Genomic DNA, 71400 nt, shown 5'->3' on the forward strand with positions numbered 1-71400 from the left:
TAATGGAGTTCGGGTCGGATATCTTTGTAACAAGCTGGGCATGATTAACATATATGCTCCAGCTTGAGGGGGAGTATTACAGAATATTATTATTATGATAGTATATTACATAGTTTTTTTTTTAGGGAGATAGTATATTACATAGTTATTAGACATAATTATAGAATATTTTGTTAACCATTATACTACTATGTATGTGTATAAATACCCATCATCGTGAATGAGAAATACAACAATTGTTGTCAATGGTGCCCACAAGAAGAGTAGTAGTGTCTATTTATGTACATTTGATGTCATATAGTCTTACGAAGACTCTTGCTTGTAATTGCCTATCTATTCATTAATAAAGTTGAAACGTTCATTCAATCTTCCTTGTCTGAAGCTTTATGATAAAACCATAGTCTTTTAGTCCATAAACAAACTGAACAACTTACGAAGAGACAAATGTAGATTTGCATGAACAAACTCTTCGTAGTTTGCTTAAAACGTTATATTCGCAATCTTAGGGTCAAAGGACTATTGACCTCAGTATGATTGTTAGAAGAATCTATGATGTCTGGTTATGAGGCATTGAGAGTTGGAGACTCTATAGTTCTTCTAGGTATCTTCCGAAGGTACTGAATTGACCAGTGCACTTCTAGAGACAATATAAGAACAAACCATTTAACCTCTTATGTCTCGAAGTCACTATGTATGAATTGCATCATGCTTACCTTAATCCTGAAATGAGACATGCCATTTCACACCTTAGTATTCTCATTTGAGAAAGTCAAATTTCGGACTCACTATGTGATTCCGAACAAGGCCTATTGGTGAAGTACTAAGTTGTGAGTCTGTCATGAGTAACTTTGTGAAGTTCTCATAGATATGGAATTCATGTACAAGATTGCTGAAATGCAATGTATGTCACCTCATGCTTTGTTCCTTGGAGTGTGAATAAATGAACTGGCCAGTGTCCAAATTGAGTCTTGACTCTTTTGGATGAAACAATGTGACTTGTTAGCTCCTCGTCAATACATTGTTTCTAACTTATTCACAAGCGACAAAGGAGTTGAGGAAATAACAGCTAGAAGGGTAAAATGGTAATTTAGTAAATCCCGACTAGCTGATGACATTCATGAAGGGTAAACATAGATAATATTCAGTGGATCCGCTCATCATAATTAGGTCGAATTCTTGAGTAGAAAATAAATTCATTTGAACCGAGAGATTTTCAGTGTCAGCTCTTTAGTGGAGTCAGTTGGCATTAAGCTAAACTTGGAAAAGGTTTGTGAACTTTTGAGTCCAAGTGTTTAGCTAAAGCTTTGTTCATTTGGGTCCATGAGGTCACTGTCACGAATCACATCGATAGGAATAGTTAAACTGGAAGCTAAGCCAAAACAAGAACGAAAATAGTTAAAAGGGTATTTTTGTCTTTTGAGACAAAGGATGAAATGAATGTCAATAAATTTTTTGACAAGGTCATTTTGTGACATGTTTCACTCGGCCATGACTTGATCATTGGGCCTTTTGAATTAATTTCATTTCATAAGAATTTTATTGAAAATTCTTATTGGGCCTTTTTCATGTTGTCATGAACAAATGGAAAAGCTTCTAGAAGCCTTTTCTAGAAGGCCTTGGGCGCCCAACATACCCAACCAAGAGAGAATATTTTGTGCATAAATGTATCAAGATACTTGCCAAAAGAAAAAGAGGAAACAAATTTGCATAAGGATGCTATATGGAATTCGGCCAAGAGAGAGACAAGGCAAGCCTTGAACAAAATAGGAAACAAATCAAGGCTTCTAGAAGCCCTAGCTTGGCCGAGTATCTCAAAGGGAAAAAAGAGGAAATTGCTCATGAATATGTGATATTCTATAGAAGAGGAAACTACCTTATTGAAGGTGAGACCTCTCCTATAAATAGGAGCCTCATTTTCCTCACAATTCATTCATCCAAGTTTAAGAGATTTGAGAGACTCTCTCTCTAGAACTTGGCCGAAGTCCTCTTCTCTCTCTCTCTAGTTTATTTTCGGTTTTCTCTTGTCTTGGCACCTAGGTCCTCACTCGACCTAGTCTTTAGCTCTGCGACTTCGAGACTCGTTCTCAAGTCGTAGTGTTTAAAAGTGCCCACTCACTAATTCCTTCTTTTCGAGTGATTTAGTGATAGAAACTATCGTGGTTGCTCGAGTTCCCGAGGAAAGAAAAGAGAGACGTGCTGCGAGGGGAGACGAACGTTGCCAACCTTCCAAAGGCTCATCAACGTTCAAGCATCAAAAGGTTAGTAACTTTTATAGCTCATATTAGTTTTTATTTACATGCATATGCTCTTGTCTAGGTTAGTAAAAACTAGTTTTACTTAAAAAGAAAATTTTTAAAATTCCGCCGCTTAACGAAGCGTTAAACTTTTTCTTAAACCCTAGATCGATTCCAACAAATGGTATCAGAGCTATGGTCAAAGGAATGCATGTGCATGTTTTTAAATTATGAGCTTGAAAATCGTTTTCGAAAGTTTACTAATTTTGTGACAAGTTAGAATTGTAATCTTAGATTTTTTTTTAATTTATTGCTCATGCCTTTAAATTAAAAACCATGTTGATTTTCTATGAGTTTGGGATGATGTTAAAACACATTAGAATCAGTTCTAAAAGTTTTTAATTTTTTATATTGAAAAACGTGTTTTAAAGGTTTGAGAATTTTCGAGTAAATTTTGTGACTAGTTTTGTTTTCTTGCTAGTTTCGTTTATTTACTTGAATCGTTTTATGCATGTTGTTATTTCTTTTATTTTCTATGTTATTACCCTGCTAATAAAACACAAATAAAAGCTTTAAACAACATCTTAAAACGTTCCGTTACACTCGTTTCTTTTTCGCACCTAAAAGGACAAAGCTTTAATTTATTTCTTTTTCTTCGAGCTGGAATGTAAACCCGCATTAAAAGCGGCATAACTCTCTGCTCAGAAATCGAAATTTAATGATTCTTGAATCAAATTAAAGCTCTGTCTGTCCTCTGTCCAATGCCACCGGTTTCGGCTCAAAAGGACATCGGAGCCGCCAGTTATGGCGATTTTACTCCGAGGTGCGCGGCTGTCTGAAACTCCAGTTTTTTTTGGAATCCGGATTTTCAAACCCCACTACCATGAGTTATAGAACTCTAATGAGAAAACTTTCTTGAGCAAAAATGTTTTTCATATGATTATAAACATGATGTGTAAAGATTAAAAGTTTTGTTTTTTTTGAAAGATTAATTGAAATTGAATTTTTACAAAACTAGTTTGAATTTTGAAAAACCGTTTTCACTTTCAAACTTGAAAATATTTTGTCATCCAAATCAAATAAATTTTCAAAATGTTTTCAAAACTATATCTATATCACATATGTTCAAAATCTATATGCTCTTGAAATTTTGAGTGGGAGGTCTCTTTGTAGACAAAACCGAAAAATAAAAAGATGTGTAATCTCAAACTTTCAAGTGTTCGAGTGAGTTGAAGTTCACACTTCCCTCACGCACTTTCCCGAAATAGAAAATAGGAAAAGATCGAGTATGTCCCTTGTGCCTTTATGCACTAATACTGCTCTGAACATGTCGATCTAGGATTCTCTTCTAGTTGTCCGCTCCGTCGCTCTCTAACTAGGAAATCTGTTTCCGAACTTAAAAGAGTCGATGAACCAACTCCAAAAACTAAGTGGGAGGGTTATACTCGTTGTTTGTAACCCGCGATCCCCAACACTAGTGAAAGATGCAATAACGTGGGACTAAGAGCCGCTCTTGCGACCCTCACTTAAATGTGAGTACTCCAAGGCGTTATTGCTTCGATCATTGCTCAATGAGCTACGTCCGAGAGTGATGCAATGATGGCAAGGCCTCCCCTTGGGGGATTGTTTTTCAAAGCTGATCTTTTGGACTAAGTGGTTGGTTGCACACTTAGGCTCAATCCCTAGTATCCTTCCTTAAGGCTCTGCGAAAGGATATGAGTGATCAAACCAATTTACAAGGTGGCTAGTCGAAATGATGTACTGACATCTTGGCTTAGCATTAATGATGTGTCATTTACTTATAAAAGGAGATTTTTTGCGGCCTTCTCTTGAGGGAGTAAATTATCGTTTGGTTTATAACACCTTTGGGTTTTACAAAAGTCTTAATAAAACTTAAATCCTAAACCAAAGACTAATCATAAACTTGTTTCAACTTTTAATAGGCAATATGTCTCTCGACCATCTCTCAATCTTTCTTTCCTCGATCAAACTCGAAAACGAAAACTACGTAGATTCGAAACGTAACCTCGACATAATACCTACCGTTAACAAGCACAAATGGGTACTCACCACCCCGTGTCCTCCTCCGACGAATGATGATTCAACTCAAGAGGACAATGACGCCTTAGCGGCCTGGCTTCGATCCGATGAGATTGTGAGGTGCTATATCTTGGCATCTATGAACAATATGCTGAAAGAGCAACATCGTGACATCGAGACTGCCGCCGAAATGCTCTACAATCTCCTTGAGTTGTTTGGAGGGTAAGGACGTCAAACAAGGCAACAAGCAGTCCGACAGTTTATGAACTGTCATATGAAGGCTAGGACTCCTGTTAGAGACTTTATGATACTGATCATTAGTTTTCTTAATAGAATGGAAATCCTAGGATCTGAGATTGATGGGAAGAATGTCATAGATATGATCTTAGAAACTCTCCCCACGTCTCTTGATACCTCCAAGATGAACTACTCCATAAACAAGCTAGAGTACACTGCTACCAAGCTTATGGTGGAACTTCACACTGCTGTAGGTCTCAATAAGAGAAAGAGGAATCAAGGAGAGGCACATGCTACTGAGCAAAAGGCCTCCGCCTCTGGAACTAAGAAGAGACCTCACAAGGCCGATAGAGAGAACTGTCCCGCCTATCTCAAAGCAAAGGAACATAGTATTGTACTAGTTACCGAAGCATGCTTAGTAGCTGATAATGTATCAACGTGGATTCTTGACTCCGCTGCTACTAACCATATTTGCTGTTCCTTGAATGGTTTCAAGAAAACCAAAAGCTTAGAGGAAGGCGAGTTCTGTTTTCAAATGGGGTGATGGGAGCCTGGTGTCTGCGAAGGCTGTGGGATCTGTGACGCTGTCTTTTTAAGACCACACTTTAAACTTGAATAATGTTTATTTTGTTCCTACCTTTGGGAAGAACTTAATATCCGTTGCTCGTCTTCTTGAGCAAGATTATTGTTTAAAGTTCATTAAGAATGGAATTCGTATTTCGTTTCCTGATAATTCTTTTGTCACTGATGCATGTATGAAGAATGCTCTTTTCTACATCTATCCCACTAAACCTTCTCTTTTAGACACTGAAATAGATAACGATCTAATTAGGGAGCCAAAGAGGATCAAACTTTCTGAATCCTCCGATCTAACAAAATCAACATACCTCTGGCACTTAAGACTTGGTCATATCAGTCTAGATAGGATTAAGAGACTTGTGAGGGATGGTCCACTCCAAGCCTCTGCAATAGGTTCACTACCTACTTGTGAATCCTGTATAGAAGGAAAAATGACTAAGCGACCTTTCTCCGATAAGGGTCGAAGAGCCACTGAGTTGCTGGAACTAATACATTCTGATGTATGTGGTCCGCTCAACCAACAGGCACGTGGAGGATACGAATACTTCGTTACCTTCACTGATGATTACTCAAGATATGGGTTTGTCTATTTGCTTAAACACAAATCCGAGACCTTTAACGTATTTAAGGTCTTTTGGGCTTTAGTGGAAAAGCAAACTGGCAAAGTGATCAAAACCCTTCGATCTGTTCGAGGTGGTGAGTATATGTCTGGAGAGTTCGATAACTTTCTTAAAGAAGAAGGTATCGCTTCTCAGCTTACCGCACCTGGCACACCTCAACAAAACGGAGTGTCAGAGAGAAGAAACCGAACTCTTATGGAGATGGTTAGATCGATGATGAGTTACTCATCACTCCCGCTTTCCTTTTGGGGATATGCCCTCGAAACAGCCACTTACATTCTGAACCAAGTTCCGTCTAAAACGGTTCCTGGTACTCCTTATGAAAGATGGACTGGCCGTAAAGTAAGTTTGGGCCACATCCGAATTTGGGGTTGCCCTGCACACGTGCTGAGGCAAAAGACTAGCAAGTTGGCTAGTAGGTCAGAATTGTGCCTGTTTGTAGGATATCCGAAGGAAACCAAAGGTTTTACTTTCTATAGTCCCGAGGACGATAAGACTTTCGTTAGCACGAATGCTCGTTTCCTTGAGGAGGACTTTATGAAGGATGCGAAACCTAGAAGCAAAATTGTGCTTGAAGAAAAGTTGGGTGAGGAAGCTTCTACCTCATCTGTAAGAACTGTTCTTACCCCAACTGAAACACAACCTAACTCATCAGAATCTCGTCAAGTAGTACTTAGACGTAGTGGGAGGGCTACTCAAAAGCCTGACAGGTACATGTCTTATGGAGACTCTCTTGTAGCCATCTCTGACATGGATGACCCTGTTTCCTATAGCCAAGCGATGGCTTGTTCTGAATCAAACCTTTGGCTTGACGCCATGAAAGTTGCAATGCACTCGATGTATGTCAACAAAGTCTGGAAACTTGTAGACCTTCCTGAAGGGATTAAACCCGTAGGGTGTAAGTGGATATACAAGAAGAAAAGGGGTCCTGATGGGAACGTCGAGACGTTCAAAGCACGACTTGTGGCGAAGGGTTATACCCAACAAGAAGGGATTGACTATGAAGAAACCTTCTCGCCAGTCGCGATGCTTAAATCCATCCGCATACTCCTATCCATAGCTGCAGCTCTCGACTATGAGATCTGGCAAATGGATGTCAAGACAGCCTTTCTGAATGGCAATCTTGACGAGCGCATTTACATGGCTCAACCAGACGGTTTCGTGGATAAAGGTCAAGAGACCAAGGTTTGTGAGTTGCTTAAATCCATTTATGGACTAAAGCAAGCATCTAGGTCATGGAATATTAGATTCGATGAAACTGTAAAGAGCTTCGGCTTTGAACAGTCAATAGATGAGCCTTGTGTTTACAAGTTAATACACGAAGGCAAAGTTGTGTTTCTGGTACTATATGTCGATGATATACTACTCATTGGTAATGACGTGGGTAAGTTATCTGAGGTTAAGGTCTGGCTAGCAAAGCAATTCGATATGAAGGATCTAGGAGAAGCCGCGTACATTCTGGGGATCCAAATCTTTCGAGATAGGAAAAACCGGACCCTGTCGCTCTCTCAAGCATCTTATATTGATAAGGTGATGGATCGCTTCTCGATGCAAGACTGCAAGAGGGGTCAAACACCCTTTAGGCATGGAGTTTCACTCTCTAAGGACCAGTCTCCCAAGACTGCACAAGAGATTGAAGACATGAGGAAAATTCCTTACGCCTCTGCCGTAGGAAGCCTCATGTATGCTATGCTTTGCACCCGACCTGATATATGTTTCGCCGTTGGCGTAGTTAGTCGTTTCCAATCCAACCCTGGACCCGAGCACTGGATTGCTGTTAAGCATGTTCTTAAGTATCTTCGAAGAACTAGGAACTTGATGCTTACATACTCAGGTACTGACCTGACTATGACGGGATATACCGACTCCGATTTTCAAGCGGATAAGGATTCCAGGAAATCCACTTCGGGATCTGTGTTCATCCTTAATGGTGGAGCTGTTGTGTGGAGAAGTATTAAGCAATCTTGCATTGCTGACTCCACAATGGAAGCAGAATATGTGGCTGCTTGTGAAGCGTCCAAAGAGGCTGTATGGCTTAGAAAGTTCCTTAAGTATTTGGAAATTGTTCCAAACGTCGACGAGCCCATGACCCTTTATTGTGATAATAGTGGGGCTGTCGCTAACTCAAAGGAACCTAGAAGCCATAAGCGCTCTAAACATATTGAGAGGAAATACCATTTGATTCGAGAGATCGCGCAGCGCGGAGACGTGGAGGTGAAGTAGATCTCTGGCAGATCCATTCACCAAGGCCCTAGCGAACAAGGTCTTCGACCAACATCGTGAGGGATTAGGCATGTAGGACTACTCACATCTTCTTTGAGTCAAGTGGGAGTTTGTTGTCAATGGTGCCCACAAGAAGAGTAGTAGTGTCTATTTATGTACATTTGATGTCATATAGTCTTACGAAGACTCTTGCTTGTAATTGCTTATTCATTAATAAAAAGTTGAAACGTTCATTCATTCTTTCTTTGTTTGAAGCTTTATGATAAAACCTTAGTCTTTTAGTCCAAAAACAAACTTAACAACTTACGAAGAGACAAATGTAGATTTGCATGAACAAACTCTTCGTAGTTTGCTTAAAACGATATATTCGCAATCTTAGGGTCAAAGGACTATTGACCTCAGTACGATTGTTAGAAGAATCTATGATGTCTGGTTATGAGGCATTGAGAGTTGGAGACTCTATAGTTCTTCAAGGTATCTTCCGAAGGTACTGAATTGACCAGTGCACTTCTAGAGACAAGATAAGAACAAACCATTTAACCTCTTATGTCTCAAAGTCACTATGTATGAATTGCATCATGCTTACCTTAATCCTGAAATGAGACATGTCATTTCACACCTTAGTATTCTCATTTGAGAAAGTCAGAGTTCGGACTCACTATGTGATTCCGAACAGGGCCTATTGGTGAAGTACTAAGTTGTGAGTATGTCATGAGTAACTTTGTGAAGTTCTCATAGATATGGAATTCATGTACAAGATTGCTGAAATGCAATGTATGTCACCTCATGCTTTGTTCCTTGGAGTGTGAATAAATGAACTGGCCAGTGTCCAAATTGAGTCTTGACTCTTTTGGATGAAACAATGTGACTTGTTAGCTCCTCGTCAATACATTGTTTCTAACTTATTCACAAGCGACAAAGGAGTTGAGGAAATAACAGCTAGAAGGGTAAAATGGTAATTTAGTAAATCCCGACTAGCTGATGACATTCATGAAGGGTAAACATAGATAATATTCAGTGGATCCGCTCATCATAATTAGGTCGAATTCTTGAGTAGAAAATAAATTCATTTGAACCGAGAGATTTTCAGTGTCAGCTCTTTAGTGGAGTCAGTTGGCATTAAGCTAAACTTGGAAAAGGTTTGTGAACTTTTGAGTCCAAGTGTTTAGCTAAAGCTTTGTTCATTTGGGTCCATGAGGTCACTGTCACGAATCACATCGATAGGAATAGTTAAACTGGAAGCTAAGCCAAAACAAGAACGAAAATAGTTAAAAGGGTATTTTTGTCTTTTGAGACAAAGGATGAAATGAATGTCAATAAATTTTTTGACAAGGTCATTTTGTGACATGTTTCACTCGGCCATGACTTGATCATTGGGCCTTTTGAATTAATTTCATTTCATAAGAATTTTATTGAAAATTCTTATTGGGCCTTTTTCATGTTGTCATGAACAAATGGAAAAGCTTCTAGAAGCCTTTTCTAGAAGGCCTTGGGCGCCCAACATACCCAACCAAGAGAGAATATTTTGTGCATAAATGTATCAAGATACTTGCCAAAAGAAAAAGAGGAAACAAATTTGCATAAGGATGCTATATGGAATTCGGCCAAGAGAGAGACAAGGCAAGCCTTGAACAAAATAGGAAACAAATCAAGGCTTCTAGAAGCCCTAGCTTGGCCGAGTATCTCAAAGGGAAAAAAGAGGAAATTGCTCATGAATATGTGATATTCTATAGAAGAGGAAACTACCTTATTGAAGGTGAGACCTCTCCTATAAATAGGAGCCTCATTTTCCTCACAATTCATTCATCCAAGTTTAAGAGATTTGAGAGACTCTCTCTCTAGAACTTGGCCGAAGTCCTCTTCTCTCTCTCTCTAGTTTATTTTCGGTTTTCTCTTGTCTTGGCACCTAGGTCCTCACTCGACCTAGTCTTTAGCTCTGCGACTTCGAGACTCGTTCTCAAGTCGTAGTGTTTAAAAGTGCCCACTCACTAATTCCTTCTTTTCGAGTGATTTAGTGATAGAAACTATCGTGGTTGCTCGAGTTCCCGAGGAAAGAAAAGAGAGACGTGCTGCGAGGGGAGACGAACGTTGCCAACCTTCCAAAGGCTCATCAACGTTCAAGCATCAAAAGGTTAGTAACTTTTATAGCTCATATTAGTTTTTATTTACATGCATATGCTCTTGTCTAGGTTAGTAAAAACTAGTTTTACTTAAAAAGAAAATTTTTAAAATTCCGCCGCTTAACGAAGCGTTAAACTTTTTCTTAAACCCTAGATCGATTCCAACAACAATTTCTTCAAAACTTGTCTGATAACAGTCATAAATGTGAAGCAAAGACGTATAACGACGTATGACTCTTCCTCGTCAATACATTGTTTCTAACTTATTCACAAGCGACAAAGGAGTTGAGGAAATAACAGCTAGAAGAGTAAAATGGTAATTTTGTAAATCCTGACTAGCTGATGATATTCATGAAGGGTAAACATTAATAATATTTAGTGGATCCACTCATCACAATTAAGTTGAATTCTTGAGTAGAAAATAAATTCATTTGAACCGAGAGATTCTCAGTGTCAACTCTTTAGTGGAGTCAGTTGACATTAAGCTAAACTTGGAAAAGGTTTATGAACTTTTGAGTACAAGTATGTTAGCTCAAGCTTTGTTCATTTGGATCCATGAGGTCACTGTCACAAATCATATCGAGTAGGATTAGTTAAACTAGAAGCTAAGTCAAAACAAGAACGAGACATGTTTTACGAAAATTGTCAAAAGGGTATTTTTGTCTTTTGGACATAGGATGAAATGGATGTCAATAAATTTTTTGACATTGTCATATGATGACAAATATCACTCGGCCATTTCAATATATTTGGGCCTTGAGGATTAATTTCATATCATGGAGTTTTATATGAAAATTCTTAATCGGCCTTTCTTATGTTGTCATGAAAAAATGAAAAAAAAATATAGAAGCACCTTCTAGAAGGTGTTTGGCCGTCCAACCCAAGGAGAAAAGAGAGACCAATTTTATGCATTGATGTATGAAGATACTTGCCAAAAGGAAAAGAAGAAACAAATTTCCTCTAGAAGGAAATTGAAGTGGGCGGCAACACAAGGCAAGGGAGAAGCAAGATAAAAGAGGAAACAAATCCAATGACTTACACTATGAGGTTGCACGTCCAAATGGAAGAGAAGGAGGGCAATATTTGCTCATGCATATGTGATATTCTATAGAAGAGGAAACTACCTTGTTGAAGGGAATTCATTTCCTATAAATAGGGACCCTTATTCTCATTGTTTATTCATTCCAAAGTTTTAGAGATTGAGAGCTTCTCTCTCTAGCTTGGCCGCCCTCTCTCTCTCTCTCTCTCTCTCTCTCTCTCTCTCTCTAGTTCTTTTCGTTTTTGTTTTGGCACCTAGGTCCACATTTGACCTAGTGTTTTAGCTCTTCGAATTTTAGACTTGTTCTTGAGTCATCGTGTTTAAAAGTGCCCACACACTAATTCCTTTCTTTCTCGAGTGATTCATGTGATAGAAACTTTCGTGGTTACTCGAGTTTCCCGAAGAACGAAGAAAGACGAGCTGCATGGGGAGATGAACGTTTCAACCTTCCTACGGCGTCTCAACATTCAAGCTTCACAAAGGTTAGTAAACGAGTAATGCTCATCAATAGTTTTAATTTAAATATAAACATGTGATTGCTCTTTGTCTAGGTTAGTAAATCGTTTTACTTGTTTAAAAGAAAACTTTTAAATTCCCCCAAATGCTAAAAGCGTTAAATCTTTTCTTAACCCTAGATGAATTCCAACAATTTTGGCCACAATATAATTGAATGGAGGATTTAAATTTTTGTCTTTTTCCTTGTACATTGACCTGTAAAAAAAATAAGTATGATAATTGTTAACCGCGTTTTTGGATTAACACTAAGAACCGTCCGTGGTTCGATCTAGGGCCGGACCCTATGACCGCACGTAGGTTGGGTTTGATGAAATTCTTCTCTTCTTGTCCTATTCATGTTATTCGGATCTTCGGGTCTTCGAGTTCCCGTGTCTTCGAATCTTCAAGTCTCCGGGTCTTTGGATCTTCTACGTTCTTCGTGTTCTTCACCGAGTCTTCGAATCCTTGCACCTTCACCTAACCATAAATGAAATGTGAATCTAGAGGGACGCGGAGGGTTTTCCCTCGGCGCGTTCTCCGATGCTCAACATTAGTCGTGTTGTAATGTGTTTTTGATAAACGATTTGTACCTGTCTCTATATTTTCTAGAGAGAGAAAGTGGTGGTGTGATTTTTGTAGAGTTTTGACAAGTTGAGATAAACTTACCTTGTGTTGTGAATGAGTGGGGTATTTATAGGGACCAAGGAGTTTGGTGGAGAGTGCTTGGTTGAGTGGTGGAGATGACCGGGTGGTCTTGGCCGAGTGAAGACGACCGAGTGATTTTGACCGAGTGAAGATGACAGGGTGATCTTGGCCGAGTGAAGATGACTGGGTGGTCTTGGCCGAGTGAAGATGACCGGGTGGTATTGACCGAGTGAAAATGACCGTGTGGTCTTGACCGAGTGAAAATGACCGGGTGGTCTTGACCGAGTGAAAATGACCGGGTGGTCTTGGCCGAGCGAAGATAACCGTGTGGTCCTGACCGAGTGAAAATGACCGGGTGGTCTTGGCCGAGTGAAAATGACCGGGTGGTCTTGGCCGAGCGAAGATAACCGGGTGGTCCTAACCGAGTGAAAATGACCGGGTGGTCTTGGCCGAGTGAAAATGACCGGGTGGTCTTGGCCGAGCGAAGATAACCGGGTGATCCTGACCGAGTGAAAATGATCGGGTGGTCTTGGCCGAGTGAAAATGACCGGGTGGTCCTGGCCGAGTGAAAATGACCGGGTGGTCCTGGCCGAGTGAAGATTTGTCAAGAAGTCTCGCTTGAAATCATTCTTTGAGAGTCTCTTTTGAAAGACATTTTAGTGTTGACTCGGAGCTTGGCGTGTGAATTTGCTTGTGGGCTTAGGCCTTGTGTATGGGCTTGATGTGTCGTTTTTTTTTTGCTATCGGGGTGTTATTTTTACCATGTGCAAATATCGGCATAACATTAACCCCCAGTTTCTTGAGTGACTTGTCATGCAAGAAATTCTCTAATTCTCTTTTTCGGCGCGTGGATTCTGGGCAGCGTTCCCAAAATTCTTTTGAGTCGTTGAAAGCCCACCCTTTTATTTGCCATATTCACATATATTTATTTGTATACATACATAGGCTAAATAAATATATATATACATACATTTATTTATTTATATATTATATATATTTATTGACTTATTTGAGCTTGTGCTACAAAAATATTTTTGTATATAGGATGTGCACGTATATGGGTATATATATATTTATGTATGGCTGTACTTAAGTAAATAGATATTTGTGCATATATATTATATATATATATATATATATATATATATATATATATATATGCATATATGTGGATGTTGCATCAGGTAAGTACGGCTTCCCTTTCCTTTTTTCTTTTTTTTTTCTTTTTCTTTTTTCTTCTCTTTTTTTATTATTATTATTTTTTTTAAGGAAAAAAAAGAAACAAACAGAGACACTTGTGTTGGCTTTTCTACACGGGAAAAGCATTACTCTGAGTTTCATTTCTTTCATTTTGAAACTAACAGTGCAAAAGCCCTAGAAACACATCATCCACCATTCTTGTCGGATTGAAGCTCATTCTGCAACAAAAAATCGTCGGATTTCAGGTGAGAATAGCTTCTTGGCTCCTCCTCTTCTCTCACACTTCTGCTTCCCTTTTTTTTTTTTTACTTTCTCCCTCTTCATTGATGGTGCTCAACGACCACATTGATGACGGGTCCGAGGTTTTAGATTTGGTACGTTTGTCTGAAATTAATTTAAACAATGGGGAAGCTTTTGACCCGGGAGAAGAGTTTGGGGTTTATTTGCTTGACGATTTGTTTTCCACGGAGGGGGTTCAAGATTCAGACGTGTTTAGGTACGATGACTTTGGCTGGGTGAGCGTCTTGGCGGAGGTAAACCAGGCGGATTTCGTTGACGGCGGTGGCGGACATCGTGCCTCCGGCATCGGAGTCGAAGATTCTCGCGGTGCACGAGTGGTGGGGTCACACGCGGAGGTCGTCCAGGTTGTGGCAAGACGGTCCCTTGGTGAGATTGTTCAGGCGAAGGAGATGGCAAGAATTTCCCCGAAGAATGTCCACAGCCCGGAGGTCGTCGGCGTTGGCTCTGCGATGCCTTCGATGCGGACGCGGGCCGGGTCAGCGAAGGCGGTGAGGGAGAGCGGGGTGTCGGCCATTCCGCAGGGATCTCCAACAGGGATCGGTGGCAGACCCAGGACCGAGTCTCCGTCCGAGGTGGCCGGCGAGGATTCGGCGACTGGATGCGCTTCGTCGACTCGTGTTGCTTGTTGTCGCACAAAAAAGAACAACGATTAGATACCTCGGGCGGTTCGATCCAAGGCCGGACCAAGTGACCGCGCCCGGGCCAAAAGTGGGAGCTCGTAGACCGAGCTGCACCCTCCAGACCCTGAGGTGTGTTTTGGGGGGTGTGACCGTGCCAAAGGTTGGCTGCCTACGTACCCTTTTAGTCGGGATCAGGTCAGAACGTAGTTCAATTTGCGTATTGAGGGCTATCTTGGGCTCGGAGGCTTGAGAATCCAAGGCTTTAGAGTAGGACCCGGCTCGTAGCTTCTAGTGAAGACTTTAGAGGGGTCGCTTGCCTCGTAGCTCGGAGTTATAGCTCAATGGCCAAGAAGCTGGAGAGCAGCGTGGACTGCTAAAGCTCGGGTCGCAGAAAAGGAGCGCGAGGCTCCCTCTCGTGGAGGGGGGTCCTTGTGTTTCTGAGCCGAGGGAGGAGAGGCGCGCGCTCTTGGAATGTCACAAGAGCACGAGAGAGAGTTCTCAAGAGAAGAGAAGTGTTGTTGGAATTAAAGTTGTGGGGCTGAATGAGCGTGTCCTTTCCCTCCCCTAAGGGGGGGGGATTAATAGTATTTGGAGGAGGCCTTGGGCCGGCCCCTCAAGGTCCACCGGGTGGACAGGAGCGGGGCGCGCGAGGCATGACGCCCGGACGGGCACAGGGCGCGCGGGGCGTGACGCCTTGCCGGGCGCGGGGTGCATGGAGCAGCGGGAGCGGCCGGCCGAGGCAACAGGGCGCTCGGCCGGGGGAGCAGAAGCAGCCGGCCGAGGCAGCAGGGCGCTCGGCCGGGGCAGCAGGCGCGCGCGCGGGCCGGGCGGCCGTGAGCACAGACGCGCGTGGGCGCGCGCTCGGGCCGGGCGGCCAGGAGCGCGGGCGCCCGAAGGCCAGAGGGCCGGGGCGCGAGGAGCGCGCGCGGGCCGGAGGGCGGGGGCGCGGGGAGCGCACGCGGGCCGGAGGGCCGGGGCGCGGGGAGCGCACGCGGGCCGGAGGGCCGGGGCGCGGGGAGCGCACGCGGGCCGGAGGGCCGGGGCGCGGGGAGCGCGCGCGGGCCGGAGGGCCGGGGCGCGGGGAGCGCGCGCGGGCCGGAGGGCCGGGGCGCGGGGAGCGGGCCGGAGGGCCGGGGCGCGAGGAGCGCACGCGGGCCGGAGGGTCGGGGCGGGAGGAGCGCAAGCGGGCCAGAGGGCCGGGGTGCGAGGAGCGCACGCGGGCCGGAGGGCCGGGGCTCGAGAAGCTCCCGCGGGCAGGAGGCGTGAGGGCGGGCGCAGCCGACTGCGCGCGGCGCAGGGTGCGCGTGGCCCGGGGCGCACAGCCAGGGGCGTGAGACGTGCATGGCCGGCGGCGCACGGGGACGCGCAGGCCGGAGTAGAGAATGTAGAGAAAATGTCCTTTAGGAAATTCTCTTGAGAGAAAGTTGTCCTTTCCCCCTCAAGTGAGGGGGGTATTTATAGATGTGGGGAAGACCAGTGGCCGACCTTCTTGGAAGCCCACAGACGGGCAAGGCCCGGCAAGGCGCGGGGCACGCATGGCCGGCAGGGCGTGGGGCGCGCGTGACCGGCAGGCCGCGGGCGCGTATGGCCGGCAGGGCGAGGGGCCCGCATGGCCGTTAGGGCGCGGGCGCGCTTGGCTGGCAAGGCGCGGGCGCGCATGGCCGGCAGGGCGTGGGGCGCGCGTGACCGTCGGGGTGCGGGCGCGCGTGGCCGGCAGGGCGCGGGCGCGCAGGGCCGGCAGGGCGCGGGCACGCGTGACCGGCAGGGCGCGGGCACGCGTGACCGGCAGGGCGCGGGCGCGCGTGGCCGGCAGGGCGCGGGGCGCGCATGGCCGTCAGGGCACTGGCGCGCATGGCCGGCAGGGCGCGGGCGCGCGTGGCCGGCAGGGCGCGCGTGGCCGGCAGGGCGCGGGGCGCGCGTGGCCGGCAGGGCGCGCGTGGCCGGCAGGGCGCGGGGCGCGCGTGGCCGGCAGGGCGCGGGGGCGCTTGGCCGGCAGGGCGTGTGGCGCGCGTGACCGGCAGGGCGCGGGCGCGCGTGACCGGCACGGCGCGGGCGCGCGTGACCGGCACGGCGCGGGCGCGCGTGACCGGCACGGCGCGGGCGCGCGTGACCGGCACGGCGCGGGCGCGCGTGACCGGCACGGCGCGGGGCGCGCGTGGCCGTCAGGGCGCGGGCGCGCATGGCCGGCAGGGCGCGGGCGCGCTTGGCCGTTAAAGGCGCGGGGCGCTCATGGCCGGCAGGGCGTGGGGCTCGCATGGCCGGCAGGGCGCGGGCGCGCATGGCCGGCAGGGCGCGGGCGCGCTTGGCCGGCAGGGCGCGGGCGCGCATGGCCGGCAGGGCGTGTGGCGCGCGTGACCGGCAGGGCGCGGGCGCGCATGGCCGTCAGGGCGCGGGCGCGCATGGCCGGCAGGGCGCGGGCGCGCTTGGCCGTTAGGGCGCGGGGCGGGCATGGCCGTTAAGGGCGCGGGGCGGGCATGGCCGGCAGGGCGCGGGGCGCGCATGGCCGGCAGGGCGCGGGCGCGCTTGGCCGGCAGGGCGCGGGCGCGCATGGGCCGAGGCGGCCAGGGCCCGTTGGGTGATCCGGCCGGCGATGCCCGTCCGGCCTCGAATTGTTTTTAGATTTCCGGTTTGCCGAAAATGAACGACAACATTAGCCCCCCAAGTTCATAGCTCGTGAGTCACGGGTCGTGAACTTTAATTTTTCCAAGGGCATTTGAGGTGTAGGCTTGCCCAAGTCGATCGCGGTTCTCACTCGGGGGCGGAACTCGAGACGCTTTGGGATCAACTTTGCGAGACGAAGATGGAACTCCAGATCGCCCGAGATCTGCGCGATGGAGCCAAGATGTCTGTGGCCAACATGGCGGGGGAGCTCACCGAAGAACGGCGAGCTTGTGAGGTGGTGAGCCGATCAGCGGAAATTTTTCGTACTGAGGTTACCGACCTTCGGAGACAGCTGGATGCTCGATCCGATGCTTTGGAGACGTCGCACCGCCAGCTTACTTCGAGCGAAGCGGCTCGTGTTCGGGCGGAGCGCGAGCGCGATTCTCTGGCGGAGGAGAATGCTCACCTCTCATCCCAGCTTGCTGAAGCTGAGCGAAGAGCGTCCGGCTTGCAGGATGACTACGACATAGGGACCGAGGAGGCCCGTCGCGCCGGAGCGGTGGAATGTCAAGATGCGACCGCGACCGAGAATGAGGCCCGGGGGGTCACCTTTGACTTCTTCGACACCCTGTTTTGTTGGAATTGATCTAGGGTTTAAGAAAAAGATTAAACGCTTCGGGAAGCGGCGGAATTTTAAAAAATTTCTTTACAAGTAAAAACAGTTTTTACTAACCTAGACAAAGAGCAAGTACATGTAATTAAAAACTAATATGAGCTAGAAGTTTACTAACCTTTCTTGAAGCTTGAACTTTGAAGAAGCTTGTGGAAAGTTTGCAACGCTCGTCTCCCCTCGCAGCACGTCTCTCTTTCTTTCCTCGGCACCTCGAGCAACCACGAAAGTTTCTATCACTAAATCACTCGAAAAGAAGGAATCAGTGAGTGGGCACTTTTAAACACTACGACTTAAGAACAAGTCTCGAAGTCGCAGAGCTAAACACTAGGTCGAGTGAGGACCTAGGTGCCAAGACAAGAAAAAATCGAAAATAAACTAGAGAGAGAGAGAGGATTTTCGGCCAAGTTCTAGAGAGAGAGTCTCTCAATCTCTTAAACTTAGGATGAATCAAATGTGAGGAATGGGGCTCCTATTTATAGGAGAGGTTTTACCTTCAATAAGGTACTTTCCTCTTCTATAGAATATCACATATTCATGAGCAAAAATCCCTTATTTCCCATTCCATGTTGGGCGCCCAAGGCTGCCTCCTAGAGGCTTGGATTTGTTTCCTTTTTTGTTCCTTGCCTTGCCCATTACTCTCTTGGCCGAAATTCCTTGTGCATCTACATGCAAATTTGTTTCCTCTTTTTCTTTTGGCAAGTATCTAAATACATTTATGCACAAAATAAACTCTCTTTCCTTGGGTATTATGGGCGCCTATTCTCATCTAGAACGAGCTTCTAGAAGCTTCTTCATTTGTTCATGACAACATGAGAAAAGCCCATTAAGAATTTTCAATAAAATTCCTATGAAACAAAATTAATTCACAAGGCCCAATAATCAAGTTATGGCCGAGTGACATTAAGTCATCAAATGAACTTGTCAAAAAATTTATTGACATTCATTTCATCATATGTCTCAAAAGACAAAAATACCCTTTTGACTATTTTCGTTCTTGTTTTGACTTAGCTTCCAGTTTAACTATTCCTATCGATGTGATTCGTGACAGTGACCTCATGGACCCAAATGAACAAAGCTTGAGCTAAAAACTTGGACTCAAAAGTTCACAAACCTTTTCCAAGTTTAGCTTAATGCCAACTGACTCCACTAAAGAGCTGACACTGAAAATCTCTCGGTTCAAATGAATTTGTTTTCTACTCAAGAATTCGACCTAATTATGATGAGCGGATCCACTGAATATTATCTATGTTTACCCTTCATGAATGTCATCAGCTAGTCGGGATTTACTAAATTACCATTTTACCCTTCTAGCTGTTATTTCCTCAACTCCTTTGTCGCTTGTGAATAAGTTAGAAACAATGTATTGATGAGGAGCTAACAAGTCACATTGTTTCATCCAAAAGAGTCAGGACTCAATTTGGACACTGGCCAGTTCATTTATTCACACTCCAAGGAACAAAGCATGAGGTGACATACATTGCATTTCAGCAATCTTGTACATGAATTCCATATCTATGAGAACTTCACAAAGTTACTCATGACAGACTCACAACTTAGTACTTCACCAATAGGCCTTGTTCGGAATCACATAGTGAGTCCGAACTTTGACTTTCTCAAATGAGAATACTAAGGTGTGAAATGGCATGTCTCATTTCAGGATTAAGGTAAGCATGATGCAATTCATACATAGTGACTTCGAGACATAAGAGGTTAAATGGTTTGTTCTTATATTGTCTCTAGAAGTGCACTGGTCAATTCAGTACCTTTGGAAGATACCTAGAAGAACTATAAAGTCCCCAACTCTCAATGCCTCATAACCAGACATCATAGATTCTTCTAACAATCATACTGAGGTCAATAGTCCTTTGACCCTAAGATTGCGAATATATCGTTTTAAGCAAACTACGAAGAGTTTGTTCATGCAAATCTACATTTGTCTCTTCGTAAGTTGTTAAGTTTGTTTATGGACTAAAAGACTAAGGTTTTATCATAAAGCTTCAAACAAAGAAAGAATGAATGAACGTTTCAACTTTATTAATGAATAGATAGGCAATTACAAGCAAGAGTCTTCATGAGACTTTATTACATAAAATGTACAAAATAAAGACTACAACTCTTCTTGTGGGCACCATTGACAACATTCACAAAGTTACTCATGACATTCTCACAACTTAGTACTTCACCAATAGGCCCTGTTCGGAATCACATAGTGAGTCCGAACTCTGACTTTCTCAAATGAGAATACTAAGCTGTGAAATGGCATGTCTCATTTCAGGATTAAGGTAAGCATGATGCAATTCATACATAGTGACTTCGAGACATAAGAGGTTAAATGGTTTGTTCTTATCTTGTCTCTAAAAGTGCACTGGTCAATTCAGTACCTTCGAAAGATACCTAGAAGAACTATAGAGTCTCCAACTCTGAATGCCTCATAACCAGACATCATAGATTCTTCTAACAATCGTACTGAGGTCAATAGTCCTTTGACCCTAAGATTGCGAATATATCGTTTTAAGCAAACTACGAAGAGTTTGTTCATGCAAATCTACATTTGTCTCTTCGTAAGTTGTTAAGTTTGTTTATGGACTAAAAGACTAAGGTTTTATCATAAAGCTTCAAACAAAGAAAGAATGAATGAACGTTTCAACTTTATTAATGAATGAATAGGCAATTACAAGCAAGACTCTTCATGAGACTTTATTACATCAAATGTACAAAATAAAGATTACAACTCTTCTTGTGGGCACCATTGACAACATGTTTCCCCTACTAGATGAGGGTGCTGCTTGAGCCGTGTGGCTTCTTTTTTAGCGCGTATGTTTAGCGCTTTGCTTTTCTTTTTCCTTTTCTCATGATTTTATTTATTTTCCACACACTTTTTATTTAGCACGTGGTTATCGGAGTCATAGCCGTGGCTTCTTTTATTTATGAGATATTTTTGTCGCTTTCGTGTTGAATGCTTATCTCAATTTTCGAGCAATTTTACTCGTATGCGCCTTTTTCGCGGGCTAACGTGGCCCGAAGGGCTTGTACCCTTACCAATAGTTTTGGCAGGTTTTGCGTCTTTAACTGGGGTTCATCCTCCGCTCGTTTCATCGTTACGACTCGTCGTCGTTTAAACGTTCGAGGTGAGGGGGCATTTGTGTCCAACTAGGCGATGGGCCGACCCGTGTTTGAACGGTGGTATCGGCCTGTCGGGTTAGGCCGACGATTCAGCGTGCCTAATGTGGCTGTGGCCCAGCGACTTCGCTTCGTGCCCTTCGGCGATCGAAGAGGTCGTACCGGGTAGTTCCCGGGGGCTCTGCGTCTGTGCCATTGGCAGCTGGACGTACATGTCGCGCCGGTTTGGGCCGGCGTCTTTTGAGTTCGCACCCTGGAGCAAGCGAATGAGAACTGCACCGGAGCTAGGCCAGCGTCTTAGGAGCTCGTGCTTTTGAGCAACGAGCGTAGGTTGCGCCGGGTTAGGCCGGCGTCTTCATGGGTTCGCTTACCCTGGAGCAAGCGAACGCGGGTGCGTCGGGTTAGGCCGACGTCTTTTTGGGTTCGCTCACCCTGGAGCAAGCGAACGCGGGAGCGTCGGATTAGGTTGACGTCTTTTTGGGTTCGCTCACCCTGGAGCAAGCGAACGCGGGCGCGTCGGATTAGGTCGACGTCTTTTTGGGTCCGCTTACCCTGGAGTAAGCAAACGCGGGTGCGTCGGATTAGGTCGACGTCTTTTTGGATTCGCTCACCCTGGAGCAAGCGAACGCGGGTGCGTCGGATTAGGTTGACGTCTTTTTGGGTCCGCTCACCCTGGAGCAAGCGAACGCGGGTGCGTCGGATTAGGTCGACATCTTTTTGGGTCCGCTTACCCTGGAGCAAGCGAACGCGGGTACGTTAGATTAGGTCGACGTCTTTTTGGGTCCGCTTACCCTGGAGCAAGCGAACGCGGGTGCGTCGGATTAGGTCGACGTCTTTTACTCAAACCCTGTTGCACCGGGTTAGGCCGGTGTCTTTGGTGTTCGTGCCCTGAGGCTACCGAATTCGGCTCAAATTTGGCCTTTTTAGGGTTTGAGGCAGCGCCTTTACGCGACTTACATGCGTCTCGGGAGACGTCTTTCACCTGCGCCTTTACGCGTCTTACGGCACGCCGGGAAGGCCGACGTTTTACTCGAACCCGTATGCACGAAGGGCCGTCGGGGTCTGAGCTTCCTAAGTCTGTATCCCCGTGGGGGACTTAGGCCTGGGTTGAGATCGTGGGTTGAGCGACCGAAGTGCTCGTGGGTCGAGCGACCGAAGTGCTCGTGGGTTGAGCGACCGAAGTGCTCGTGGGTTGAGCGACCAACGTGCTCGTGGGTTGAGTAACCGGACTTATGTGTTGCGCCGGGTCAGGCCGGCGTCTTTGAGCTCGTGCTATTGAGCGACCGAGCGGGTGTGTTGCGTCAGGTTAGGTCGACGTGTTTTCTCGGACCTGTATGCCTGATGAGCCGTCGGGGCCCGAGCTTCTTAAGCCTCTGTATCCCATGAGTGGGGGTCTTAAGGTTTTTTTTTATGCCGTAATTTTTCGAGTGTACGTCTCAGGACCCATAGCCCCCCGAGTTTTTAGTTTACAGGTCGTGCCATGATGACTAAAAACTGTGATAAAGTGGGTAAAAAGACCTCAAACTTTATTTCTCATTAAGTTTTGCTAACAGGGAACATCCTTGAACAGTGGCGCGTAGGCCTTTTAGAATAAGGGAAATCAGAGCAATAAATGGGGGGACTTGGTCACTGGTGGTACTGCCTCAAGTGCTCGGCGTTCCACGGGTGCCGTATCGGAGTTCCGTCCGTGTGTTCGATGTAGTAGGTTCTGTCGTGTATGACTTGTCGAACTCTATATGGTCCTTCCCAATTTGGGCCGAGGACCCCGGCGCCTTGCACTTGGGTGTTTTGGAACACGCGTCTGAGTACAAGGCTGCCGACGGTGAAGATCCGCCTTTTGACTTTGGCGTTGTAGTATCTCTCAACCTTTGGCTTTTGTGCGGCGAGTCTGGTGAGGGCCTCGGATCTTTTCTTGTCGATTAGATCTAGTTCGAGGCGCATGCCCTCATCATTTTCTTTTTCATCGAAAGTGTCGACCCGGTAGGTGGGGATTTCTGTTTCCACGGGGACCACTGCTTCAATCCCAAAGGCTAGGGAGAAGGAGGTCTCTCCGGTGGCGTTTCGAGCGGTCGTTCGATAGGCCCATAGGACGAAAGGAAATTCCTCAGCCCAGGCGCCCTTTTTGGCTTCGAGCTTTTTCTTGAGGTTGCTTTTAATCGTCTTGTTGACGGTTTCCACCTGGCCATTAGCCTGTGGATGTCGCGGGGATAAGAACGTCTTGCTTATCACTAGCTGAGCGCAGATCTCTCTAACCCTCGCGGTGTCGAACTACGCGCCGTTATCGGTCACGATCGACGCGGGGATGCCGTGGCGGCATATTATGGACTTCCAGATGAAGTTCGTAGTGTTGGCCTCGGTGATCCTGGCCAGAGGCTCGGCTTCGACCCACTTAGTGAAGTAGTCAATAGCGACGATGGCGTATTCGTATTGCCTCAGGGCTTTATTAAGCTTGCCGATAATGTCTACACCCCATTTTGCGAAGGGGCGTGGAACAACGATGCTACTTAGGGGAGATGGCGGCTGTCGTGGAACGTTGGAGAAACGTTGACACTTGTCGCACTTTCTCGCCCAGTCGTAGGCGTCTTTTTTCATCGTTGGCCAGAAATAGCCGTGTCGAAGCGCTTTGAGCGCGAGGGACCTCCCAGCGGCATGGTTCCCGCAGAGGCCTTCATGGATTTCGCGGAGGACCTTAGTCGACTCAACGCTGTTGAGGCATCGGAGTAGCGGGGTCGAGTACCCGCGCTTGTACAGGGCTTCGCCTCTAAGCACGTACTTAGATGCGAGGGCTTTCAGCCTTTCGGCTTCTTTGCGGTCTTCGGGAAGTGCCCCTCTTCGCAAGAAGTCCGTGAGCGGGGTCATCCAAGTTGGATGAGCGGCGCTTTAAATCGTTCCGACCTCGTCACGTGAGACGGATGGTCGCGAGAGAGACTCGATCGGGATAGTTCCCAATCCGTCTTCGGTGATACCGGATCCGAGGCGAGCTAGGGCGTCAGCCTCGGAGTTCTCTTCTCGTGGGATCTGGATGATCTCGAACCAGGAGAAGGCATCTAGCTTGGCATTTGTCTTTGCCAAGTAGGCGATCATGTTAGGTTCTTTGGAAACGTAGTCGCCTTTAACCTGATTTACGATCAACTGCGAGTCACAGTGTATTCGTGAATTTTGTACGTTGAGCTTGTGAGCGAGCTCTAGCCCTAAAATGAGGGCTTCGTACTCGGCCTCATTGTTGGAGGCCTGGAATCCGTAGTGGAGGGCGTAGCGTAACTTTTCCCGGTCGGGATTTGTCAGAATCACGTCGGTGCCTGCTCCTTGGGCATTAGATGCTCCGTCTACGTGTAGTTCCCAGATGGGACCCGTAGGGTCGACCTTTCTCTTTCGAGCTGACAAGTCGTCGGTCGAGTCGTCTTCTGCTCTTCCCATGTCGAGAGTGTAGGAGAATTCTGCTACGAAATCAGCTAAGGCTTGAGCCTTTATTGCTGGTCTCGGGTGAAACTCGATCCCGTACTCGCTCAATTCTTGGGACCAGATCGCCATGCGAGTCGATGTTCCCCTTTGAAGAGCTTTACCGATCGGGTGTCCGGTTCGGACAACGATTGGGTGAGCCTGGAAGTAAGGGCGTAGCTTTTTGGCGGCTACGAGGAGAGCGAGAGAGAGCTTCTCTATCTCTGTGTAACGTGTTTCGGCGTCAAGTAGGGCTTTGCTTATGTAGAAGATGGGCCATTGAGCCCTACGTACCCTTTTAGTCGGGATCAGGTCAGAACGTAGTTCAATTTGCGTATTGAGGGCTATCTTGGGCTCGGAGGCTTGAGAATCCAAGGCTTTAGAGTAGGACCCGGCTCGTAGCTTCTAGTGAAGACTTTAGAGGGGTCGCTTGCCTCGTAGCTCAGAGTTATAGCTCAATGGCCAAGAAGCTAGAGAGCAGCGTGGACTGCTAAAGCTCGGGTCGTAGAAAAGGAGCGCGCTCCCTCTCGTGGAGGTGGGTCCTTGTGTTTCTGAGCCGAGGGAGGAGAGGCGCGCGCTCTTGGAATGTCACAAGAGCACGAGAGAGAGTTCTCAAGAGAAGAGAAGTGTTGTTGGAATGAAAGTTGTGGGGCTGAATGAGCGTGTCTTTTCCATCCCCTAGGGGGGGGGGGGATTTATAGTATTTGGAGGAGGCCTTGGGCCGGCCCCTCAAGGCCCACCGGGTGGCCAAGAGCGGGGCGCGGGAGGCATGACGCCCGGACGGGCACAGGGCGCGCGGGGCGTGACGCCTGGCCGGGCGCGGGGTACATGGAGCAGCGGGAGCGGCCGGCCGAGGCAACAGGGCGCTCGGCCGGGGGAGCAGGAGCGGCCGGCCGAGGCAGCAGGTCGCTCGGCCGGGGCAGCAAGAGCGCGGGGGCCGGGCGGCCGTGAGCACAGATGCGCGTGGGCGCGCGAAGGCCAGAGGGCCAGGGCGCGAGGAGCGCGCGTGGGCCGGAGGGCCGGGGCGCGAGGAGCGCGCGTGGGCCGGAGGGCCGGGGCGCAGGGAGCGCGCGCGGGCCGGAGGGCCGGGGCACGGGGAGCGCGCGCGGGCCGGAGGGCCAGGGCGCGGGGAGCGCACACGGGCCGGAGGGCCGAGGCGCGGGGAGCGCACACGGGCCGGAGGGCCGGGGCGAGGGGAGCGCACGCGGGCCGGAGGGCCGGGGCGCGGGGAGCGCACGCGGGCCGGAGGGCGGGGCGCGGGGAGCGCACGCGAGCCGGAGGGCGGGGCGCGGGGAGCGCACGCGGGCCGGAGGGCCGGGCGCGGGGAGCGCACGCGGGCCAGAGGGCCAGGGCGCGAGGAGCGCACGCGGGCCGGAGGGCCGGGGTGTTAGGAACGCACGCGGGCCGGAGGGCCGGGGCGCGAGGAACGCACGTGGGCCGGAGGGCCGGGGCGCGAGGAGCGCACGCGGGCCGGAGGGGCGGGGCACGAGGAGCGCACGCGGGCCGGAGGGCCGGGGCGCGAGGAGCGCACGCGGGCCGGAGGGCCGGGGCGTGAGAAGCGCCCGCGGGCCGGAGGCGTGAGGGCGCGCGCAACCAACTACGCGGGACGCAGGGCGCGCGTGGCTTGGGGCGCATAGCTAGGGGCGTGAGACACGCACGGCCGGCGGCGCAGGGCGCGCACGGGCCGGCGGCGTCGGGCACGCGCAGGCCGGAGGAGAGAATGTAGAGAAAATGTCCTCTAGGAAATTCTCTTGAGAGAAAGTTGTCCTTTCCCCCTCAAGTGAGGGGGGTATTTATAGATGTGGGGAAGGCCATGGGCCGACCTTCTTGGAAGCCCACAGACGGGCAAGGCCCGGCAAGGCGCGGGGCGCGCATGGCCGGTAGGGCGTGGGGCGCGCGTGACCGGTAGGGCGCGGGCGCGCATGGCCGGCAGGGCGCGAGCGCGCATGGCCGGTAGGGCGCGGGCGCGCTTGGCCGGCAGGGAGCGGGCGCGCTTGGCTTGCAGGGCGCGGGGCGCGCATGGCCGTCAGGGCGCGGGGCGCGCATGGCCGGCATGGCGCGGGGCGCGCACGGCCGGCATGGCGCGGGCGCGCACGGCCGGCAGGGCGCGCATGGCCGGCAGGGAGCGGGCGCGCATGGGCCGAGGCGGCCAGGGCCCGTTGGGTGATCCGGCCGGCGATGCCCGGCCGACCTCGAATTGTTTTTAGATTTCCGGTTTGCCGAAAACGACCGACAACATTGCTGGTAGAGGCTTCATGCATAAGTCGTCGATGTCGGGTCAGGTCAAGGTGGAGTCGACAACGAGTGCTCTAGTGGCGGGGGTTGTCTCGGCGGCCGGAGGAGGTACGTTTCTTCTTCTTTTTCTCTTTTTATTGCACTCTCTGGTTCCCATGACCATGATTCTCATACCATGAATACACACGTTGGTATAATTTGAGGTGGATTGGCACAACACTATATAGAGTTCTCTTGTGTTTTGGCCATGAGGTTTTTGGGTCATATGGAAATGTTTGCGGTTTGTCTAAGGACTCTTGAATGTGTTGAGGACTTTGTGATCTTTGGACTTTGCCATGCTTTGAATTTCCTTGAATACTTGGTGGATGCTTTTTGTGACTATATGGTGGGAATTATGGGTTATTTATTTTTTTATGCACATTTGAGCTATGTTTTGGGTCGGATGTGATTTTTTGTAATCACGTAGCGGATAGCGTGAGACATTTATGAGCATATTTTTGTCTCATTCGGAGTTTGTCTTCTCACTATTTTGTGTTGGCAGGTCCCGAATCTAATCACGAGTCGGATGACATCCCTCTTAGCGAGCTGAGGAGGAGAAAAGAGGGGAAGGAAGCAAGGCAAAAACAAGACAAGCCTCGGGAGAGGAAGAAAGTGGCGGGGAAGGTGTGGGTAGGAAGTTCAGGAGAAGGGAAAATGGCAGCCATTAATAAAAATGAAAAAGAGCATGTCTCCCACGGAAAGGTGTCCAATCCGTCCGTCTTGGAGGTCAAGAGTTCTATCACCACAGAGGAGTTGAAACTGATCCGGGAAGAGCTTTGCATCCCGAAATCGTTTCTCACTCTCGCCCCTTCTCCGAATGATATTCCGAGCTCTCCTCCTTTGGGATACGGGCCGGTACACCTCGAGAGTCTCATGTGCGGGTTAAGTTACCCCTTCCAGCCTATCGTACAAGACTTATTAGTGGTCCTTCGTATCCATGCCTTCCAGTTGAGTCCTACAGCCTATTGGGTTATCTCGGCATGTTATATGATTTGGTCATGGTTTTCTGGTCGGGCGATGACGGCGGGGGATTTTCGTGATTTGGTGAGGCTTGCTACCTTGCCTTCGGTTTCGGGTTCGTACTTTTTCATGGACCGTACTCGGAGGCCGGTGGTTTTGGGTCTTCCTGAGAGAATTCGTAGGGGATGGAAGAAACGGTGGTTTTGGATTTCTGACAAGTTGTACGGTATTGCTCCTCGAGAATTCGGTCTACCGGCTAGTTTCAATGCGAGCAAGGGAGCGAACATAACGGAGTTCTGCCAACTAATCCGGTCGCTACCCGATGACGCATTGTGTGCTGAGTTTTATCGGTCTCATGTCACATGGTGGGAGTTTGGTTGGTTTCCGTTTCGTCCAGGTGTGGTCGACGCCAATGAGCCGTGCGCGTCGAGGGTCCCCGCTGCGTCTCTTGTGCCGAGTTCTAACCCGCTGTCCCCGGAGATCTTCGAGTAAACTTTTGAGGCATATACGGAACTTCTCGGTGACTCTGTGGCTTCTCCCGTTTCGAATCATTCCCCCGATATCCCATGGGTTTCTTTATCGCCGTCTGGAGGTCTTTTGTCACATGAAGTCGCGACTCCTGACACTTTGCCGTCAAGGGCAGCTCCTGTGGTGTCACCCGTGGATCCTTTGATTTCCTCGCCTCAGCCATCGACAGTTGACGGTATTATTTATTGGCGTGGGAAAAGTGATTGTGTGTGTCGCGTGGATGATCGTGTTCTACCGACTGTGCATACATTCCCCATATTTACTTGCCATTGTCATTACTATAATTATTAGTAAAATAATATTAGTTTTGCTTAATCTTTTTCTTCTTCACAGGGATGGCTCGAGGCACCCACGCTCGCAATGAACGCAGTGGATGGCCGAGCTCGCAGTATCCGATAATTCGTAGCCCGGGTGTGTGCGAGACAGGAGTCGTGCCGGCTCGCCCCTCTATTATTTCTGAGTATCCATCGTTGGAGGTGTTCACGAGGAAGGGTTCTTCTGACCCTATTCCCGATGGTCTTGAGAAAAGATTAAAGGGAGACTCGTCCACGTCGGGGCGCGGGAGGAGATTGGGTGAACGTATCACCGCAGTTGTCAAGGCAGTCCCGCACGAGCGGCTCGCATCCGTGAGTCGAATGAGTTGCTTGGAGTTGATGTCCTCCCACTCGGAGCGTCTCATGATGGTTGGTGATTTATTTCATATGTTCCTTTTAGTGCAAATACCTGGGTAAATTTATTTTTGTACGAACATATGCTTTAGGTATATGCGTCATGTTTTATATTGTCATTCCCCTTTGTAGGCTTTTGTCGAGTCCGTGGAATCCGAGGAGGTTGTTCGGTCGTTGAAGGTGGAGATGGACGAGTTAAAGGGGAAGATGAAGACCTCCGAACGTTCTCGAAAAGATGCTGATCGCTTGTCGAGGGAGGTCGACTGTCTGAAGGTTGACTTAAAGAATTCTGAAGCGGAGAAGAGAACTATCCGCCACACCTCTGGTGACTTGGTGAAGCAAGCTCATGAGCTACAGTTGCTAGCCGAAAAGAAACTCCGGGATCGCGATGACGATGTGGCTTTCACGCGCTCTGAGATTGAGCGGTTGGGAAAGAGGATTGTCGAGCTTGAAGCATCGGCCGCGTGTAATGGCGACTCGTGTTCTCTTCGCTTGGATTTGGACAAGGCACTTGAGTCGATTACCGAACTCAGAGCGTCTCGTGAGGCTAAGAAAATTTCTTTGGAGTGGGATGCGATGCTCTATGGTCGGAGGCAGACTATGATGGAGAACCCCGGCCCGCTCACCTTTAGTTACATCCTGCCAGAGTACATTGCTGCTGATGACGCACGTGCGGCTAGGCGGGCAGCTGAGAGAGTTGAAGCATCGGAGGGTCCGAGGATGTCAGGGGCTTCTGATGGTGATGCGGATCGCGCCGCCCGAATGGAAAGCAGAGATGTTCCGGAAGACGCCGAGAGGATTAATGCTCTAGATGGCATCGGCGAGTAGTCTTGATGCTTTTTGTTTATTTAGCTATTATGATATTATTATATGTTTATGTATGCGTTTCAGGGCGAACCATCATTTGTTGGCTATTTTTCTTTTTGTTGACGCGGTATGTTGTGCGTCCTTTCGAGCCCTTATTATCTTTTGTGGGCCCTCCCTCACGGGTGTATTGCCGATAAATGAAAGCTCTCCCATTCGCATAATCGTCTTCTTTCCTTTTTTTTATCTATGCTTTTATACATCGTTTGTTGATGGTTTGTGGACTTCATAACTTTCAACGTGCTTGTGGAACATGGGGTGCTATAGCCCTCGATTGTGTTCGTTTGCTTTGTCGGGTTTATTTCCCGTAACGTTGATGCGTGTTTACGCTCGTCTGGTGTTTACTTCGCGTCTTATGCGCTTTGGCTTGTCACCGTGGGTCTCAGACCGTGGGTCTCAGATAGGATCGCTTCTGTTGGGGCTCGTTTTTGTTAGAGCCCTCGACGGGCGATCCTTCATTTTTTGTATATCTTTTGTGCTTGTAGACTATGTCTTTCACGCGTGTTGTTCATGTCATGCGTTGACTCGTCTTTTTTTTTTTTTTTGCAACTCGTGGCTCGTTCCTCTGTATTCCTACATTCCATGTATCCATTAACCCCCTAGTTTTTGTATAATTCAAAGAATTGTGAAAAAACATAAGAGTATAATACACAATTGAGAGGAAATATGCTTGCTTTTTCACTGATCCAATTTTAAGATAAAACAAAAAAGGGCACTTGGTTGAGTGCTTAGCATTTTACTATTGGCAAAAAGTGCAAAATCAAAAGGTACATAATCTTAACGAAAATCAAAATCAAAAGTAGAGACTTAATGCTATAATTAGCTTAATCTTCTATTGGTAATACTGGCGGAGGTGTTCCGCATTCCATGGATGTGCGATCTCGGTACCATCGATTCTTTCGATCCGAATGTGCCGTCGCGTATCACTTGTCGGACTCGATACGGGCCTTCCCAGTTGGGACCAAGTACTCCTGCTCCTTGTACCTGCGTGTTTTGAAACACTCTTTGGAGGACCAAATTTCCTTCCGCGAAGTTACGTGCCTTAACCTTCGAGTTGTAGTGTCTCTCGACGATCCTCTTATGTGCGGTCATGCGTGCAAAAGCGTCCGTCCTCTTCTCTTCAATCACGTCAAGCTCCATCCTTAGGGCTTCATTATTGTTTTCTTCATCGAAATCCTTCATCCGATACGTCGGGATGCCGATCTCGGCGGGGATTACCGCCTCGACTCCATATGTGAGGGAGAATGGGGTCTCCCTAGTGGCAGTTCTAGTCGTCGTTCGGTATGCCCAGAGGACGAAGGGAAGCTCCTCAGCCCAAGCTCCTTTCTTTTCTTCCAATTTTTTCTTCAAATTTTCCTTGATGGTTTTGTTCACGGCTTCGACTTGGCCATTCGCCTGCGGGTGTCGCGGCGATGAAAAAGTCTTGCTAATCTTCAATTGCTCGCATATGTTTCTGATCTTCTTGTTATCGAACTGTGTACCATTATCGGTGATTATGGATTCAGGAATTCCGTGGCGACATATGATTGACCGCCAAATGAAGTTAGTTGTATTGGCTTCAGTGATCTTGTGCAACGGTTCCGCCTCCACCCATTTTGTGAAGTCATCTATCGCGACAATGGCATAGACTCGATTCCCCGGTGCAGTGGGTAGCTTGCCAATGATGTCGACCCCCCATTTGGCAAATGGTCGGGCGACCAGGATAGGACATAATGGTGCCGGGGGTTGCTTCGGAATGTGCGCAAACCTCTGGCATTTGTTGCACTTCCGCGCCAAGGTATAAGCATCCCTTTTGATCGTCGGCCAAAAGTAACCTTGCTTCAGGGCCTTCTGCATAAGTGATTGTCCCGCCGCGTGATTCCCACATATTCCTTCGTGAATCTCCCGAAGGACGTAATCGGCCTCGGTGCTATCCAGACAACGGAGCAGCGGTTGCGAAAACCCGCGCTTGTACAACACATCGCCCCGCAAGACATATCTCGATGCGTGGAGCTTGATTCTCCTGGCACCTGCGCGATCGTCGGGGAGTTTATATTCACGAAGATACTCCATGAGGGGAGTCATCCAGGAGTATCCTGGAGGTGCTTCAACGGAGTTTATTTCTTCTTTGGCAATCGAGGGCCGCGCTAGAGTTTAGATGGGAACTTTCCCCAAGCCTTCATCTCCAACTCTGGAGGCTAGGCGGGCTAGTGCGTCTGCCTCAGCGTTAGAGCTTCGTGGGACTTGGACTATCTCATACCATGAGAATGATTCGAGGCGTCTCTTGGTCTCACCGAGGTAGGCCACCATGTTATCTTCTTTCGCTTGGTATTCACCTTTCACTTGATTAATGATCAAGAGGGAGTCGCAATAAATTTTGAGGTTTTCGACTTCTAGTTTTTTTGCCAATTCGAGTCCCACGAGGAGGGCCTCGTACTCTGCTTCGTTGTTCGAAGCCTTGAATTGAAAATGCATAGCGTACTTCAACTTTTCTCTGTCTGGGTTGACGAAAACAAATCCTGCTCTAGACCCTTGGATATTCGATGCTCCGTTTACATGCAAGCTCCACAACGGGCCCTCAGGAGTGGCTTTCCTTTTCCTGGTGGGGCTCTCTCCTTCTAAGTTTCCCTGTTTCGCTTCCTCTTCTTGTTGTTGCCCATCTACCGCATACGTAAACTCCGCTATGAAGTCAGCCACAGCTTGGCCTTTGATGGCGACCTTCGGTTGGAAATCCACCCTATACTCTCCAAGCTCTTAGGACCATACGGCCATTCTCGATGATGATCCCTTTTGAAGGGCTTTTCGAATTGGATACTCCGTTCTCACCACAATTTGGTGTGCTTGAAAATATGGACGGAGCTTCCTAGCTGCAGTTGCTAATGCCAAGGCGAGCTTCTCGATCTCGGGGTATCGAGTCTCGGCGTCTAGCAATGCCTTGCTTACGTCATAAATTGGCCATTGTACTCTTCCTTCTTCCCGTACTAAGACCGTGCTTACCGCCCTTGTAGATACTGAAAGGTATAGGTATAGCGTCTCCCCCTCCTTGGGCTTGACGAGAAAGGGGGGAGATCTGAAGTAGGTCTTCAACTCTTGGAATGCACTCTCGCACTCGTCATCCCACTTAAAGTCCTTGCCGCCTTTCAAGGCTTGAAAAAATGGTTGGCAGCGATCGGTTGCTTTGGAGACAAACCGGCTCAGAGCGGCGACTCGCCCCGTCAAACTCTGTACTTCTTTCACCCTCCTTGGGGATTTCATCTCCACTAGGGCTCGTATTTTTTCGGGTTAGCCTCGATTCCGCGCTGGTAGACAATGAATCCTAAGAACTTCCCTAACTCGACTCCAAACGCGCAGTTGTTGGGGTTCAACTTCATCTTATATCTTCGTAGGAGAATGAACATTTCTCTCAAGTCTCGGACGTGGTCCGAAATTTTCAAACTCTTTACCAGCATGTCATCTACGTACACCTCCATCGTCTTTCCGATTTGCCTTGCAAACATTCGATTGACTAGGCGTTGGTATGTGGCCCCAGAATTTTTCAATCCGAACGGCATTACATTATAGCAAAACAGTCCGCGGTCGGTGGTGAACGTGGTCCTAAGTTGATCTGGTTCATGCATCCGGATTTGATTGTATCCGGAATATGCGTCCATGAAGCTCATGAGCTCATGTCCGGCAGTAGCATCCACCAGCTGGTCGATCCTCGGTAGAGGAAAACAGTCCTTTGGGCACGCTTTGTTGAGATCGGTGTAGTCGATGCATATTCTCCATTTTCCGTTTGCCTTCCTCACCATCACGACGTTGGACACCCACGTAGGGAGCTCCGCCTCGCGAATGAATCCGGAAGTGATCAACTTCTCAACTTCCTCATTTATGGCGAGATAACGCTCGGGATTGAAAGAGCGCCGCTTTTGGATTTTTCCATTCTCCAGAGAAATGACGTTGAGTCGGTGGACGATGACTTCTGGGTCTATTCCCAACATGTCTGCGTGTGTCCATGCGAAGACATCTTTGTATTCTCGCAAGAAGGCCTCGAGTTGGGTCTTCACTATTACGGGTAGGTGCGCTCCCACCATGACTACTTGGTCGGGTTTTGTTTCATCTAACACGACAGGGGAGAGATCGCTTGATGCTCCAATCTTCTTTCCATTTGCCTCATCCCTCGGGTCGAGTTCCCCAAACATTCGTGCATCGTTAACGGCACATGGATAATTATCTTCGATTTGGTGAATTGTCCCGATCGTGAGGTCGGATGCCTTGTGATTGGTCCCACGGATGTAGCACATTCGCGCATCTATTTGATTTCCCTTCACAACCCCGACTCCAGCGGGAGTCGGGAACTTCATGAGGAGATGATATGTAGAAGTGACCGCACGAAGCCTATTGAGTGTCGGTCGGCCGATGATTGCATTGTGACCAGATGGTTGGTCCACCACAAGAAAATTGACCATCCTAGTGACTTGAGCTTCTCCTTTGGTCCCGAATGTGACCGGCAATTCAATGGATCCCTCTGTGTATATGCGCTCTCCGGTGAAACCAAAGAGCGGCGTCTTGATTGGTGTGAGGCTGATTCCTCCCAAGTTCATCCGGTCGAGAGCCGTTTTGAACATGACATCAGCTGAGCTCCCGTTATCGATCAAAATTCGTCTCACCATGTTGTTGGCAACCTGGGTCTCGATGACTATCGCGTCATTGTGAGGATGCATCACCCGAACGGCTTCCTCCTCTGTGAAATGGATTGCCTCGCATGGGGTGGTTGGCCAATTCTCCTCAACAAGGTTGACGTTGTGAGAGAAATCAAACTTGAGTGCTGCCCGGGAGTAGATCTTTCGGACCTTGTTAGAATCCCCCGTTTCCGGACCACCGAATATAGTTGATACAATGTTGAGTGGGGCGGTCACGGTGTTCCCTCGGGCATTGTCATGGTTGTCATTGCTGGCGGAGGTTCCTCTAACACCTCGTTGCTGGTGGTTGGCGGGTGGGGCTTGTTGGCTCGAGGAGGCGTTCCCCGTTGCTACCATGGCCAATACAAATTCTTTTAATTTTCCATTTTGAATCAAACTTTCGATCTGTCTTCTCAAGTGAACGCAGTCGACGGTCACATGTCCATGACCTTTGTGGAATTCACAATATTTATTTTTATCTCGCTTGGTGGGGTCATTCTTCATAGGAACTGGTTCGGTAAACTTGCTTCCATGGAGAGCGAGAATCCTATCCGGCGGGGTGTTGAGCGGGGTGAAATCCGATTGCTTTTGAAATCTCTCCACCAAATGGGATCTTCCTTCAACGAGAGGATGGATGTGTGGGATTGGAACATTTCTACTCCTCTTCTTTCGCGAGTCGTTGTTATCATGGTGATCGTCTTCTCTGTTCCGGTTTCCTCGTTCGCTGGTTCTTCGACTTTCGAGATACTCTTCAACATAGATATGTTGGGCTGCGCGGGCCATGAGTTCGGTCATCGAGGATGGTCTCTCTTTGACTAAGGATATAAGGAATTCGCATGTCCAGAGCCCGTTCATGAGGGCAACAATCGCGTCGCCGTCATCGTAATCACCCACTTTATTTGACTCATCGGTGAATCGAGTGAGATACTTCTGAAGAGATTCGTCTCTCCCTTGCTTGATTGACCATAAGTGAGATTTCTCCTTCTTTCGAACCCGCGACGCGGCAAAACGTGTGAGGAATCGGCCTTGTAGGTCTTCGAATGAGGAAACGGTTCCTTTGCCAAGTCTTTGAAAGCACTCAAAGGCGGTACCTGTAAGTGTGAGACAGAACGCTTGACACATCGCCGCCGGAGACAATCTCTTCATTCTCATTGCCGTCTGGTACTGGGTTATATGGTAGGACGGGTCACTCGTTCCATTATAAAGAGGAAAATTCGGTAGGCGGAAGTCGCCCATGATTTCTTCTTCGAGTATGTTTGCGGTAAATGGGGAAGCCGTACTCTCCACAAAGTTTCGGACCGCAGGCGTGAGAGTTCGTTCCGCTCTTAGCTCCTGAACTTCATCCCTTAGCCCTTGAATCATTCTTGCCAGGTCGACATCGCCAGTCGGCGTTCCTATAGGAGCGGGTCGTGCCGTGCGACCCCTTTCGTTGGATTCCTGGTTGACCAGAGCGATTTGCGGAGGAGGAGGCTTTGCTATGAACGGTTCTGTCGCGTACAATGGCTCTGTGTTCACTCGCTCATTGTTGCGGCGAGGGATTTCCCATTGTGCGTTGAGGTGTTGCCTCAAATCTAGGTTACGCGTGGGTGGTCTCGGAACATCTACTCGCCGTGGTTGTGAGAATCTCCGAATGTCTCCACTATCCGCCACTTCTTCTCCTCGACCTAGGCGGGCAAAGGCGGAGCGATGGGAAGGTTTTGCCCTAGGAGCGGACGTCGAGTGGACACTCCGGGGTTGGTTGTGGTTTGGTCGCCTCGGCGACTCACGAGGGCGAGCTTCCGCATGGCGGGGTGCTCATCCTTCTTGGCGTCGGTCTTCGTCGTGGCCGTTCCTTTCATTTGAGCGTTCACCGCGGTCTATATCTCGGATACTTGGGTCCGGGGCATCACCTTGCGCGTCATGGTCAACGTATTGGTTTCCTTCGTACCCCTTGGCGGCCTCTTCCAGCTCTTGTCCTTCATGCTCCGGTAGGGCTTCCACCGGATCTTCGTATTCACCATAGATTTCGCCCAGGGTGTCTCCTTCTCCTCTCATCCTCGCGATCATTCCGGTCAAACGAAAGAAATTATTCTCAAGGCGCTCCATTCGAGCATCTCTTTCGGGGTGGACGGGTCCAGAGGTTACACTCGCTCGGGGAGCATCTTCGATTTGATTTTGTCGGGCTTGGAGTTGAGCCCGCGTGCGGTGAGCAATGTTTCCTCCTTGGCGGGGTGGTCCACTCTCGGAGACGGCTACACGGTTAAGCATCTCGTAAGGATGTCGTCTAGTACGGTCACACAGAGTGGTCTCCAACTGGTAGTTTCAAAGCTCTACTTGTGGAGAGGAGAAATTTGTTGTTGGGAATTCGTGGTTGTACTCGAGAACCCCCTCCATCTAGCACCAAAATGTTAACCGCGTTTTTGGATTAACACTAAGAACCGTCTGTGGTTCGATCTAGGGCCGGACCCTATGACCGCACGTAGGTTGGGTTTGGTGAAATTCTTCTCTTCTTGTCCTATTCATGTTATTCGGATCTTCGGGTCTTCGAGTTCCCGTGTCTTCGAATCTTCAAGTCTCCGGGTCTTTGGATCTTCTTATTTCTTCGTGTTCTTCACCGAGTCTTCGAATCCTTGCACCTTCACCTAACCACAAATGAAATGTGAATCTAGAGGGACGCGGAGGGTTTTCCCTCGGCGCGTTCTCCGACGCTCAACATTAGTCGTGTTGTAATGTGTTTTTGATAAACGATTTGTACTTGTCTCTATATTTTCTAGAGAGAGAAAGTGGTGGTGTGATTTTTGTAGAGTTTTGACAAGTTGAGATAAACTTACCTTGTGTTGTGAATGAGTGGGGTATTTATAGGGACCAAGGAGTTTGGTGGAGAGTGCTTGGTTGACTGGTGGAGATGACCGGGTGGTCTTGGCCGAGTGAAGACGACCGAGTGATTTTGACCGAGTGAAGATGACCGGGTGATCTTGGCCGAGTGAAGATGACCGGGTGATTTCGGCCGAGTGAAGATGACCGGGTGGTCTTGGCCGAGTGAAGATGACCGGGTGGTATTGACCGAGTGAAAATGACTGGGTGGTCTTGACCGAGTGAAAATGACCGGGTGGTCTTGACCGAGTGAAAATGACCGGGTGGTCTTGGCCGAGCGAAGATAACCGGGTGGTCCTGACCGAGTGAAAATGACCGGGTGGTCTTTGCCGAGTGAAAATGACCGGGTGGTCTTGGCCGAGCGAAGATAACCGGCTGGTCCTGACCGAGTGAAAATGACCAGGTGGTCTTGGCCGAGTGAAAATGACCGGGTGGTCTTGGCCGAGCGAAGATAACCGGGTGATCCTGACCGAGTGAAAATGACCGGGTGGTCTTGGCCGAGTGAAAATAACCGGGTGGTCCTGGCCGAGTGAAAATGACCGGGTGGTCCTGGCCGAGTGAAGATTTGTCAAGAAGTCTCGCTTGAAATCATTCTTTGAGAGTCTCTTTTGAAAGACATTTTAGTGTTGACTCAGAGCTTGGCGTGTGAATTTGCTTGTGGGCTTGGGCCTTGTGTATGGGCTTGATGTGTCGTTTTTTTTTGCTCTCGGGGTGTTATTTTTACCATGTGAAAATATCGGCATAACAATAATTAGTGACGAAGTAGTCACTTATTCCAGAACACCGGATTACGTGACTATATTGTCACGAAAGAACTTAACCAGATTCTTAAAGATTTTTACCCATTTCTCATAGATTTTCGCAGCCCAAGTTTGATCCATCTCTCCATGGCATCCAAGTCACCCTCAGAAGGTTGGTGCATTGGGTCGGACAGTGGATAGACCGATGGCTTCCGGAGTGGTCTGGTGAACCTCTGAAGAGGAGCCAGCAGAGGTGTAGGCGTGTAATGCACTTGGGCCTTCCTTGACCAAACAAACTTCTCAAGCAACAAAGATACGAGTATTACTCTTTGGGCCTTCCGCATGGGTGATGACATGATTACCACTAAGGAACTAACCTCACCAACCCCCTTGACAGGCCAGTTTGGTGTATTGGATTCCTAAGTAGCTTCCGCTTCCTCTCTGTTTTGGTCTTCACTGGGCTCAAGAGTCTTATTCTGGTCACCGTGCTCCTCTGGCGGTTTATTAGCTTGATTCTGGTCATCATTGTTGTCAATGGTGCCCACAAGAAGAGTAGTAGTGTCTATTTATGTACATTTGATGTCATATAGTCTTACGAAGACTCTTGCTTGTAATTGCTTATTCATTAATAAAAAGTTGAAACGTTCATTCATTCTTTCTTTGTTTGAAGCTTTATGATAAAACCTTAGTCTTTTAGTCCAAAAACAAACTTAACAACTTACGAAGAGACAAATGTAGATTTGCATGAACAAACTCTTCGTAGTTTGCTTAAAACGATATATTCGCAATCTTAGGGTCAAAGGACTATTGACCTCAGTACGATTGTTAGAAGAATCTATGATGTCTGGTTATGAGGCATTGAGAGTTGGAGACTCTATAGTTCTTCTAGGTATCTTCCGAAGGTACTGAATTGACCAGTGCACTTCTAGAGACAAGATAAGAACAAACCATTTAACCTCTTATGTCTCAAAGTCACTATGTATGAATTGCATCATGCTTACCTTAATCCTGAAATGAGACATGTCATTTCACACCTTAGTATTCTCATTTGAGAAAGTCAGAGTTCGGACTCACTATGTGATTCCGAACAGGGCCTATTGGTGAAGTACTAAGTTGTGAGTATGTCATGAGTAACTTTGTGAAGTTCTCATAGATATGGAATTCATGTACAAGATTGCTGAAATGCAATGTATGTCACCTCATGCTTTGTTCCTTGGAGTGTGAATAAATGAACTGGCCAGTGTCCAAATTGTGTCCTGACTCTTTTGGATGAAACAATGTGACTTGTTAGCTCCTCGTCAATACATTGTTTCTAACTTATTCACAAGCGACAAAGGAGTTGAGGAAATAACAGCTAGAAGGGTAAAATGGTAATTTAGTAAATCCCGACTAGCTGATGACATTCATGAAGGGTTAACATATATAATATTCAGTGGGTCCGCTCATCATAATTAGGTTGAATTCTTGAGTAGAAAATAAATTCATTTGAACCGAGAGATTTTCAGTGTCAACTCTTTAGTGGAGTCAGTTGGCATTAAGCTAAACTTGGAAAAGGTTTGTGAACTTTTTAGTCCAAGTGTTTAGCTCAAGCTTTGTTCATTTGGGTCCATGAGGTCACTGTCACGAATCACATCGATAGGAATAGTTAAACTGGAAGCTAAGTCAAAACGAGAACGAAAATAGTCAAAAGGGTATTTTTGTCTTTTGAGACAAAGGATGAAATGAATGTCAATAAACTTTTTGACAAGTTCATTTGATGACTTGATGTCACTCGGCCATGACTTGATCATTGGGCCTCGTGAATTAATTTCATTTCATAAGAGTTTTAGTGAAAATTCTTAATGGGCCTTTTTCATGATCTCATGAATAAATGAAGAAGCTTCTAGAAGCTCCTTCTAGAGACATGTTGGGCGCCTACCCTATAGAGAAATAGGAGAGTTTATTTTGTGCATAAATGTATTTAGATACTTGCCAAAAGAAAATGAGGAAACAAATTTGCATAAGGATGCATAAGGGAATCGGCCAAGTTGAGAAAAAGGCAAGCCATGAACAAAATTGGAAACAAATCAAGGCTTCTAGAAGCCCTTGTTTGGCCGAGTGTCTCAAGAGGGAAAAGAGGAAATTTGCTCATAAATATGTGATATTCTATAGAAGAGTAAACTACCTTATTGAAGGTAAGACATCTCCTATAATTAGGAGCCTCATTTCCTCACATTTCATTCATCCAAGTTTAAGAGATTTGAGAGACTCTCTCTCTAGAACTTTGGCCGAAACTCCTCTCTCTCTCTCTCTCTAGTTTATTTTCGATTTTTCTTGTTTTGGCACCTAGGTCCTCACTCGACCTAGTGTTTAGCTCTGCGACTTCAAGACTTGTTCTTAAGTCGTAGTGTTTAAAAGTGCCCACTCACTAATTCCTTTATTTCGAGTGATTTAGTGATAGAAACTTTCGTGGTTGCTCGAGGTGCCGAGGAAAGGAAGAGAGACGTGCTGCGAGGGGAGACGAGCGTTGCAACTTTCTAAGAGCTTCTCAAAGATCAAGCTTCAAGAAAGGTTAGTAAACTTCTTAGCTCATATTAGTTTTTAATTACATGTACTTGCACTTGTCTAGGTTAGTAAAAACCGTTTTTACTTGTAAAAGAAAATTTTTAAAATTCCGCCGCTTCCCGAAGCGTTAATTATTTTCTTAAACCCTATATCGATTCCAACAATCATCGTTACCATCATCCCTCTTCTTATTCAGGTTGTCCTCTTTACAACCATTTGTCTTATCTTTTTCTTCTTTATCTAGCCCTTCTTGTTCTTTGTTTTTCTCTCCTTCAACTTTCTCCCTTTCTTTCTCTGTCTCTTTTCTTTTCTTTTTTTCTTCTTTGCCTTCATTCTTTTCTTCTTTCTATTCGTCTTCTTCTTATTTCTCTTCTTCTTCTTCTACTTCTTCTTTCTCAGGTTCGTTCTTGTCTTCTCATTCCTCTCCTCCTCTCCTTCATTAATTGACACTTTCTCGGCCCCATCTACTTCTTCTTCTCTTCCATCTATTTTCTCTTTCTCCCGTTCTTCTTCATTCTTTTCCAACACATGCTATTTGCCAGGAGTGGGTGGGACGAGAGTATGTCCATTTTTTTACGGTCTTTTTAACATCGTTGTGCAATGCCTGCAAGGTGGACGAAAACTCCATCCTCCACTTGAAAAACTCTGATCGCAAATCCATGAGATTGGATTCCATTGCTGAGATCCGAGTCTGCAATTTAAGAGACACAAAATGGGGAGAGTTATATTTAAGAGGCATTGTCACGAAACAAAACAACTTAGTAGCAGATAGTGACGAAATTGAAATAACTAAGTGACAACGTAGTCACGAAGCAACATACTTTGGTGACTATGTTGTCACGAAATAACATTATATCATGACTGCATTGTATGAAATCGGTATGATTAAGTGAAAAATACTAGTCACAAAATAAAATAATCCATGACTATGTTGACACAATGTTGTTGCAGTTCATTGACTTTACCTCGTGATTTAACGATGAGGTGGCATAGTCTTGACCCTTACTCTTCTTCCCTGATTTAAAGATGGGATTCAAAGACCCTTCCTTCGGCAGCAGTCCATCTTTTAATCAATGGCGTTGAATTGGCATTCAATACTTGAGCAAATTGAAGTTCCCTGAATTTGGGGATAGACTTGTAGCTCAAAATATGGAGCGGGATCAGAAAACCCGAAAGATGGAGTTACAAGTTCTTTCCGACAGATATATTTTTTTCCTTCTCGATGAAAAGTTCACCGAGTCCATGAAGTAGTCCCATACGAAGTTTCTCCATGGATACGTATTAAACACCTCTGAGTCATCCACTATCTTGATGTAGCTCAAGGTAGGCAGTTTGATTGTCTTCTTATTTGTGAGGAGAACGTTGTACAGAAAGTGTAGCAGTAGAAGTCTCACTATTTTCTCGTCACTCCATTGCTCTTGACATCCATCACAAGTGCAGCAATGTTGTCATATTTTTGGTCGAGAACGCCCATGCAGAACGTGTCACGATATAGTCCTTTATCAACCATATTCTCATACTCTTCCTCCACTCCGTAGGTGGGATCAAACCTCAATTCTGTGTTCTTAGCGAAATGTTCCTTCGTAAATGCCCTCGGTTGTCCACTGATCTCTATGAACAACGAGCCATTTGACATGTCAGCCCCGTCAAAATACCCAGCTCTTAATACTAGACTTGGTGAGTACAGGTTGTTCGAATTGATCTAGGGTTAAGAAAATATTTAACGCTTCGAGCAAGCGGCGGAAAATAAAAATTTTCTTTTAAACAAGTAAAACAATTTTACTAACCTAGACAAAGAGCAAGCAAATGTTAATATTAAAACTATCTAAAAGCGATTACACGTTTACTAACCTTTATAAAGCTTGATTGTTGAGAAGCTTGTAGAGGTTCAATCGCTCGTCTCCCCACGCAGTTCGTCTTTCTTTGTTCTTCGGGAACTCGAGTAAGCACAAAAGTTCTATCACATAAACTACTCGAGATAAGAAGGAATTAGTGTGTGGGCACTTTTATACACAACGACTCAAGAACAAGTCTTAGAGTCGAAGAGCTAAAATAAACACTAGGTCAAATCTGGACCTAGGTGCCAAAACAAAAACGAAAAGAAGTAGAGAGAGAGAGAGAGAGAGAGAGAGAGAGAGAGTTGGGCGGCCACAAGGTCTACAGAGAGAAGCTCTTAATCTCTAACTTATGTGGGATGAGAAACAATGAGAATGAGGTGAGATATTTATAGGAAGAGGATTACCTTCAAAAGGTAGTTTCCTCTTTTCTATAGAATATCACATATTCATGAGAAAATATTTGCTCTCCCTCTCTTATTCCACACGTCCATGACACCTTCTACAAGGTCTTGGATTTGTTTCCTCTTTTGTTATTCTCTCTCCTTGGCCGTGTGACTCATTTCCTCTTAGAGGAAATTTGTTTCCTCTTTTTCTTTTGGCAAGTATTGTTGTCGGTCGTTTTCGGAAAACCCGGGACACCAACAGACACGTCGCTCAAAGGGCTGATGGTCAGGCCGGAGGTCCTGAAGAGCGGCAAGCCGTCAAGCCCTTGCTCAAACTCTTGACTCCATGAGTCGAGCCTAGCCCCTCGAGTTGAGACTAGAGTCGGCTCCTCGAGTCGAGCCTCGCCCCTCGAGTTGAGACTTAATTCAATCTCCTCGAGTCGAGCTTCGCTCCTCGAGTTGAGCCTTGACTCAGTCTCCTCGAGTCGAGCTTCGCTCCTCGAGTCGAGCCTTGAGTCAGTCTCCTCGAGTCGAGCCTCGCTCCTCGAGTCGAGCCTCGACTCAGATTCTATCCGTCGAATAGCTACATCCATGTCACAAACCCGGGATGAAGTTCCCAAGATGGCTTCACGGGCCCGGTAGAGCGACAATCGCGAAAAACCCACGAAGGCACTGCCCAGCGCGCGCCGTGCACGCCACACCGCGCGCCGCGCGCGCAGCGGCGCAGACCCCGCGCCGCGAAGGGTGCGTCTCTGCCTCTTCTGCGCCTCCACTTGAAGAGGTGCGCGCCCCTAGTCCCTCATGGACGACGAAGGACCTCCCTAAGGCCCTCAAACACCTATATAAACCCCCTCTCACTGAGGGGGAATCCATCCCTTCATCTCATATCGATACGCTCGATTTCTCACTCTCCTCTGCTTCTCTTGATGCCATATTTGGCCTGAAGTATTCTCGCAAGTCTCTCTCGTTCTCAAAGGTTCCGAAGCACTCACGGGGACTTCCCGGACGTTGCTCCCTCTGACTGAACGCCCCCCGGTGCTCAAGCACACCCCTAGGGTTCTCGACTACAGTCCCCCAGCGCGTCTAACATGCTAGACGCGTACGCGATCTCCGAAGTTCTGAGACGCTGCCGAGGACTCCTCCGCGCCTCGTCTCGGTCGTTGAGCACGCTTCTCCGCTAAGGCTCCACGCCTTATACTGCGTCTTACACGCCTGAACTACGTTCTGACCTGATCCCACACACGGGTACGTAGGCAGCCGACACCCAAGGCACGGTCACTCCTCCTCCTCACCCCTTTCCTCTCCCGAGAGGCGGGTTGATCGGAGAAAACCTAGCTCGAGACTTTTGAGTTCACATTTTTGGCCTGGGTGCGATCACTTGGTCCGGCCTTGGATCGAACCGCCCGAGGTATTCAATAGTTGTTCATTTTCGTGCGACAACATTTTGGCGCTAGAAGGAGGGGACTACCCGACCTGTTCAGCCCGAAATCCCTTCTATTCATCTTCTTCTTTTCTTCTGCGAACTCAACTTTCTCGAACTTGAGAAACGATGAGTAGTCAACCACCCATACGTTCTGAGGGCGTGAACAACCCCGAAAACGTCACTGGGACCAAAAAATACTTCTTGCGTTCCCGAGCGAATGGTGACGAAGAGTCGCTCCACGAAGAGAGCTCGACCCGCTCACCATCTCCATCTCCAGATAGCAAGGACAACCGCATCATGGAGTTGGAGGAGAATGTCCGCCAACTGAAGGCGAAGAACGCAAGGTACCACAGCCGACTGGCTGCAAAGCGACCTGCGCATGACACGGCAATCCCGAACGGGGATCCTGAGAACCTCAACGAGGAAAGCCGTGACTGCGACCCTGATTACGACGGTACTGGTGATTCGGAGGATATCGAGACTTCTCTCACGAAGGACGGGGGACTCCCCGCCGTTTTTAAAGCCGGTCCATCAAATCCCCAACCCCGTACAGGTGACGCGCCGGCAGCTTCTCAAGAGGGGAATTCCCGACGTTCGGCCCTCGACCGACTATGTCAAAGGGAGAATGTTGCAGAAAGTCAGGGCACGCGGAGAGCGCGCCGTCGCAGACGAAGCCTGCGCCTCCGTACGACCAGCCCTGACCTTAGGGACCACCTCACTGCTCAATGCATTGGGCGTGGCAATGATCTGAGAGAGCGGCTAAGCTCTAGACCCAACATCCCGCTGGCAGCCCCAACTAACGGGAATCGCCGCACAGGGCAAGGGTCTAACGAAAGGCGACAGGTAACTCCTCCCGAACAAGGGGTTACTCCAACGACCGGTCTCGATGTGGTCACTATGATCCACAATCTTCGGAATGAGGTACAAGATCTCCGAGAATACGGAATAGGTGGAAGCACCTATGGGGTCGTTGAGGAGAACTCCTCGCCTTTCACGGCTCAGATATTGGCCGAGGTTTGTACGGGGAATTTCAAACTCCCGAATCTCACTCCCTATGATTGGAAACCAGATCCTGCTTACCATATCCAGCACTATGAAACCTGGATGGCGATGCAGGGTGTCTCTCTTGGCGCCATGTGCCAAGCTTTTAGTTTGACCCTCGTCGGACCCGGTTTCGAGTGGTTCAAGAACTTAAGGCCAGGAAGCATCCACTCGTTCAAAGACCTGAAGGACATGTTCCTAGCACGGTTCGCTACATCTATGGTCCAAAAGAAGACCAAGATGTACCTATGGTCAATCAGGCAAGAGAGTGGCGAGTCTCTTAGACGATACCTCGCCCGATTCACTGAAGAGTCGAACAAGGTCGACCGCTTTGACGACGGTGACGCAATTGCCGCTATCATAGAAGGCATGCGCACAAGTGACTTCCTTAAGTCAGTCGTCGGCCGTGTCCCTTCAACCATGGCCGAGTTAATGACTCGGGCTAAGACCTTCATGGGAGTCGAAGATTACCTCGACGGCCGCAAGAGTAACAATCAGAGCTCTCATCGTCGAGAAGAACCTAGCCACGAGCAAGGCGAACCTCGTAAAAGACGAAACAAGGGAAATCAGGTTTCTAATAACCAACCCCCTGTACCCCAGAAGCCGCGACTTGCGGAAAACTTCAAAGGGTACTCGTCATTCACACCGTTGAACACGGCGCCGGAATGGATCCTGGCTCTGGCACGTGACAAGTTCACGCCCCCGGCTCCAATGAAAAAGGATCCTGCAACTCGCGATCGATCTAGATATTGTGAGTTCCATCGGGAATATGGTCATTTGACCTCGGAATGCTACAACCTTAAAAGGCAAATCGAGGTTTTGATCCAACGGGGTGAGCTGAAAGAGTTTGTGTTACGCATGATTAGCGTTGCGGGCCCCACCACGAACAGACCACAGTCTGGTCAGGGAGGAGGAACAACCGCTTCTGCGGACCGAACTGCGGCTACTGCCAACGCCAATCTGCAGCTCCACGTGGTGACCACCATATTGGGAGGTCCACAAGATGGAGATTCAGCCCGACAACGGAAGAAATTCTTTAGGGTCGCGGCTCAGGAAGGCGCTGCTATGCACGTCAACTTCACGTATGAAGAGCCTCCGTCCGTGCCTCACGAGACGATGTATTTCACCAATGAAGAAGCCAAGCGAGTTGTGCACCCACACAATGACGCAATTGTGCTCAAGGCCCAAGTAGCCAATAACTTGGTGAAAAGGGTTCTCATCAACAACGGCAGCGCTGCCGACATAATTTTCAAGTCCACCCTAGAGCGCATGAAGCTCGGGGGGGTGCACCCGACTCCGACCCAAACGCCCTTGTTTGGGTTCACTGGGGAAAAGGTTATGACCGAGGGCATCATCGACCTGCCGATCACCTTCGGGACCCCTGGAGGCATTGAGGCCGTTCACATGGTCCCATTCCTAGTGGTCGATCAGGAGTCGGCCTATAACTTAATCATCGGGCGACCCACGTTGAACCAGCTAAGGGTGATCACTTCCACGTACCACCTACTGGTGAAATTCCCCACCGAAGAGGGAATTGGCATTATGGCCGGAGACCAATCCCAAGCCAGAATATGCTACGTGCAAGGAGTTGATGGTAAATCCGCGGGAAAAACGGTCAACACAATCTTCCAACTGGAAGACGATTACCCATGCGACCCAAGGGACGCGAGGAAGTTCGGAGAACTTGACCCCCGGGATGAAGTCGAAAGACTCAAGGTGGAAACCTCTGATGATCTTGTGCCAATCGTCCTGGACGAATCTAAGCCTGATCAGGTTGTAAAGGTCGGCATCCGGCTTCCACTCGCCATCAAAACTCAGCTTACTGCCTTCCTCAGGGAGTTCAAGGATGTTTTTGCATGGACTCATGCAGATATGCCTGGAATTGATCCCGAAGTAATAGTGCACCGATTGAACGACGACCCAAAGGTCGCCGAAAAGGTGCAGGCTAGACGAACGTTCAACCCAGAACGATACCTAGCCATAAATGAAGAGGTCGAGAAACTCCTCGCCGCAAACTTCATCCGAGAGGCTAAGTACCCCAAGTGGGTCGCCAACGTGGTAATGGTGAAAAAGCCTAATGGGAAGTGGCAAATTTGTATAGACTATAAAGATCTTAACAAAGACTGCCCTAAGGACTGCTTTCCACTCCCGCGTATCGAACAACTGGTGGACGCCACGGCCGGCCATGAACTTCTCAGCTTCATGGACGCCTATTCGGGCTACAACCAAATTTGAATGCACGAGCCCGATCAAATTAAGACAACCTTTGTCACCGATCGAGGTCTCTATTGTTATAAGGTCATGCCTTTCGGCCTTAAGAACGCGGGAGCAACGTACCAGCGCTTGGTAAATCGGATCTTCGCCGATCAAGTCGGCAAGACAATGGAAGTGTACGTGGACGACATGCTCGTTAAAAGCCTACTGGCAACCGATCACGTGCACGACCTAAGGGAGATGTTCACAATCCTCCGCCGATATAAAATGAAACTCAATCCCAACAAATGCGTGTTTGGGGTTAAATCCGGGAAATTCCTCGTATACATCGTCAATCGACGAGGGATTGAGGCGAACCCCGAAAAAATCAAGGCACTCCTTGAAATGAAGTCTCCAAGACGAGTCAAAGAGGTGCAAAGCTTGACCGGTCGGGTTGCCGCTCTGGCACGCTTCGTGTCTAAAGCCACCGACAAGTGTCAGCCGTTCTTCAAAGCTCTAAAGAAGACGGACGGCTTTGAGTGGACGGACGAATGCGAAAATGCCTTCCAAGAAATGAAGGCTTACTTTGGGTCCCCACCATTCCTCTCTAAACCAAGAGAGGGCGAGATGCTATACATATATCTCGCTGTCTCTGAAAGAGCTGTAAGTGCTATTCTTGTCCGCGAAGAAGGCAAGGTCCAATGGCCGGTCTACTACGTGAGCAAAGCCTTACTTAACGCGGAAACGTGCTACACCGAGATAGAGAAACTTTCTCTGGCTCTCGTAACGGCAACTAAGAAGCTACGACCGTATTTCCAAGCTCACCCAATCGCGGTGCGAACCGAGCATCCGATCGGTAAGGCTCTTCAAAAGGGAACATCGACTCGCATGGCGATCTGGTCCCAAGAATTGAGCGAGTACAGGATTGAGTTCCACCCAAGAACGGCTATAAAAGGGCAGGCCTTAGCCGACTTCGTGGCAGAATTCTCATATACTCCCGATATGGGAAGAGCAGAAAATGACCTAAACGAGGACGCATTAACTCGGAAAAGAAAGGTTGACCCGACGGGTCCCATCTGGGAGTTGTACGTTGACGGAGCATCTAATGCTCGGGGGGCTGGCGCCGGAATAGTCCTGATTAACCCCGACGGGGAAAAGTTACGTTACGCCCAGCACAACGGCTTCCAGGCCTCCAACAATGAAGCCCAATATGAGGCGCTCATTGTGGGGGTAGAACTGGCACAGAAGCTTGGCTCTCATAACCTGCGAATACACTGCGACTCGCAGTTGATCGTGAACCAGGTTAAAGGGGATTACACTGCCAAGGAACCTAACATGGTTGCATACCTGGCCATCACAAACTCCAAACTCGATGCTTTCTCTTGGTTCGAGATCCGCCAAATCCCGAGAGAACAAAATTCAGAGGCTGACGCACTTGCTCGCCTTGGATCTGGCATCGACGAAGACAGATTGGGGACCGTACCCATTGAATTTCTCCCACGGCCATCCGTCACCCGAGACGAAATCGGGACCATAGAGGTGGAATCTCAGCCCACTTGGATGGACTCAATTGTCGAGTTTCTACGAAGACGGGAACTCCCCGAAGACCGCAAAGAAGCCGATAAGCTGAGGGCCTTAGCATCCAAATACACGCTCCGAGAAGCCGTACTCTATAAGCGCCGTTACTCAACACCGCTGCTCCGATGCCTCAATAGCGTTGAGTCGACCAAGGTCCTCCGCGAAATTCATGAGGGCATTTGTGGGAACGACGCCGCTGGAACTTCCCTCGCGCTCAAAGCGCTTAAGCAAGGCTATTTTTGGCCTACCATGCAGCTAGATGCTTGCGAATGGGCAAGGCGTTGCGACAAATGCCAGCGCTTCGCGGAAATTCCGCGACAGCCTCCGACCCCATTAAGCAGCATCGTTATCCCACGTCCCTTTGCTAAATGGGGCGTGGACATCATTGGCAAGCTCCCTAGAGCACCAAGGTAATACGAATATGCCATTATCGCCATTGACTACTTCACTAAGTGGGTAGAGGCCGAGCCGCTTGCCAGAATAACTGAAGCAAACACGACAAACTTCATCTGGAAATGCATCATATGCAGGCACGGTATCCCCGCCTCGATCTAACCGACAATGGCTCCCAATTCGACAACGCACGAGTAAGAAATATCTGCAATCAGCTAAAGATCAGCAAGACCTTCTCCTCGCCGCGTCACCCTCAGGCCAACGTCCAGGTCGAAGCAGTCAACAAGACTATCAATAGCAATCTTAAAAAGAAGCTCAAAGATAGAAAAGGCGCCTGGGCCGAGGAATTGCCATTCGTCCTATGGGCTTACAGGACGACCGCGCGAAACGCCACCGGCGAAACGCCATTCTCCCTTGCGTATGGGATCGAGGCCGTGGTTCCAATCGAAACCGAGATACCCACGTTTCGAGTCGACACATTCGATGGAGCAAGCAACGATGAGGCCATGCGCCTAGAGCTGGATTTGATCGACGAAAAGATATCAAAAGCATTCAGACGCCTCACCGCACAGAAGCGCAAGGTCGAAAGATACTACAACTCCAAGATCAAAAGGCGAACCTTTGCCGTCGGAAGCCTTGTACTCAGACGAGTTTCCAGAATACACAAGTCCAAGGCGCCGACATCCTAGGCCTGAACTGGGAAGGTCCCTATAGAGTCCGAAAAGTCATTCACGACGGGACATACTACATCGAGCACACAGAAGGAACTCCGATTCGCTACCCGTGGAATGCGGAACACTTGAGGCAGTACTACCAGTAGCTAGCGTTCCCCACGTTTTATCGCTTTTATTTCCCATTTTCAATAAGGCCCACGAGCCAATGTTTTAGGATTTTAAATTTCTCGCAAATTTTTCGCAAACGTAATAAAACTCGAGTTTTCCGTTTCAAATTTAATTTTGTGCAAGTTTTCCGGTTATCAAAAATTAAACTTATAACCCTTAAACTTGGGGGGGCTATCAATGGTAAGGAAACCCTCAAAAGAACACGCTCCACCAAAAAATTTATAAGACGCCTACATGGCGCAACCACGCAAGATGCCTACATGGCGCAACCAAGTCGTCTCTCGAGACACACCTAAGACACCTACATGCCGCACGTAAGACGCCTACATGGCGCAACCAAGTCATCTCTCGAGACGCACCTAAGATGCCTACATGGTGCACCTAAGACGCCTACATGGCGCACGTAAGACGCCTACATGGCGCAAACAAGTCGTCTCTCGAGACGCACCTAAGACGCCTACATGGCGCAACTTAAGACGCCTACATGGCGCAACCAAGTCGTCTCTCGAGACACCCCTAAGACGCCTACATGGCGCAACTTAAGACGCCTACATGGCGCACGTAAGACGCCTACATGGCGCAACTTAAGACGCCTACATGGCGCACCTAAGATGCCTAAATGGCGCAACTTAAGACGCCTACATGGTGCACCTAAGACGCCTACATGGCGCACGTAAGACGCCTACACGGCGCAATTAGGACATCTACCCGACACACGTAAGGTGCCCATGTAGCATGGCTAACTCGCAGTCGAAAAACTTACAGAACACAAACCATCCAAGCGACTGGCGCGTCTGAAGAGGTATCATGCTGAGGTAAAAGAACTGGCAAGACCATTGACACAAACACTTGCCTATCAGAACATGCCAGGAAAAATGAATGAGCGAAAACGTTCATAAAAATAAATAATATCTCACAAAAGAAAAGGGCAACTGCCCCAAAAATCCTAGAAAGCAAGCGCTAAAACAAGTGCGCTAAACGGAAAAATCCTAGTAAGCAAGCGCTAAAACAAGTGCGCTGAGTGGAAAAACCTAAAAGAAAGTGTGCGCTAAACACTTGCGCGAAAAAAATAATAAAGAAAATATGTCACTCGGCGGGATCGTCGCCTACAGGATCGGCCCCGTCGAGTGGTGGGAACAGCGAGTCGAAGAAGTGGAAGGTGACCCCCCGAGAAATATTCTCGGTAGCTGTAGCGTCCCGACACTCCACTGCCGCCACATGTCTTGCCTCCTCGACTCCGACGTCAAAATCGTCTTGAAGGTCGGACGCGAGCTGTTCCGCCGCAGCTTTCTCCGCGGTGACCCGAGCCACCTCATCCGCCAAGGAGTCGTGCTCACGCTCCGCTCGAACACGGGTAGCTTCGCTCGATGTAAGTTGGCCCTGGAGAATACCTATTTCTTCTGTGCGCGATTCCAACTGGCGTCGAAGGTCCCACACCTAACTCCGTAAGACCTCCGTCGATCGAGTTGCCACTTCGAGAGCTTGACGTTCCGTCGTTAGCTCCTCAGCCATCTTCGCCACCGCCGACTGAGCACGGTCGCATTTGCCGCGGGTAAACCCCAATTCCACACGAGCCTCTTGGAGCTGCTCGCGGAGACTCACAAACTCTGCCTTTGAGTGAGAACCTCGCTCGGCACGGGCCAGCTGAGACTTCGCTTGAGCAAGCTCCTCTTGGGCAAGGCTCATCCGTCTGATGAGGTCGTGAAGGATCTTTTCGCCCCCGCTCGAGCAAGCACCTGAGAAGGCGAAAAGACAATTCTGTAAAAGACAAAGCCCTAATACAAACAAGGCATGAGAAACTCACTCTCTGAGCGTCAGAAACGCCGTGACGAAAGAACTCCACGTCACTGCTGGCCACGACGCTCTTCCACATCTTCATCGAAGATTGAGCGAGACCCAGGGAACATTCCCCCCTAACCTCCGCGGCCTCCACGTCGACCATCGAATTTACGTGCTTCGAGTCCGAAGACGTGTCTGGTAGAGCCGAGGAGGATGGTCGCTTCAAAGAAGCGCGAGGGCCACTCTCCGTCGGATGACCGGTATCGGATTTCTCCCGACCATTCCGCACGGCAATCCGAGAACGGACTGCCGCCAACAACTTCGGGTCCCGGGAAGCCTTCGCTAAGCGCGCTCGAGCCCTCGCCCTAGCCGAAGAGACTACAAAAGCGACAAAGTCAAAACCCTAGACTAAGAGCAAAAACAGAAAGAGCGAAACGTCGACATACCTGGAAGACCGCCGCTCGAGAGAGATGATGCGGCACTGGGAGCACTCTCGGTCCGCTGACTGTCGCCACGGCTAGGAGGAAAGGGCGGGAACCACCCGGTGGAAGCCATCAGCTCAGGCGAACGAAATCGTTCGACAGCCTTCCGAGCCTCAGACATTCCCCGGATCTCCTTCACGAAGTCGAGATCATCGGCCCCCGCGTCAGCGGGAAACTCGGTCAAGGGACCAAACCAAAGCGGCGCATCGCCGAAAGCCTCCGCCGAGACCCACACCCATGGTCTTCTGTTGCACTTCTCCGAGTCCGTGATCAGCTTAGTGTTTCGGCGATCGCAGGCCATGAAGAAACCAGGTTGCCCGGGCGCAGGGAAGACCGCGATGAGATTGCGAAAGTCACTCACGATCATCATCCGCTCGGTTTGGCAATGCCACTCCATGTGACACATCGCCACGATGCGGTAAAACGCCGGACTCATCTGACAAGCATGCACTCCCAATCGTGCGAGGAGCTGCTGAATGATGGGTTGGAAGGGTAGCCGCAACCCGCAGTTGAGACTCGCGACCGAAACTGTGGCGAACCCACGGCGAGGACGGAAAGGACGGTCGCCCTGCAAGGGACGGAGGAGCGCCACGGACTATGGAACGGCAAATGCCTCCTTGAGACCGATGAATGTTCGGTAGGTGAGCGAGATCAAAGCATCGACCCCTGAACAATCGAAGCCCTCGGGAGCAGCAAAGCCCTCCTTGGGATACCACTCCGTCCTAGCAAGCGACCTCACCGACAATATCGCCTCCGCGTCAGGGGTCTAGGGCCGAGCACCCCCCGGCTCCACGGAAGGACCTCCGCCCTCTGGCACGGCCGCGGCAGTCGCCGACGGCCCTTCGGAATGCTCCGGTGCGAGGCCTTCGGCCCCCGGACATGTCTCTGAATCACCTCCGGGATCTTCAGACTCGGGACCAAAATCGTCCACGCAGTCAATCTCGTCGAGGACCGACTCTAGCTGAGTCACTGTATCCACGCCCGTAATATCTCCCGGCGTGCCGCGAGAGTCCAAGACGGACGTGGGCACGTCGAGGCAGGTCTTGTCGCGAGCCCCCTCGCCGACCAAGTTAATCACGAGGCGAGGAGCAGGATCCCTGGACGCGGGATGATCAACCCCCCCGCCTGTGTCGCGCCCAGTTGGCGCGCATTCCTCCTGAGGCGGAGGGACGGGCACGATCGCGCCCGACTCGCCTCCTTCGAGCCACTGCTCCACTCCACTTGGGTTCTCTTCCACGTGCAGAGGAACTTCCCTCAATCCCGCGAAGAGGTCATCCTCTACATGTTCAGAATCCTGAAACAAGAGAGAGAAATCAATCTCGGGATCCTCAGTTGAGAAAAGGGAAGGAATATCCATAATGCAAGCGGTAGAAAAGAAAAAAGTGTAGAGAAAGACAGAAAAAATAAAGTGAAAGAATAAGAGAGAGGGGGGGTCTATTTATAGCCTCATGGGGGGTAGGAGTCGAAATCCTACTCCCACAAGGAGAAAAAACGGAGAAAACCACCAAAAAGTCGGACTTCCCCGCGCGAAGCGAACCAGCCCCGCGCACGGGGGCGCGCCGCGCGCCAAGACCGCACGCCGTGCGGGTGGCGCCGCGCAGGCCGCGAGCCGCGCCATCCAGGGCGCGCGCCAAAAAAAAAGAGAAAAGAAAATGAAAGGAAAATTTTCCTTGGGTGACGGGATTTTGAAGATATTTTCCTCAAACACCTAACCGAAAAACAAAAAGTTCATCGCCGGGAACCTCCACTTGAAGAGGTGCGCGCCCCTAGTCCCTCATGGATGACGAAGGACCTTCCTAAGGCCCTTAAACACCTATATAAACCCCCTCTCACTGAGGGGGAATCCATCCCTTCATCTCCTATCAATACGCTCTATTTCTCACTCTCCTCTGCTTCTCATGATGCCATATTTGGCCTGAAGTATTCTCGCAAGTCTCTCTCGTTCTCAGAGGTTCCGAAGCACTCACGGGGACTTCTCGGACGTCGCTCCCTCTGACTAAACGCCCCCCGGTGCTCAAGCACACCCCTAGGGTTCTCGACTAGAGTCCCCCAGCGCGTCTAACATGCTAGATGCATACGCGATCTCCGAAGTTCTGAGACGCCGCCGAGGACTCCTCCGCGCCTCGTCTCCTTCGTTGAGCACCCTTCTCCGCCAAGGCTCCACGCCTCATACTGCGTCTTACACGCCTGAACTACGTTCTGACCTGATCCCACACACGGGTACGTAGGCAGCCAACACCCAAGGCATGGTCACTCATCCTCCTCACCCCTTTCCTCTCCCGAGAGGCGGGTTGATCGAAGAAAACCTAGCTCGAGACTTTCGAGTTCACATTTTTGGCCCTGGTGCGATCACTTGGTCCGGCCTTGGATCGAACCGCCCGATGTATTCAATAGTTGTTCATTTTCGTGCGACAATAAGTATCGTCAAACATCAATGCACAAAATAATCTCCCTTTTTCTCTCTTAGGTTGGACGGCAAAGGGCTTCTAGAAGGACCTTTTAGATGTTTCTTCATTTCTTTCTCTGTCTCTTTTATTTTCTTTTTTTCTTCTTTGCCTTCAGTCTTTTCTTATTTCTATTCGTCTTCTTCTTATTTCTCTTCTTCTTCTACTACTTCTTCTTTCTCAGGTTCGTTCTTGTCTTCTCATTCTTCTCCTCCTCTCCTTCATTAATTGACACTTTCTCGGCCCCATCTACTTCTTCTTCTCTTCCATCTATTTTCTCTTTCTCCCGTTCTTCTTCATTCTTTTCCAACACATGCTATTTTCCAGGAGTGGGTGGGACGAGAGTATGTCCATTTTTTTACGGTCTTTTTAACATCGTTGTGCAATGCCTGCAAGGTGGACGAAAACTCCATCCTCCACTTGAAAAACTCTGATCGCAAATCCATGAGATTGGATTCCATTGCTGAGATCCGAGTCTGCAATTTAAGAGACGCAAAATGGGGAGAGTTATATTTAAGAGGCATTGTCACGAAACAAAACAACTTAGTAGCAGATAGTGACGAAATTGAAATAACTAAGTGACAACGTAGTCACGAAGCAACATACTTTGGTGACTATGTTGTCACGAAATAACATTATATCATGACTGCATTGTATGAAATCGGTATGATTAAGTGAAAAATACTAGTCACAAAATAAAATAATCCATGACTATGTTGACACAATGTTGTTGCAGTTCATTGACTTTACCTCGTGATTTAACGATGAGGTGGCATAGTCTTGACCCTTACTCTTCTTCCCTGATTTAAAGATGGGATTCAAAGACCCTTCCTTCGGCAGCAGTCCATCTTTTAATCAATGGCGTTGAATTGGCATTCAATACTTGAGCAAATTGAAGTTCCCTGAATTTGGGGATAGACTTGTAGCTCAAAATATGGAGCGGGATCAGAAAACCCGAAAGATGGAGTTACAAGTTCTTTCCGACAGATATATTTTTTTCCTTCTCGATGAAAAGTTCACCGAGTCCATGAAGTAGTCCCATACGAAGTTTCTCCATGGATACGTATTAAACACCTCTGAGTCATCCACTATCTTGATGTAGCTCAAGGTAGGCAGTTTGATTGTCTTCTTATTTGTGAGGAGAACGTTGTACAGAAAGTGTAGGAGTAGAAGTCTCACTATTTTCTCGTCACTCCATTGCTCTTGACATCCATCACAAGTGCAGCGATGTTGTCATATTTTTGGTCGAGAACGCCCATGCAGAACGTGTCACGATATAGTCCTTTATCAACCATATTCTCATACTCTTCCTCCACTCCGTAGGTGGGATCAAACCTCAATTCTGTGTTCTTAGCGAAATGTTCCTTCGTAAACGCCCTCGGTTGTCCACTGATCTCTATGAACAACGAGCCATTTGACATGTCAGCCCCGTCAAAATACCCAGCTCTTAATACTAGACTTGGTGAGTACAGGTTGTTCGAATTGATCTAGGGTTAAGAAAATATTTAACGCTTCGAGCAAGCGGCGGAAAATAAAAATTTTCTTTTAAACAAGTAAAACAATTTTACTAACCTAGACAAAGAGCAAGCAAATGTTAATATTAAAACTATCTAAAAGCGATTACACGTTTACTAACCTTTACGAAGCTTGATTGTTGAGAAGCTTGTAGAGGTTGAATCGCTCGTCTCCCCACCCAGTTCGTCTTTCTTTATTCTTCGGGAACTCGAATAAGCACAAAAGTTTCTATCACATAAACTACTCGAGATTAGAAGGAATTAGTGTATGGGCACTTTTATACACAACGACTCAAGAACAAGTCTTAGAGTCGAAGAGCTAAAATAAACACTAGGTCAAATCTGGACCTAGGTGCCAAAACAAAAACGAAAAGAAGTAGAGAGAGTGAGAGAGAGAGAGAGTTGGGCGGCCACAAGGTCTACAGAGAGAAGCTCTTATTCTCTAACTTATGTGGGATGAGAATGAGGTGAGATATTTATAGGAAGAGGATTACCTTCAAAAGGTAGTTTCCTCTTTTCTATAGAATATCACATATTCATGAGAAAATATTTGCTCTCCCTCTCTTATTCCACACGTCCACGACACCTTCTACAAGGTCTTGGATTTGTTTCCTCTTTTGTTATTCTCTCTCCTTGGCCGTGTGACTCATTTCCTCTTAGAGGAAATTTGTTTCCTCTTTTTCTTTTGGCAAGTATTGTTGTCGGTCGTTTTCGGAAAACCCGGGACACCAACAGACACGTCGCTCAAAGGGCTGATGGTCAGGCCGGAGGTCCTGAAGAGCGGCAAGCCGTCAAGCCCTCGCCCAAACTCTTGACTCCTTGAGTCGAGCCTAGCCCCTCGAGTTGAGACTTGAGTCGGCTCCTCGAGTCGAGCCTCGCCCCTCGAGTTGAGACTTAATTCAGTCTCCTCGAGTCGAGCTTCGCTCCTCGAGTTGAGCATTGAGTCAGTCTCCTCGAGTCAAGCTTCGCACCTCGAGTCGAGCCTCGACTCAGATTCTATCCGTCGAATAGCTACATCCATGTCACAAACCCGGGATGAAGTTCCCAAGATGGCTTCACGGGCCCGGTAGAGCGACAGTCGCAAAAAACCCACGAAGGCGCTGCCCAGCGCGTGCCATGCACGCCACACCGCACGCTGCGCCCGGGCAGAGTCGCGCCGCGCGCCGCGGGTTGTGCACCGCGCGCAGGGTGCGCCGCTGCCTCTTCTGCGCCTCCACTTGAAGAGGTACGCGTCCCTAGTCCCACATGGACGACGAAGGACATTCCTAAGTCCCTCAAACACCTATATAAACCCCATCTCACTGAGGGGGAATCCATCCCTTCATCTCCTATCGATACGCTCGATTTCTCACTCTCCTCTGCTTCTCTTGATGCCATATTTGGCCTGAAGTATTCTCGCAAGTCTCTCTCGTTCTCAAAGGTTCCGAAGCACTCACGGGGACTTCCCGGACGTTGCTCCCTCTGACTGAACGCCCCCCGGTGCTCAAGCACACCCCTAGGGTTCTCGACTACAGTCCCCCAGCGCGTCTAACATGCTAGACGCGTACGCGATCTCCGAAGTTCTGAGACGCCACCGAGGACTCCTCCGCGCCTCGTCTCCTTCGTTGAGCACGCTTCTGCGCCAAGGCTCCATGCCTCATACTGCATCTTACACGCCTGAACTACGTTCTGACCTGATCCCACACACGGGTACGTAGGCAACCAACACCCAAGGCATGGTCACTCCTCCTCCTCACCCCTTTCCTCTCCCGAGAGGCGGGTTGATCGGAGAAAACCTAGCTCGAGACTTTCGAGTTCACATTTTTGGCCCGGGTGCGATCACTTGGTCCGGCCTTGGATCGAACCGCCCGAGGTATTCAATAGTTGTTCATTTTCGTGCGACAATAAGTATCGTCATACATCAATACACAAAATAATATCCCTTTTTCTCTCTTAGGTTGGACGGCAAAGGGCTTCTAGAAGGACCTTTTAGATGTTTCTTCATTTGTTCATGACAACATAAGAAAAGCCCATTTAGAATTTTCAAGTAAAATTTAATGAAATGAAATTAATCCTCAAGGCCTAAATAACTTGTTATGGCCGAGTGGTTTATTTTTCATCATATGACAATGTTAAAAAAATTATTGACATTCATTTTGTCCTATGTCCAAAAAGACAAAAATATCCTTTAGATAATTTTCGTAAAACGTGTCTAGTTCTTGTTTTGACTTAGCTTCTAGTTTAACTATTCCTACTCGATATGATTTGTGACAGTGACCTCAAAGATCCAAATGAACAAAGCTTGAGCTACCATACTTGGACTCAAAAGTTCACAAACCTTTTCCAAGTTTAGCTTAATGTCAACTGACTCCACTAAAGAGTTGACACTGAGAATCTCTCGATTCAAATGAATTTATTTTCTACTCAAGAATTCAACTTAATTGTGGTGAGTGGATCCATTGAATATTATCTATGTTTACCCTTCATGAATATCATAAGCTAGTCGGGATTACAAAATTACCATTTTACCCTTCTAGCTGTTATTTCCTCAACTCCTTTGTTGCTTGTGAATAAGTTAGAAACAATGTATTGACGAGGAGCTAACAAGTTACATTGATTCATTCAAAAGAGTCATGACTCAATTTGGACACTGGCAAGTTCATTTATTCACATTCCAAGGAACAAAGCATGAGGTGATATACATTGCATTTCAACAATCACGTACTTGAATTCCATATCTATGAGATCTTCACAAAGTTACTCATGACATCTTCATAACTTAGTACTTCACCAATAGGTCCTATTCACAATCACATAGTGAATCCGAACTCTGACTTTCTCAAATTAGAATACGTAAGCTATGAAATGACATGTCTTATTTCAGGATTAAGGTGAGTATGATGCAATACATATGTAGTGACTTCGAGACATAAGAGGTTAAATGGTTTATTCTTATTCTGTCTCTAGAAGTGCACTGGTCAATTCAGTACCTTCAGAAGATACCGAGAAAAACTATAGAGTATCCAACTCTCAATGTCCCATAACCAGACATCATAGATTCTCCTAACAATCGTATTGAGATCAATAGTCCTTTGATCCTTAGATTGCGAATATATTGTTTTAAGCAAACCATGAAGAGTTTGTTCATGCAAATCTACATTTGTCTCTTCATATGTTGTTAGGTTTTTTTAAGGACTAAAGACTATAGATTATCATAAAGCTTCAAACAGACTAGAAATAATGAATGAACGTTTCAACTTTTATTAATGATTTAACATTTACAAGAAAGAATCTTCGTAAGACTATATTACGTGAAATGTACATAAATAGACACTACTACTCTTTTTGTGGGCACCATTGACAACAAACTCCCACTTGACTCAAAGAAGATGTGAGTAGTCCATCATGCTTAATCTTTCCCGATGTTGGTCGAAGATCTTGTTCGCTAGGGCCTTGGTGAATGGAACTGCCAGGTTTTCCACCGTTGAGATCTTCTTCACTTCCACGTCTTCGTGCTGCACGATCTCTCGAATCAAATGGTATTTCCTCTCAATATGTTTAGAGCGCTTATGGCTTCGAGGTTCCTTTGAGTTAGCGACAGCCCCACTATTATCACAATAAAGGGTCATGGGCTCGTCAACGTTTGGAACGACTTCCAAATACTTAAGGAATTTTCTAAGCCGTACAGCCTCCTTGGATGCTTCACAAGCAGCCACATATTATGCTTCCATTGTGGAGTCAGCAATGCAAGATTTCTTAATACTCATTTACACAACAGCTCCACCATTAAGGATGAACACAGATCCCGAAGTGGATTTCCTAGAATCCTTATCCTCTTGAAAATCGGAGTCGGTATATCCCGTCATAGTCAGATCAGTACTTGAATATGTAAGCATCAAGTTCCTAGTTCTCCGAAGGTACTTAAGAACATGCTTAACAGCAATCCAATGCTTGGGTCCAAGATTGGATTGAAAACGGCTAACTACGCCAACTGCGAAGTAGATATTCGGCCTAGTGCAAAGCATGTCATACATGAGGCTTCCTACAATTGAGGCGTAAGGAATTTTTCCCATGTCATCAATCTCTTGTGTAGTCTTTGGAGACTTTTCCTTAGAGACTGAGACTCCATGCCTAAAGGGTGTTTGGCCCATCTTGGAGTCTTGCATCGAGAAGCGATCCATCACCTTATCAATATAAGATGCTTGAGAGAGCGACAAAGTCCGGTTCTTTCGATCTCGAAAGATTTGGATCCCCAAAATATACACGGCTACTCCTAGATCCTTCATATTGAATTGCTTTGCTAGCCAGATCTTAACCTCAGATAACTTACCCACATCATTACCTATGAGTAATATATCATCGACATATAATACTAGGAACACCACCTTGCCTTCGTGTATTAACTTGTAAATACACGGCTCATCTATTGACTGCTCAAAACAAAAGCTCTTCACAGTTTCATTGAATCTAACATTCCATGACCTAGATGCTTGCTTTAATCCGTCTTTTGATGGGGAGTGAATTCTTTTCCCAATTTGATGGTCCCAAGGTTGACCTTTCCCGCCCTTCACAGAATCCTGGGAGGGCGGCCAATGGTCCTTTTGAGGATGGCGGAGATCCGTTCCAGGGTTGCTAATCACAGGGCGAGAGAGGACCGTGTCGAGGCTGCCTGCCCTGCCGAGCAAGAGCCCCGTGCCTCACTAAAGAGGGCTTTGGCCTCAGTGCCTCCCGACGAGCGTTCCGAGTCCAAGAGAGTGAACTCCGTGGTGGAACTGTAGGCAAGGGAGTCTAGAGCTGATTGCTTTTGACATCTTGAGGAGTCTCCCTTATCTTGGTCGAAGGGCGTGGTGTCAAAGAGCGACATTGCCTTCTTCCAGGCCGGGGTTACCGACGCTCAGAGGGTCAGTACCTTTATTTATTTCCTTATAAGCGCAGGTCTATTTTTAACCCTTGCCTTTTTTTTGTCGCCATAGGTTTATACGAGAGCCTTGCGGAGTGATAGGATTCTGCACGACTTCATCCGAAGCTTGGGGATTGCTCAAGAGGAGCTTGCTCAAGTGAAGTCTAGGCTGGCCCAGGTCGATCGCAGTTCAGACTCGGGGGCGGAACTCGAGACGCTTTGGGACCAACTTCGAGAGACCAAGGTGGAGCTTCAAATCGCTCGGGATCGGTGCGATGGAGCCCAGATGTCTGTGGCCAAAATGGCGAGAGAGCTGACTGAGGAGCATCGGGCTTGTGAGGTGGCATACCGATCAATAGATGTTTTTTGGACCGAGGTCGCTCACCTACGCCGTCAACTGGATGCTCGGTCAGATGCCATGGAGACATCCCAAAGCCAGCTTGCTTCGAGTGAAGCGGCGTGTGTTTGGGCAGAGCGCGAGCGCGACTCTCTGGCAGAGGAGAACGCTCGCCTTTCCTCTTTGCTTGCTGAGGTAGAGCAGCGAGCATCTGATTTGCAAGACGAATACGACATCGGGGCCGAGAAGGCCCGCCGAGCCGGAGCAGTGGAGTGTCGGGAGAAGACCGCAGTCGAGAACAAGACCCGGGGGGTTACCTTCGACTTTTTCGACACCTTGTTTCCCCCTCTTGATGAGGGTGCATCGTGAGCCAAATGGCTCTTTCTATTTATATAGTGCGTATGTTTAGCGCTTTTTCCTTTCTCAGGATTTTTGTCTTATTTTAGCGCACTTGCATTTAGCGCATATTTGTTGGATTCAGAGTAGTCGCTCTTTTTTATTTATGAGATATTTATTGCTTTCAAGTCGTATGCTATCTCGTTGTCGGTTGTCTGAGCGATGTTGCTCGTATGTGCCTTCTGTGTGAGCTTTTATGGCTCGAAGGACTTGTACCCTTTCCAATAGTTTTGGCAGGTCTATGTCCCTAGTCGGGATTCAAACTCCGCTCATTCAGCGTTATGACTCGTCGTCATTTGGCGTTCGAGGCAGGAGGCGTTTGTGCCTGGTCAGGCATTTCTCAACTTTTGTTGTTAGGGGCAACTCGTTGTGGTCGACCGACCTATATTGAATGACGATATCGGTACGTCGGGTTAGGCCGATGGTTTGGCATGCCAAAATTTGGCTGTTGCATTGGAGGTGGCCCAACGACTTTGCTTCGTGCCATTTGTCGGTCGAAGATGTCACGCCGGGCATGGCCCGGGGGCTTCGTGTTCGTGCCATTGGCGACCGAACATATGTGTTGCATCGGGTATGGTCCGGTGACTTTGAGTTCGTGCCATAGGCGACCGAACGTATGTGTTGCACCGGGTATGGCCCGGCGACTTTGGGTTTGTGCCATATAGGCGACCGAACGTATGTGTTGCACCGGCTATGGCCCGGCGACTTTGGGTTCATGCCATAGGTGACTGAACGTATATATGTGGCGGAGGGAGTGGCCCTGCCTCATTTACCTGCGCCTTTACGTGAATTATGGCACGCCGGGTTAGGCCGACGATTTTACTCAAACCCGTGTGTTTCGTGCCATTGGCGACCGAATGTGTATGGCTCAGATTTGGCCATTAGGGTTTGAGGCAGCGCCTTTACGTGACTTACATGCATCGGGGGTGGCCCAATGACTTTTACCTGCGCCTTTACGTGACTTACGACACGCCGGGTAGGCCGACGGTTTCACTCAACCCGTATGCTCGAAGGGCTGTCGGGGTTTGAGCTTCTTAAGCTTGTATCCCCGAGTGTGTGCGGGGGACTTAAGCCTGTATTTGGCGATTCTTCTTAAGCCTGTATCCCCGTGTGTGCGGGGGACTTAAGCATGTATCTGGTGATCCTTCTTAAGCATGTATCCCCGTGTGTGCGTAGGGGACTTAAGCGTGTATCTGGCAATCTCACTTCGTGCCAATTGGCGACCGAAGGGGCATCGAGTTAGGTCGATGACTTTACTAAAACCCGTATGCTCGAAGGGTCGTTGGGGTTTGAGCTTCCTAAGCTCGTATTCCCGTGTGCATGGGGGGGCTTAAGGTTTTGTTTCTTGGGCCGTGTATTTTTTAGTGTACATCGCAAGAATCACTAGCCCCCCAAGTTTTTAGTGTACAGGTCGTGCCTTGATGATTAAAAACTTAATAAAGCGGATTTTTGAAGAGAGAAAAACCTCAGTCTTTATTATTATTGCGAATAGATAACATCTTCAAACATTGGCACATGGGCCTTATTGAATCAGGGAAATTAAAGCAATAAATGGGGGAAGTGTTTGTCATTGGTAGTACTGCCTCAAGTGTTCGGCATTCCAAGGATGTCGGATCAGGGTCTCATCCATGTGTTCGACGTAATAGGTTCCGTCATGTATGACTTGGTGAACTCTATACGGTCCTTCCCAATTGGGGCCCAGGACACCGGCGCCTTGCACTTGGGTGTTTTCGACCACGCGCCTAAGTACAAGGCTACCGACGACGAAGATTTGTCTTTCGACTTTGGCGTTGTAGTACTTCTTGACTTTGCGCTTTTGTGCGGTGAGTCGGGTGAGAGCCTCGGATCTTTTCTCGTCGATTAGATCCAGCTCAAGGCGCATGGCCTCGTCATTTTCTTTCTCGTCGAAAGTGTCGACTCGGTAAGTGGAGACCTCGGTTTCCACGGGGGCCACTACCTCAACCCCGAAAGATAGGGGAAAAGGGGTCTCTCTGGTGGCGTTTCGAACAATCGTTCGGTAGTCCCATAGGATGAACGGTAGCTTCTCAGCCTAGGTGCCCTTCTTGGCTTCGAGCTTTTTCTTGAGGTTGCTTTTGATCGTCTTGTTGATGGCTTCCACTTGGCCGTTAGCATGTGGATGTCGCGGGATGAGAATGTCTTGTTGATCCCTAGTTGGGCGCAGATTTCTCTAACCCGGGCATTGTCGAATTGTGCACCATTGTCGGTCACAATTGACGTTGGGATGCTGTGGCGTCATATGATGGACTTCCAGATGAAGTTTGTTGTGTTCGTCTTGGTGATTCTGGCTAGAGGCTCAGCTTCGACCCACTTAGTGAAGTAGTCGATAGCGATGATGGTGTATTCGTACTGTCTCGGAGCTTTAGGAAGCTTGCCGATGATGTCTCGCCCCATTTTGCAAAGGGACGTGGTACACCGATGGTACCCAGGGGAGATGGCAGTTTCCGTGGAATGTTAGAGTAACGTTGACACTTGTCGCACTTTCTCGCCCAGTTGTAGGCGTCTTTCTTCATCGTGGGCCAGAAATAGCCTTGTCGGAGCGCTTTGAGCGCGAGGGATCTCCCAGGGGAGTGGTTCCCACAGATGCCATCGTGTATTTCGCGGAGGACCTTAGTCGACTCGATGCTGTCAAGGCATCGGAGCAGCGGAGTCGAGTACCCGCGCTTGTATAAGGCTTCGCCTCTTAACACATACTTAGATGCGAGGGCTTTTAGCCTTTCGGCTTCTTTGCGGTCTTCGGGGAGTATCCCTCCTCGCAAGAAGTCCGTAAGCGGAGTCATCTAAGTTGAATGAGCGGTACTCTCGATCGTTCCAACCTCATCCCGTGAGACGGATGGTCACGAGAGAGGCGAGCGAGAGCATCAGCCTCGACGATGTTTTTGTCGTCGTTCAACCGGTGCACAATCACATCGGGGTCTATTCCAGGCATGTCTGCATGAGTCCACGCAAAGACATCCTTAAACTCCCGAAGGAAGGACGCGAGTTGAGTCTTGATGGCGAGAGGGAGTTGTGCACCGATCTTCACAACCTGGTAAGGTTTGGCTTCGTCGAGAACGATCTAAGTGAGATCATCGGGGGTGTCAACTTTCAACCTCTCAGTCTCATCGCGGGGATCTAATTCCCCGAGCTGTCGTGCGTCTTTTTTATCACACGGATAGTCGGCTTCTAGCTAGTAAATCGTGTTAACCCTTTTTTCAGCGGGCTTGCCGTCCATACCTTGGACATAGCATATCCTCGCTTGGGTCTGATCACCAGCCATGACGCCAATTCCCTCCTCGGTGGGGAATTTCACCAGTAGGTGATATGTGGATGTGATGGCCCTTAGTCTGTTTAATGTGGGTCGCCCAATGATGACATTATAGGGCGACTCCTGGTCAACCACAAGAAAGGGGACCATGTGAACGACTTCGTTATCTCCGGTAGTTCCGAACGTGACCGGTAAATCAATGATTCCTTCGGTTATGACCTTTTCTCCCGTGAACCCAAACAAAGGTGTCTGGGTCGGGACGGGGTGGAGCCCCCAGAGCTTTATGCTCTAGGGTGGTCTTAAAGATTATATCAGATGCGCTGCCATTACCAATAAGGACCATTTTCACGAAGTTGTTAGCCACTTGGGCCTTGAGGACTATTGCGTCATTGTGCGGATGTACAACTCGCTTAGCCTCCTCACTGGTGAATTGTATCGTCTCATAGGTACGGACGGAGGTTCCTCATAGGTGAGGTTAACTTGCCCGGCAAGGCCTTCTTGAGAGGCAGCCCTAAGGAGCTTCTTTCTTTCCCGGGCTGAATCCCTGTCTTGCAAGCTGTTGTCGGTCCGTCTCGGACCGACGGGGACTAAGGCGTCACCTCGACCCATGCGACCGGTGCAAGGCCTCGAACGAAGAAACCTTGCCTCGGCCTTTGGCCGGCCCAAACCAGTGGCCGGGCCAAGGGTCAGCCGGCCGGCGGCCGACCATATGCTTGGCCGGCCTGTCGCCGGCCCAAAGGTCAGTCGGCCAGTGGCCGGCCATATGCTCAGCCGGCCATATGCTCAGCCGGCCCTCCTCCAAGGCCGGCTCTCCAAGGCCGGCGCTCCAAGGCCGGCTCTCCAAGGCCGGCGCTCCAAGGCCGGCTCTCCAAGGCCGGCTCTCCAAGGCCGGCGCTCCAAGGCCGGCACTCCAAGGTCGGCGCTCCAAGGCCGGCTCTCCAAGGCCGGCTCTCCAAGGCCGGCGCTCCAAGGCCGGCACTCCAAGGCCGGCGCTCCAAGGCCGGCTCTCCAAGGCCGGCGCTCCAAGGCCGGCGCTCCAAGGCCGGCTCTCCAAGGCCGGCGCTCCAAGGCCGGCTCTCCAAGGCCGGCTCTCCAAGGCCGGCGCTCCAAGGCCGGCACTCCAAGGCCGGCGCTCCAAGGCCGGCTCTCCAAGGCCGGCTCTCCAAGGCCGGCGCTCCAAGGCCGGCACTCCAAGGCCGGCCCTCCTCCAAGGCCGGCTCTCCAAGGCCGGCCATGGCCTCCATGGCCGAGTCAGAGCCGGCCATGGCCTCCATGGCCGAGCCAGAGCCGGCCATGGCCTCCATGGCCGAGTCAGAGCCGGCCATGGCCGAGTCAGAGCCGGCCATGGCCGAGTCAGAGCCGGCCATGGCCTCCATGGCCGAGTCAGAGCCGGCCATGGCCTCCATGGCCGAGTCAGAGCCGGCCATGGCCTCCATGGCCGAGTCAGAGCCGGCCATGGCCGAGTCAGAGTCGGCCATGGCCGAGTCAGAGCCGGCCATGGCCTCCATGGCCGAGTCAGAGCCGGCCATGGCCTCCACGGCCGAGTCAGAGCTGGCCATGGCCGAGTCAGAGCCGGCCATGGCCGGGTCAGAGGCGGCCTTCGGCCAAGGGGATCCCCAAAATGCCCCTTGGTCGCCTATAAATACCAAGGCACCCCCCTTGGTCCAGGTAATCCATTCTTGAGCACCGAAACGCTGCTGAACTCGTACCTCGCTCGTTTCTCTCAAGCTTTGGCCTCTAAACACCCCTAAAACCTCAATACTCCACCTCAATCCCACTATGTTGAGCGTCGGAGAGGTAAACAGGGCCCCCCCCCCTGTTTCCCCTTTGTAGTTCACGTGTTCTCCACTCCTCTTCAGGTACTCTGACGAACTCAAGGGACATCCACGGCTAAGGGACGACTTGGGATACCGAGTCCGACACGCTCGAGTCGAGACGAGACCACTTGGTCCGGCCTTGGGTCTAACCGTCTTTGGCTCCTAAATAGTTGTCCGAAAAAACAGCGACAACATTTTGGCGCTAGAAGGAGGGGATCTCTCGACCTTAGCAACACATCCCCTCTACCAGTCTTCTTCTCACTTCTACGACTCTCGAGAGATGAGTCGTAGCCCCGCCACCTCCGTGGGCGCCCGAGCGACTAGCTCGAGGCGCGACCTCCAAGGCTCTGCGCACCATCTCGAAGGGCAACCTCGTGATAACGAGAGCCAGCCCCGAGACCCGGCGAATGACCCCGAGCCCGCAGTCCGAGAGGACACGGCTCGAAGGCTCACCGAGCTTCTAGACCGCCCCGGTGTCACCGGCGCGCTCATCGCCGACCTCCTCGACTCCAACAATGTCGATGACATCAACCTCGAGACCGACCTCGACCACCTTGCTCACGAAGGGGACGCACGCGCACGCTTCCAAGGGGACACCCTCGGGCGGCCGCACCGAGACGTCAACTTTCTTATGAGCACGCGCACGCGCCCTCGAGGGAACACCCTCGGGCGACCACGTCAAGGCGTCAAAACTCGCGCAATACCCGAGGACGCTCGGTCTCGAGGTCCCGGAAGGGACGCTCCAAGCTCACCATCCGCGTCCAAAACCCTTGTGAAGGAGACAACATCGATGGTCTCGGCCTCCGCCAAAGGTGTCGCCTGAATGATGCGCCCTTAACAAGGGTGATAGGGACGGCCTCCGGAGACTTGAGAGACCGCCTCAACTCTCAAAGAGAGGATCCCGAGTTCGACTTGAGAGAAAAACTCGACGCTCAACGTGAGACCGCGATCGTCTTGGGGCAGCGACCACCCAACATTGATCAAGCACCCAACCAAAAGCGCGCAGCCGTGGGTGTGAAACCGGCCGTTGGTCCCGAGTCACGAAGGAAAAGGCGCCGGAAGGGTCAAGTCCCTAACGACCACCCTTCTCCAGCCCCGAAGCAAACCTTCGTCCCGCTCAACACAACGCCCGACAGGATCCTGAGCTTACGCCGCAATGAGCTAGGAAGCCCCGCTCCACTCACAAAGGACCCCGCGAAGCGAGATCGAAGTAGGTACTGCGAATACCACAAAGATCACGGGCACGTGACGATCGACTGCAAGCAGCTTAAGAAGCGAATTGATTCCCTAATTCGAGGTGGGAACCTCAGGGAATTCGTCGCACCCGCTAGCAAGCCATGATTGTCGTGGCTCCGACATTTAAATTCATGCCCGAACTCGATCGGCTTTGTGGTCACTTTCATTTCAAAAATGTAATTTCCTTTTTTCAAAGAAGGCCAAGTGCCATGACAAACTGTAACGACCCCCTTATTGCAATAAAGAGTTATTTCACACATGAAAAAGTGTAACGCACACTATTGTATACCTCTAATACGAGAGTTTCTTGGCCTTCGTCTCAAAAATGCAAGAAACTCGGGGGGCTAACAGGGGTCGATGCTCCATCAACAACAACTCAAAAAGAAAAAAAAATATATAAATAATAATAAAGTCTCATGGGGCCGATGGTTAGGCCGGAGGTCCCAATGAAAGACTTTTCACGTAACTCCTCGAGATGAGTTCATTCCTCGAGTCGGGTCCGAATCCACGAGTCGACTGATGCTCCTCATGCCGATTCATCACGTAGCTCCTCGTGCAGGCTCTACGTGAGTCCTCGAGTTGAACCTGAGTCCACGAGTCGACTGATACTCCTCGTGCCGATTCTTACGAATTTTCGGGATTTCGAGCTCGCCAGCTCGTCGCCTCGCCTGGCCGAGCTCGTCAGCTCGCCTCACCCTGGCTGAGCTCATCAGCTCGCCTCGCCCTGGCTGAGCTCATTAGCTCGCCTCCCCCGACCGAGCTCATCAGTTCGCCTCGCTTGGCCGAGCCCATCAGCTCGCCTCGCCTGGCCGAGCTCATCAGCTCGCCTCGCCTGGCCGAGCTCATCAGCTCGCCTCGCCCTGGCTGAGCTCATCAGCTCGCCTCCCCCGGCCGAGCTCTTCAGTTCGCCTCGCCCTGGCTGAGCTCATCAGCTCGCCTCCCCCGGCCGAGCTCATCAGCTCGCCTCGCCTGGCCGAGCTCATCAGCTCGCCTCGCCCTGGCTGAGCTCATCAGCTCGCCTCCCCCGGCCGAGCTCATCAGCTCGCCTCCCCCGGCCGAGCTCATCAGCTCGCCTCGCCTGGCCGAGCTCATCAGCTCGCCTCGCCTGGCCGAGCTCATCAGCTCGCCTCGCCCTGGCTGAGCTCATCAGCTCGCCTCCCCCGGCCGAGCTCATCAGCTCGCCTCGCCTGGCCGAGCCCATCAGCTCGCCTCGCCTGACCGAGCTCATCAGCTCGCCTCGCCCTGGCTGAGCTCATCAGCTCGCCTCGCCTGGCCGAGCTCATTAGCCAAGCGAGTTGAAGAGCTCGTCACCTCGTCTGGTTGAGTTCATTCCTCGAATCGAGCTCCGAGTCCGCGAGTCGACCAATACTCCTCGCGCCGACTCTCCACGAAACTCCTCGTTCAGGCTCTACGTGAGTCCTCGAGTCGAGTTCGAGTCCACGAGTCGACTAATACTCCTCGTGCCGACTCTTCACATGTCTCCTCGAGATGAATTCATTCCTCGAGTCGAGCTACGAGTCCGCGAGTTGACCGATACTCCTCGCGCCAGCTCTTCACGAAACTCCTCATTCAGGCTCTACGCGAGTCCTCGAGTCGAGTTCGAGTCCACGAGTCGACTAATACTCCTCGTTCCGACTCTTCACATATCTCCCGAGTTGAATTCACTCCTCGAGTTGAGTCCGAGTCCACGAGTCGACTGGTACTCCTCGTGCCGACTCTTCACGTATCTCCTCGAGTTGAGTTCACTCCTCGAGTAGAGTCCGAGTCCACGAGTCGACTAATACTCCTCGTGCCGACTCTTCACATATCTCCTCGAGTTGAATTCACTCCTCGAGTTGAGTCCGAGTCCACGAGTCGACTGGTACTCCTCGTGCCGACTCTTCACGTATCTCCTCGAGTTGAGTTCACTCCTCGAGTAGAGTCCGAGTCCACGAGTCGACTAATACTCCTCGTGCCGACTCTTCACATATCTCCTCGAGACGAGTTCATTCCTCGAGTCGAGTTTGAGTCCACGAGTCGACTAATACTCCTCGTGCCGACTCTTCACATATCTCCTCGAGACGAGTTCATTCCTCGAGTCGAGTTTGAGTCCACGAGTCGACTAATACTCCTCGTGCCGACTCTTCACATATCTCCTCGAGACGAGTTCATTCCTCGAGTCGAGTTTGAGTCCACGAGTCGACTAATACTCCTTGTGCCGACTCTTCACATATCTCCTCGAGACGAGTTCATTCCTCGAGTCGAGTTTGAGTCCACGAGTCGACTAATACTCCTCGTGCCGACTCTTCACATATCTCCTCGAGACGAGTTCATTCCTCGAGTCGAATTTGGGTCCACGAGTCGACTAATACTCCTCGTGCCGACTCTTCACATGTCTCCTCGAGATGGATTCATTCCTCGAGTCAAGACTCCGAGTCCGCGAGTCGACCGATGCTCCTCGCGCCGACTCTTCACGAAACTCCTCGTGCAGGCTCTACGAGAGTCCTCGAGTTGAGCCCGAGTCCACAAGCCAACTAAGCACTCCTCGTGCAGGCTCTACATGAGCCCTCGAGTTGAGTCTTGAGTTCGCGCTCGCCGCCCAGCTCGTCGGCCGATAGGCAACGAGTTACAAATGGGTTCAAGGTTTGCGTCCGCAAGGCGTATCTGGTCTAGCCAGCGTCCACGGGAAACCTCGCCACACAAATGTGGCATCGGGCTCGCCGCCCAGCTCGTCGGCCGATAGGCAACGAGTTACAAGTGGGTTCAAGGTCTGCGTCCGCTGGGCGTATCTGGTCAAGCCAGCGTCCACGGGAAACCTCGCCACACAAATGTGGCGTCGCGCTCGCCGCCCAGCTCGTCGGCCGATAGGCAACGAGTTACAAATGGGTTCAAGGTTTGCGTCCGCAGGGCGTATCTGGTCTAGCCAGCGTCCACGGGAAACCTCGCCACACAAATGTGGCGTCGCGCTCGCCGCCCAGCTCGTCGGTCGATAGGCAACGAGTTACAAGTGGGTTCAAGGTCTGCGTCCGCTGGGCGTATCTAGTCAAGCCAGCGTCCACGGGAAACCTCGCCACACAAATGTGGCATCACGCTCGCCGCCCAGCTCGTCGGCCGATAAGCAACGAGTTACAAATGGGTTCAAGGTCTGCGTCCGCTGGGCGTATCTGGTCAAGCCAGCGTCCACGGGAAACCTCGCCACACAAATGTGGCATCACGCTCGCCGCCCAGCTCGTCGGCCGATAAGCAACGAGTTACAAATGGGTTCAAGGTCTGCGTCCGCTGGGCGTATCTGGTCAAGCCAGCGTCCACGATAAACCTCGCCACAC

General features: G+C 49.3%; 2 protein-coding genes across 2 annotated transcripts; both read right to left on the reverse strand.

Moving 5' to 3' along the window:
* Positions 1–31611: 31611 nt before the first annotated feature.
* On the reverse strand, positions 31612–32712 carry LOC149390165 (uncharacterized). Its single transcript, XM_089619687.1, has 2 exons — positions 32224–32712; positions 31612–32175 (listed from the first exon to the last, which is right to left on the reverse strand). Exons 1-2 carry the CDS (start codon positions 32710–32712, stop codon positions 31612–31614), a joined length of 1053 nt encoding a protein of 350 aa, XP_089475813.1.
* A 5-nt stretch (positions 32713–32717) lies between these two features.
* Positions 32718–35480, reverse strand: LOC149390166 (uncharacterized). Its single transcript, XM_089619688.1, has one exon. It carries the CDS (start codon positions 35478–35480, stop codon positions 32718–32720), a length of 2763 nt encoding a protein of 920 aa, XP_089475814.1.
* Between the last annotated feature and the right edge of the window lie 35920 nt (positions 35481–71400).

The sequence above is a fragment of the Urtica dioica genome, chromosome 7 (assembly GCF_054948205.1).
Source record: "Urtica dioica subsp. dioica isolate 48M chromosome 7, U.dioica_male_clone48M_v1_H2, whole genome shotgun sequence".
In the NCBI taxonomy this organism is placed as follows: domain Eukaryota; kingdom Viridiplantae; phylum Streptophyta; class Magnoliopsida; order Rosales; family Urticaceae; genus Urtica; species Urtica dioica.

Excerpts from the sequence above, each read along its gene's own strand:
- LOC149390165 (XM_089619687.1), bottom strand. The coding sequence starts at position 32,712 with ATGAAATCCCCAAGGAGGGTGAAAGAAGTACAGAGTTTGACGGGGCGA. Across the intron at positions 32,176-32,223 it reads GATCATCATCGAGAATGGCC|GTCGCCATCAAAGGCCAAGC; the intron begins GTATGGTCCTAA and ends TTCCAACCGAAG.
- LOC149390166 (XM_089619688.1), bottom strand. The coding sequence starts at position 35,480 with ATGATTCAAGGGCTAAGGGATGAAGTTCAGGAGCTAAGAGCGGAACGA.